The sequence below is a fragment of the Bos javanicus genome, chromosome 16, assembly GCF_032452875.1.
Source record: "Bos javanicus breed banteng chromosome 16, ARS-OSU_banteng_1.0, whole genome shotgun sequence".
Taxonomy (NCBI): domain Eukaryota; kingdom Metazoa; phylum Chordata; class Mammalia; order Artiodactyla; family Bovidae; genus Bos; species Bos javanicus.
Window position 1 is genome coordinate 78,129,303 of NC_083883.1, and position 72,089 is coordinate 78,201,391.

A 72,089-nucleotide genomic window follows, 5' to 3' on the forward strand; every position below is an offset into this window, starting at 1 on the left:
GGAAAGCCTACCTACTCCAGCATTCTGGCTTGGAGAATTCCATGGACTGTATAGTCCACAGGGTCACAGAGAGTTGGGCACCACTGAACGACTCTCACTCTCACTTTCACTTTTAGGGCCATGATAGCCATTTTGAGGAGAATTATCTCAGGGCAACTTTTGAGCTGAAGGAAGCAGGACAGGAGAGCAGATCTCAGGTCTTGGATGATGAGTCTTGAGGTGCCCACCTCCCGCCCACTCCTGAATCCCACCATCACCAGAGGAAAGCACACCACTGGCATTGTCTCATTCTACAGGATGATGGTGCATCTCATTCTGACACTCAACACTGCTTGGTAATCCTGTTACACGTCCCTAGCATGGCCATCTTCTTACTTCCTAAAACGACCATTTCTCCCCTTGTTTTGTCTTGATAAGGCTCCTAAAATTTCTCACTCAGCTAATCATTTTCCTCCTATTCATTAAGACACAAACAACAACAGCAGTAAATGAGACCTGAAATTTGTCATCTGAGCACTAAGTCTACCTACCCACTTGCATATGATTCCACTGTCATCTTCCAATTCATACAAGAGGCCCTGCTTTTATCGAAGGTCAACTCCTGTTTTAATGAGAATCCTATGCTGCTTTTCCCCACAGGGATATGGCTTCTGTAATAGTTTTCTTCTACTCTGCATTGCAATCTTTGCTTCTTTAGTGGAATCCCAGTTGTTGTTGTTGAAGATTGACTGCCTTGATCTCCCTGTGGTCCAAGGGACTCTCAAGAGTCTTCTCCAACACCACAGTTCAAAAGCATCAATTTTTTCAGCCTTCAACCTCCCTTATGGTCCAACTCTCACATCCATACATGACTACTGGAAAAACCATTGTGTAGCTTTGATTGTGTGCCTTTGACTATCAGATCTTTGTTGGCAGAGTAATATCTCTGCTTTTTAATACACTGTCTAGGTCTGCCATAGCTTTTCTTCCAAGGAGCAAGTGTCTTTTAATTTTGTAGCTGCAGCCATGATTCTGGAGCCCAAGAAAATGCAATTTGTCACTGCTTCCACTATTTCCCTGTCTGTTTGTCATGAAGTGATGGGACTGGATGCCATGATCTTGGTTTTTTAATGTTGAGTTTTAAGGTAGCTTTTTTACTCTCCTCTTCCACCCTCATCAAGAGGCTCTCTAGTTCCTCTTCACTTTCTGCCATTAGAATGGTACCATCTGCATATCTGAGGCTGTTAATATTTCTCCCTGCAATCTTGATTTTAGCTTGTGATTCATCCAGCCCAACATTTTGCATGATGTGCTCTGCATATAAGTTAAATTAAACAAGGTGGCAATAAATAACCTTGCCATATGCTTTTCCCAATTTTGAACCAGCCCATTGTTCCACGTAAGATCCTAACTGTTGCCTCTTGACCTGCATACAGGTTTCTCAGGAGACAGGGTGGTCTGGTATTCCCATCTCTTCAAGAATTTTCCACAGTTTCTTATGACCCACACAGTCAAATGGTTTAGTGTAGTTCATGAAGCAGAAGTAGATGTTTTTCTGGAAGTCTGTTTATTTCTCTATGATCCAAGGAATGTTGGCAATTTGGTCTCTGCTTCCTCTGCCTTTTCTAAACCCAGACTGTATATCTGAAAGTTCTTGGTTGACATCCTGCTGAAGCCTAGATTGAAGGGTTTTGAGCATAACCTTACTAGCATCCAAGATGAATGGAATTGTGCGGTAGTTTGAGCATTCCTTAGCATTGCCTCTCTTTGGGATTGGAATGAAAACTGACTTTTTCCAGTCCTGTGGCCACTGCTGGTTTTCCAAATTTGCTGACATATTGAGTGCAGCACTTAACAGCATCATCCTTCAGGATTTGAAATAGCTCAGCGTGAATTCCATCACCTCCACTAGCTTTGTAGTGATGCTTCCTAAGGCCCACTTGACTTCACCCTCCAGGATGTCTGGCTCTCGGTGAATGATCACACCATCATGGTTATCCCAGTCATTAAGACGTTTTTTGTACAGTTCTGCAGTGTATTCTTGCCACCTCTTCTTAATATCTTCTGCTTCTGTTAGGTCCATACCATTTCTGACCTTTATTGTGCCCATCTTTGTATGAAATGTTCCCTTGATATCTCCAATTTTCTTGAAGAGATCCCTAGTCTTTCCCATTCTGTTTTCCTCTACTTCTTTGCATTGTTCCTTTAAGAAGGTTTTCTTATCTCTCCTTGCTATTCTCTGGAACTCTGCATTCAGTTGGATAACTTTCCCTTTCTCCTTGTTTTTCTCTTCTCTACATTTGTCAGCTATTTTTAAAGCTTCTTCAGACAACCATTTTACTTGCTTGCATTTCTTTTTCTTGGGAATGGTTTTGATCACTGCCTCCTGTCCAGTGTTACAAACCTCTGTCCATAGTTCTTCAGGCATTCTGTTTACCAGATCTCATCCCTTGGATCTATTTGTCCCCTCCATTGTATAATCATAAGGGATTTGATTTAGGTCATACTTGGATGGTCTAGTGGTTTTTGCTACTTTCTTTAATTTAAGCCTGAAGTTTACAATAAGGAGCTGATGGATGATCTGGACTACAGTCAGCTCCAGGTCTTGTTTTTGCTGACTGTATAGAGCTTCTCCATCTTCAGCTGCAAAGACTATAATCAATCTGATTTCACTATTGACCTTTTGGTAATATCCACGTGTAAAGTCATCTTTTATGTTGTTGGAAAAGGGTGTTTGCTACGACCAGTGAGTTCTCATGACAAAATTTTGTCAGCCTTTGCCCTGCTTCATTCTGTACTCCAAGGCCAAACTTGCCTGTTGCTCCAAGTATCTCTTGACTTCCTACTTTTGCATTCCAATCCCCTGTTATATAAAAGACATCGTTTATTGGTGTTAATTCTAGAAGATCTTGTAGGTCTTCATAGAACTGGTCAACTTCGTCTTCTTTGGCATCAGTGTTTGGTGCACAGATTTGGATTACTCTGATGCTGAATGGTTTGCAGTGGAAACGAACTGAGATCATTCTGTCATTTTTGAGATTGCACCCAAGCACTGCATTTTGTACTCTTTTGTTGACTATCAATCAAGGCTGCTCCATTTCTTCCAAGGGATTCTTGTCCACAGGGGTAGGTACAATGGTCATCTGAATCAAATTCACCGATTCCTGTTCATTTTATCCACTGATTCCTAAGATGTCCATGTTCACTCTTGCCATCTCCTGTTGGACCACATCTAAATTCCCTTGATTCATGGACCTAACATTCCAGGTTCCTATGCAATACTGTTCTTTCCAGCATCAGACTACTTTCACCACCAGACACATCTACAACTGAGCATCATTTCCACTTTGGCCCAGTTGCTTCATCCTTTATGGAGCTCTTGGTAATTGCCCTCTGCTCTTCCCTAGTAGCGTATCAGACACCTTCTGACCTGGAGGCTCATCTCCTGGTGTCCTATCTTTTTGCCTTTTCATACTGTTCATGGGCTTCTCGGGACAAGGATATTGAAGTGCTTTGCCATCCCTTCCTCCAGTGGACCATGTCCATCTTTGGTGGCTCTGAATGCCATGGCTCACAGCTTCACTGAGTTATGCAAGCCCCTTCACCAGGACACGGCTGTGATCCATGAAGGGATGGGTGGTTTATAAGGTCTCTTCTTTTCTCATTCAGTGTGATGATCAACTGCAAATAATGTGGTTCTGCTCATCTAGGCTGGGTTCTTACATGCTGTGATAACCTTGGTTCTAGAATAGCTTTCAGTTCAGTTCAGTTGCTCAGTTGTGTCCGACTCTTTGCGACCCCATGAATTGCAGCACAGCAGGCCTCCCTGTCTATCACCAACTCCCAGAGTTCACTCAAACTCATGTCCATTGAGTTGGTGATGCCATCCAGCCATCTCATCCTCTGTCGTCCCCTTCTCCTCCTGCCCCCAATCCCTCCCAGCATCAGAGTCTTTTCCAATGAGTCAACTCTTCACATGAGGTGGCCAAAGTACTGGAGTTTCAGCTTTAGCATCAGTCCTTCCAAAGAACACCCAGGACTGATCTCCTTTAGAATGGACTGGTTGGATCTCCTTGCAGTCCATGGGACTCTCAAGAGTCTTCTCCAACACCACAGTTCAAAAGCATCAAATCTTCGGCGCTCAGCTTTCTTCACAGTCCAACTCTCACATCCATACATGACCACTGGAAAAACCATAGCCTTGACTAGACGGACCTTTGTTGGCAAAGTAATGTCTCTGCTTTTTAATATGTTGGCAAAGTAATGTCTCTGCTTTGTAATATGTTATCTAGGTTGGTCATAATTTTCCTTCCAAGGAGTAAGCGTCTTTTAATTTCATGGCTGCAGTCACCATCTGCAGTGATTTTGGAGCCCCCAAAAATAAAGTCTGACACTGTTTCTACTGTTTCCCCATCTATTTCCCATGAAGTGATGGGACCAGATGCCATGATCTTAAGTTTTCTGAATGTTGAGTTTTAAGCCAACTTTTTCACTCTCCTCTTTCACTTTCATCAAGAGGCTTTTTAGTTCCTCTTCACTTTCTGCCATAAGGGTGGTGTCATCTGCATATCTGAGGATATTTCTCCTGGCAGTCTTGATTGCAGCTTGTGCTTCTTCCAGTCCAGCGTTTCTCATGATGTACTCTGCATATAAGGTAAATAAGCAGGGTGACAGTATACAGCCTTGACGTACTCCTTTTCCTATTTGGAGCCAGTATGTTGTTCCATGTTTAGCTGCAGCTCTACTCCAAGTCAGTCTATTTGGAAGGTTAATAGGGTTGATTTTCTGGTGACAGTTGTTGATTGTGTGTGTGTGTGTGGGTGTGGGTGGGTGTGTGTGTGTGCACACTAGCATAGAGGCAAAAAAGTCTGAAATCTTTTTATCCTGCTCCATTTCTGCAAGTGGCATGGTTTTGTTTTCAGATAGATTGGAAATGATTAAGAACTTAATAGAGTCATTGTTCATGTTAGAAAGAATGAAAACAAAAATAGAGGAGGATTCTAAGCACCCTTCTGTGTGAAGACCTGTGGGGACAGATAAAGCCTGCAGGATGAGGACATGTGCAGAAAGGTCAACATTTTTGTGACTGGGGAAGCTGGCAGAAATAAGTGAGTTATCTCTGAAATATGTAAAACCTTCTCGTATGTAAATAGAGTAAACTCTGGTGACTCTGCCATCTGTGAGAGTGTAAGAGTTCTTGGAAAATGACTCATTCAGTTAAGCAAAGACATGAAACCAAATTTGAATAGTAAAACTATGTGAGTTACAGAGAATCCAGAATGCTGGGTGTCAGCACAAAGTCCTGCTAACACAGTGTTTAGGGTAGTTGTGGGGTCATGGAAAAATTAACAGATGCTACACAAGTGGATGAGAAAAGGGCTCATGGTGGGCACCACTCTTTGAAATTGACTTGATTTAGTTGGCGGGACTAAATGTGGAAGGCCTGCTGCTGTTGTTATTCAGTAGCTCAGTTGTATCTGACTCTCTGTGACCCCATGGACTGCAACACACCATGCTTCCCTGTCCTTCACTGTCTCCAGGAGTGTGCTCAATTCATGCCCATTGGTTCAGTGATGCTATCTAACCATTATATCCTCTGCCACCCCTTTCTCCTTTTGCCTTCAGTCTTTCCCAGCATCAGAATCTTTTCCAGTGAGCCAGCTCTTTGCATCAGGTGGCTAAAGTATTGCAGTCTTATCAGCTTCAGACTTTACTTTCACCACCAGACACATCTACAACTGAGCATCGTTTCCACTTTGGTCCAGCAGCTTCATCCTTTCTGGAGCTGTTAGTAGCCGCCCTCTGCTCTTCCCCACTAGCATACTGGACACCTTCTGAGCTGGGAGTCTCACCTTCTGGTGTCACATCTTTTTGCCTCTTCATACTGTTTACGGGGCATCACAGCAGGAATGCCGGAGTGGTCTGCCACTCCCTCCTCCAGTGGGCCATGTTTGGTCAGGTCTCTCCACTATGACCCGTCTGTCTTGGGTGGCCCTGAAGGGCAAGGCTCATAGGTTCATTGAGTCATGCAAGCCTCTTTGCGGCATCAAGGCTGTGATCCATGAAGGAGTGAAGACCTGTCAGGATCACTTAGTTCAACAGCATTTTGTCAATTAAGCCATTAAAGAAAGAATCCAACTTGAGAATGCACTTCTGATTGCCAGGCGGAAGGATGGGGGGAAGGGATAGTTAGGCGGTTTGGGATGGACATGTACACACTGTTCAGTTTAAAATGGATAACCAACAAGGACCTACTGGATAGCACAGGAATCTCTGCTCAGTGTTATAAGGCAGCTTGGATGGGAGGGGAGTTTGGGGTGGTGAATGGATACATGTATATGTATGGCTGAGTCCTCTTTCTGTCCGCCTGAAATGACCACAACATTGTTAATTGGCTGTGCTTCAGTGCAAAATAAAAAGTTAAAAATAAAAAAAGAATCTGAGGCCCAGAGAGACTGAATTACCAGCAGGACACAGAGAACTTGAGGCAATGCTGGGACCAGACGCAATCTTCACGGCTGCCTTCTGGACGTGGGAGCCGATTCTTGCCGAGGAAGACCCTGTGCTGACTTTAGTGTGTTTCCACACTGCTTAAGGCTTAAAATAATCATCCTATCTCCTCTGCACGCTCAGGAACTTATCAGGTTGGGTGTTCCGGACACTCTATCTGAGGTTTTTACATCCAGAAAATTGACAGCTTGATGGTTTTCATGGGATAAGTTACTTAAGATATTTTTCATGAAATTAGATACTCAAGGCAAATCACAAGGCTGTGTTTTTCCAAGCGATCTTCTCACATGACGACTTTTCACATGTGCTGTTTTATGCATTGTTTGACATGCCTTGAGCTGTAGGAGAGAGTAATGAATTCTCCAAATCTGTGTTGAGATGGAAATCCTGCCCTCGTTTTATGGAGACGCCTTTGTTTGATGTCTTCAGCTTCTCCTACAAACCTCCCCTCCCTCTGAAAAAATGAGGGACAGTGTCTTAGGAAAGTTGATACCTTTCTGATCATTAACTGGGGAATCAGTTGTCTTTCCGGTAAATGGAGAAATCTACAACATAAAACCAGTAAACAAATTTGTTTTGTTTTCATTGCTTCCAAAGTTGGGAAAATAGAGAAACAAATGGAATTCAAAGTGTCTTATGTTTACCTAATGTGAATGTAAAATTGTATTTCTGAGATCTAAAACTGTGATAAAATTTTAAATTTTGTCTGCTAAAAGGAGACAGCGGTGCTGGTAATCTAACTGAAAGTTGCTCAGTCGTGTCTGACTCTTTGTGACCCCGTGGACTACACTTTCCATGGAATTCTCCAGGCCTGAATACTAGAGTGGGTAGCTCTTCCCTTTTCCAAGGGATCTCCTCAATGCAAGGATTGAACCCAGGTTTCCCACATTGCAGGTAGATTCTTTACCAGCTAAGCCACCAGGGAAGCCCAAGAATACTGGAGTGGGTAGCATGTCCTTTCTTCAGGGGATCTTCCTGACCCAGGAATCAAATCAAGGTCTCCTGCATTGCAGGCAGATTCTATACCAGCATTCTACGAGGGAGTCTAAAAACAATGATCAGTTAGAATCATTTCAGTTTGTGTTTGGAATTGAGTATATGCATAGTTTGGTAAAAATGAAAATTCCCTAATTAAATTTTGTTTGGATTGGAATTAAAATTTGTCCTTATATAAATGGCACCACCAATCCAATGGACATGAACTTAGGCAAACTCCAGGAGATGGTGAGGAGCAGGGAGGTGTGGCATGCCATAGTCCATGGGGTTGCAAAGATTTGGACATGACTTTGCAACTAAACAACAATAACAACACAAATTATTGGAGAATCAGAGTGCCTCAGACCTTACTGGTGTAAATATAGAAACTTTTCAGGGAGCCAGCAGAGTAAGTACGGAAGCATGAAGACATTGGAGTCATATTTCTAGATTGAAGCCTTGAATTGTCCGTAGTTCTCAAGCAACTCTAGGCAAATATCTTGATCTTATTTCCAATCATGTTCAATGGGGATGCTAATAATACACACCACAACAGAATCAAGATAATTTATACATGGCACTTAAAGTACCTGGTACTTAAGACTCTTGAGAATCGCGTAGACTTAGGGAGTCCCTTAACTAGGCGATCAAACCAGTCAATTCTAAAGGAGATCAGCCTTGAATATTCATTGGCAGGACTGATGCTGAAGCTCCAATATTTTGGCCACCTGATGCGAAGAGAAAGCTCATTAGAAAGATGCTGATGCTGGGAAAGATTGAGGGCAGGAGAAGGGGGTGACAGAGGATGAGAGGGTTGGATGGCATCAGTGACTCGATGACATGAATTTGAGCAAACTCCGGGAGACAGTGGAGGACAGGGGAGCCTGACATGCAATCCACAGGGTTGCAAAGAGTCAGACGTGCCTTACTGACTGAACAACATCAACAACTTAAGAAGTTAGCTATGACTCCCTGGGCAACCGGGCTGCATGGCACACTTAGTCCCTTGAGGTGGGAGTGGGGGCTCCTATTACAAAGTGCCGTAGACCAGGTGGCTTATGGATAACAGAAACTTACTTTCCACGGTCCTGGAGACTGGAAGTCTCAGATGAAGGGCGCAGCATGCCCAGGTTCAGCAAGGGTCGTCTTCCAGGCTGCAGACAGACGGCTTCTTGTGGCCTTGCGTGCAGGAAGTGGGCGGCAGCCTCCAGGCCGCTTTCATTGCACTGGTTGTGGCTGTGCTGCATCTGTGTTGCTGTGTTGTGGGGCAATGCTTCTCACTGTGGTGGCTTCTCTGGTTGAGAAGCACAGGCTTTTGGGTTCACAGGGTCAGGAGTTTCAGCAAGCAGGCTTAGATGCTCTGCTGCATGTGGAATCTTCCCAGACCAGGGATCAAACCTTGTTCCCTGCGCTGGCTGGAGGATTCTCATCCACTGAACCACCAAGGAAGTCCTGGTCTCTTTTAATAATGCCACTAATCCCTTTCACAAGAGTGCCACCCTCATGACTTGATTATCTCCCAAGGTTCTACCTCCAAACGCCGTGACAATGGGAATTAGATTTCTGCATATGGATTTGGGGGTAGGGAATACAGACATTCAGGTCATCACACCCCCGAACCTACTGTTTCTCCTTTAAGGTCTTCTTGTTGCTGTTGCTCTGTTGTTTGATTTGTTTTGTTTTGTTTTTAGCCTAAGCATGTGTGCTAGCAACTCATCTGTCATTTTTTTTTTTTTTCTTCTTGAAAGAGAAGAATATTTCCCTAGTTGAGATTAGGCAGAGAGGATAGTTATAGAGCCCATTCCTCTTTATGTATGTGTACGTGTGTGTGTGTCTGTCTTATCATCTCTCTTTCTATCTATGAAGGTCTCATTCTTTGAGCTAATGATAACATCTTACTGGTTTCCTCATTGATTAATGAGTTAAATAAAATCCTTAACATATAATAATTTTATACCAATATTAGAGTCATGATTCTATCTCCCTTAAAAATGACCTTTCAACAACCACAGCTAAGAACACATTTTCTAAGCTGATAAAGAGGGGACGAAATCAGAAAAACAAAAAACCCACACCCGCTAAAAATGGCCAAATCCATGCTTTTGCTCATGTGTCAAAAACATGTTAACTCTGCATTCTTGGCTTAGTCCAAATTAGAAGAGAAGGTCACACCTATTACCAGGAACGCTATGGCAACTTTTTGTTGGTTTGCTTTTAAATTCAGTATTCATGTGTGAATTACGTCACATGAGAATCTGTAGATGTGTAGTAAATGTAAGATGTACATTTCAAATCTCTTAATACACACAGGAAGCCATAAACAACCAGGTGGCATGGAAACAGTATTTATTGAGCAATCAGATGCACATTTAGGCGGCGATTCTGTAGTTCACATGGATTTCCGGTTTCACGTCACAGATGATGCTTAGAAGCTCATTGATCACACCTTCCATGGACATGCTGTAGCTTGCATTCAGTTCTTTTATCTTCCCTAGGGTTTGAACTTCTATTTCTTCTAAGACATTACTCTGAGAGCCCATTATCTACCAAAATAAAACAGAATTCACTACACTGTACATCATATTAAAATTTACTTGTTTTGTAAGTTAAATTCAGTTTGGATTATCATTTGCATTATGCATTATTTTTACAGAATTTTTTCAGAGAATGGATAAGGTCACCAATGCTGTGAGTGGGATCGATAGACTTTTCTAAAAAATATATAATCTGCAAAAAAGGTCAAAGCTGAATCACTATCCTGTACAACTGAAGGTGTATTGTAAATCAACTATTAAAAAAAAAAAGGAAGCTGGCCACAGCAGGTGACTTCTAAGTTGACCTTCACACAGTACAAATTGAGGGCAAGTTCACAATCATTATATTAATACCATGCTCAGAAGTTTTTTTTCATGTATTTATGATAGTTTCCACAGAGTTCCTGTGTCTTACTTTCTGAATTATAAGTCTGGCAAATAAAGTTGAAAGACATCATTAAACCCATTATTGCTGGTCTTAAAAGAGCAAATAATTGGTTTGTGAATTTTTAAAATAAATTATCTAGACTCTTTAAATCTGTTTTTTTTAGGAATATACAGCCACAATATGCCCCATAAGATGCCTTCACAAGCCCAGATATATCATTTATTGTGTGTGTTCAGACACTCAGTCGTGTCCAACTCTCTGCAACGCTATGGACCATAGCCTACGAGATTCTTCAATTCATGGGATTCTCCTGACAAGGATACTGGAGTTGGTTGCCATTTCCTCCTCCAGAAGATCTTCCCGACACAGAGACTGAACCCATGTCTCCTGCATTGACGTCGGATTTTTTTTTAACAGTGAGCCACCTGGGAAGCCCATGGGTAGAGTGGGCATATTCAATGCATTTTTGACTTCAGTAGTTTCAACCTGGCGTGGGTGGACCAGAAATTAACCCCAGTGAGTCCCATTGCGGTTTTAGACTCAGTGCCACTTATCTTGCTGATTGTCTTTTCACTAACAGTGATCACCAGTATTTCCTATCGTCTCCTCTCTCTCTCAGCTTCTCTGTCAAGTAATGATATGATTGAAATACAATTTCCATGAATAGTATGAAAAAGCAAAAAGATAATTTTACCAGCGGAGTTAGATTTGTAGGATTTGTACGATTATCCTTTGCTAAAGCCAACAGTCAGCTCCTAATTGGTCTCCTCTGTAAACTCAGCCTTTCTTGAGCAGGGAGTTGTGAAGGCAATACAGCTGGTTTTTGTGTGTTTGTTTTCCTCTTCCCTGAGTGTTTGGGGAAAGCATGCATTTAATTTAGCAGGAGACTCCACTAATGATTGCCTTCTACCTCAAGGTTGTTAGACTGTTCTAAATTCTAGGATCCGAATGATCTTTCTGGGTCCCAAACTTGAAATCAAATGTCACTGAGGCATCAGGTTCAAGTTCTTTTCTGTTTACAGTTCAGGCAACTGGGTCTTTCTAGTTCAAACAAAATCATTTTGAAGTGATATAGCTTCTAAGACATCAAATAGCTTTTATAAAATAACCTTTTGATAAGTGAGTACACAAGAAGCACAGACATGTGGATGAAATTTTCCTTTTGCTACAAAGATGTTGAAAAATAATAGAAAACTACTTACCAAAGTAGTTCCACCAAAATTAAAAATTTCCTCTACATCCAATATTGGATTTTATACCAAACTAAAAAAAAATTACTGTTACTAAATTCAATGTCTTAAGTAGTGAAAAATTTAAAAGACACACTGTTATGAAACTACAATATTACCTACTTTTCTTTGGAGAAGTATTAAAATAGTTATTATTAGGCTGGATTACTGCAGCTGTCCCATTAGACTTTGGAAATTTTCATCTCAGCCTTAGAATCTTTATTTTTTAAATGAGGGTAACATCACCCATTTGATGGGTTTGTTGTAAAAAGTCAACCAGATTATGAGTGCAAAGTGTAATAGCCTCAAAGTGAGCCATAAATGTCATTTAAAATTTTCTAGAATTGTATTTAAAAAATTGGAAAAATTAGCTTGAACAATATATGTACTTAGCCCAATATAGCTATGCTATTATTTTAATATAAAATGTAAAATTATTGCATTATTGTTTGTCATGACACACCCAGGCAATGTATTAAAAAGCAAAGCCATCACTTTGCTGAAAAAGGTCCATCTAGTCAAAGCTATGGTTTTTCCAGTAGTCATGCATGGATGTGAGAGTTGGACCATCAAGAAGGCTGAGTGCCAAAGAATTTGTGCTTTCGAACTGTGGGGCTGGAGAAGACTCTTGAGAGTTTGTTGGACAGCAAGGAGATCCAACCAGTTAATCCTAGAGGAAATCAGTCCTGAATATTCATTAGAAAGACTGATGCTGAAGCTGCAGCTCCAATCATTTGGTCACCTGATGTGAAGAGCTGACTCATTGGAAAAGACCCTGATGCTGGGAAAGATTAAAGGCAGGAGGAGAAGGGGACAACAGAGGATGAGAGAGATGGTATCGCTGATTCAATGGACACAAATTTCAGCAAACTTTGGGAGATAGTGAAGGACAGGGAAGACTGAGGTGCTGCAGTCCATGAGGTCGCAGAGTCAGACACGACTGAATGATTGAAGAACAAGTTCCTGTAACCTGGCGTGTATTTTGTTTATAGAATATCTTCATTTGGACTAGTTGCACTTCAAGTGCTTGGTAGCTACCTGAGAACGACCATCTTTTTTGACAGTGTAGGTATAGGATGACAGATGACAGCTACCAGCCTTAGGTGTATTCTTAATGTGCTTTGTTAAGACAATATGATAATTTTTTGAAGATGTTTGTTATGAAGGTGTATTTAGCACAGAAGCTTAGCACTGAGCAAGTAATCAGTCAGTTAGTTCAGTCGCTCAGTCGTGTCCGGCTCTTTGCGACCCCATGAACCGCAGCATGCCAGGCCTCCCTGTCCATCACAACTCCCGGAGTCCACCCAAACCCATGTCTATTGAGTCAGTGATGCCACCCAACCATCTCATCCTCTGTCATCCCCTTCTCCTCCTGCCTTCAATCTTTCCCAGCATCAGGGTCTTTTCAAATGAATCAGCTCTTCGCATCAGGTGGCCAAAGAATTGGAGTTTCAGCTTCAACATCAGTCCTTCCAATGAACACCCAGGACTGATTTCCTGTAGGATGGACAGTAAACATTAGTAATAATTATGATTTATCACGGTGTTGCTTGCACTTTAAAATTAGTATAATCCATTTTAAGCTTTCAGAAATGTTGGAATACCCTTTTAATAACCCAAAGTCCTGTATTTTATCCTGGCTGAAATACTTATTAGTAAAGCATTATTTACTTTACTACTAATAATAGCAAAGCGACTGTGTGGATCACAATAAACTGTGGAAAATTCTGAGAGAGATGGGAATACCAGACCACCTGACCTGCTTCTTGAGAAATCTGTATGCAGGTCAGGAAGCAACAGTTAGAACTGGACATGGAACAACAGACTGGTTCCAAATAGGAAAAGGAGTACGTCAAGGCTGTATATTGTCACCCTGCTTATTTAACTTATGTGCAGAGTACATCATGAGAAACACTGGGCTAGAAGAAGCACAAGCTAGAATCAAGATTGCTGGGAGAAATATCAATAACCTCAGATATGCAGATGACACCACCCTTATGGCAGAAAGTGAAGAGGAACTAAAAAGCCTCTTGATGAAAGTGAAAGTGGAGAGTGAAAAAGTTGGCTTAAAGCTCAACATTCAGAAAACTAAGATCATGGTATCTGGTCCCATCACTTCATGGGAAATAGATGGGGAAACAGTGGAAACTGTGTCAGACTTTATTTTGGGGGGCTCCAAAATCACTGAAGATGGTGATTGCAGCCATGAAATTAAAAGACGCTTACTCCTTGGAAGGAAAGTTATGTCCAACCTAGATAGCATATTCAAAAGCAGAGACATTACTTTGCCAACAAAGGTCCATCTAGTCAAGGCTATGGTCTTTCCTGTGGTCATGTATGGATGTGAGAGTTGGATTGTGAAGAAGGCTGAGTGCCAAAGAATTGATGCTTTTGAACTGTGGTGTTGGAGAAGACTCTTGAGAGTCCCATGGACTGCAAGGAGATCCAACCAGTCCATTCCGAAGGAGATCAGCCCTGGGATTTCTTTGGAAGGAATGATGCTAAAGCTGAAACTCCAGTACTTTGGCCACCTCATGCGAAGAGTTGACTCATTGGAAAAGACTCTGATGCTGGGAGGGATTGGGGGCAGGAGGAGAAGGGGACGACAGAGGATGAGATGGCTGGATGGCATCACTGACTCGAAGGACGTGAGTCTGAGTGAACTCTGGGAGTTGGTGATGCACAGGGAGGCCTGGCATGCTGCGATTCAGGGGGTCGCAAAGAGTCAGACACAACTGAGCAACTGAACTGAACTGAACTGAATATTATTTCTAAGTTTATTTGATCCACAATAATTTGAGTTTCTGCAGTATTTCCTGGACAATATGATACCTTGATTCACTACGGACCACTTTATTTTATTTTTTTGAAGATTTTTTATAGTTTTTAAAATTTTATTTTTAATTGGAGGATAATTGCTTTAGAGTATTGTGATGGTTTCTGCCATACATCAACATGAATTTAATGTGGACAATTTTAAAAGTCTTTATTGACTTATTACAGTATTGCTTCTGTTTTATGTTGTTGTTTTTTATTTTTTTCCACGTGAGGCATGTGGGATCTTAGATCCCCAACCAGAGATTGTACCCGATCCCCCTGCATTGGAAGGTGAAGTCTCAACCACTGGGCCACCAGGGAAGTTCCCATATACCATTTTAAATGGTCTTCCTTGGGAAGAATTCCATTTGTATCTGAAGACAGTGCTGATTTAAGCCACACAGGAGTTACATGAAAGAATTCGAGCTCTGCAAGGACCAGGGTAAGGGTTAGCTCAGCCACCGATGAGGTGAAGTGCCTCAAACGCTGTCAGGCACATAATAGATGCTCAATATGTAGGTTGAACAGCAGACAGTGAGTGGATCGCCAGGTGTTACAGAAGACTTATTACCTGTGCTCGATCGCTCTTGCTGGTCGAAGCCTGCTGTTTGAATGACTGGGACACTATATAAAATAGAAGTGGGTAACCATGTGATACGTAGCCGTGCATTGGGTCCAAGGCTGCCATTGAAGGACTTCTCCATGTGAATTTGCAAACCTTCAGTGTTGACACTGATGTGGTAGCTTTACAGCTTAGGACCCACAGTGCTGGTGAAACCCTTCAACATTAAACACAGTTCTTTGTAAGCTGTGCTTCAGTTTAAGGGCAACAGAGGCTCAGTTCCTGCACACAGCTTTGCATTCTCAATTTGTAGCTGCTTCAAGGAAACAAAAACACTTTCAGGACATGAATTTAGGAATATTGAAGATACACAAGTCTTCAGTATGACCAGGCACTCGTTTTTGGGTCTTCTGTTTAGATGCATGGTCAGTCCACCGTTCATTGGCATTAACAGTGCTTCGTATTTCCATGGTAGCAATCTACTGTTTTCCTCATTAGAAGATGCTATTTTGTAGAACTTTTCCAAAGTCCTGCAGGATGGCTGAAGTAACTGTATCACTAGAGATTTGTCTTTTGAGTATATCGTATAAATGGAATAGAATATATATTTTGTGTTCATATAAAATCATACAGTATAAATGATGGCTCACTCCCTTGTGGCTCAGAGGGCTTCCCTGGGGGCTCAAATGGTAAAGAATCCACCTGCAAGGTAGAAGACCTGGGTTCAGTCCCTGGATTGGGATGATCCCCTGGAGACAGGGGATCCAACATCCTGGCCTGGAGAGGAGAAGGAGCCTGGCAGGCTACAGTCCCTGGGATCACGAAGAGACAGACACGACTGAGCGACTTGCATCTTCACTTCTTTCTCTCAGTGTAGCATCTTTCTAGAATCATCCAAGCTGTTGCATGTTTCACTAGTTTGGTCCTTTTCCTTGCTGAGTGGTATGAAATTTTAGCAAGCGATAAAGTCAAACAAGGAATAAGAAAATAGCAAGGAGTCAGTAAATCTTTGTTGTAAAGACATTCGTTGATATACAGCCCACACGGGGGTACTTGTTTCTCTTGATGAGTCAGGGTATTGGAAAATACATTAACAAGAGCTAAAAAGCAACCCCCAAAAGGAGCAACAAGGTGCAACCCCAGCGGCAGGCGGAGAGCTGGTTTCTTGGGTCTCCTCCCAGACCTCCTACATGCCCTGGGTTAATGATGGTGAGCTTTAGCGGACTAGCTCTCTTTCTGACATACGGGGGTCATGCCAGGAGAGAAGATCCGTGCTTGTGGTTTGCAATATACTTGAGGTAACAGAGGTCTAAACATGCTGACCTTTCTGTGTGAGCTTTTGATCAACTAGCTGTAAAATTGGCTTAGAGCTCTAATTATGAGAGCCATGAGGAGTTTTAATGACTCTCTGATGCAGAGAATAAATATCCCGAGCCAGATTTATACTGTAGGAGATTCTTCTGGAGAAATAATATTTCAAGGGAGTAAACCCAGCTACTTTCTAAAATGATGGTCAGTTTTGTAATTACTTAAAAAAATAGTAATGCATATGTTAGAAATGTCCCACACAGGATCAGAAAAGCTGATTGGCATCAAGAATGGTTATTTTTTTTGGCGGGGGTGGGGGGTCCTAATACGTCATGGGCTTCCCAGGTGGCACAGAGGTAAAGAATCTGCCAGCCAACGCAGGAGGTGCAGATTCAGTCTCTGGGTCAGGAAGATCCCTTGGAGAGGGAAATGGCAACCCACTGCAGTATTCTTGCTGAGAACGTTCCATTGACAGAGGAGCCTGGTGGGCTACAGTTCATGAAGCCACAGAGAGTCAGATGTGACTGAGCGTATACAGACGCATGACAGAACTCAAAAAGAAGAAGATGCCCATGGAAGAGATGCTTAGTTATTCATTCGTGCAGTGAATACTTGTTGGATGCTTCTGGAGGAGCAGATGCTATTCCAATATCAAAGGAAACAGAAAAGAAAACAAAGACCCATCACTTTGGCTCACAGTCCAGAAGGAAAGATAAACAATGAGCAAAAAAAAAAAAATTTTTTTAATATATAATATATCCAGTAGTGATAAATGCTCTGACTATAATGGATATATATATATATATATATATTTTTTTTTTTTTTTTTTTTTTACCAGAGACATTATTTTAGACAAGGTGATCAGTAAGAAGAGTTAACACCTACACAGAGATCAAGGAGAGGTGACTGTGTATTAAAGAACCACGGAATGGACATAGCGTATGCAAAGGCCCGGTGGCAGCTGCCGACTTAGTTCTCCTGGGGAAAAATGAGGAGACATATGGCTAGAACAGGGCAAGTAGAGACAAAAAAAGTTACAAGTGGCCAAAGTAGATATTGTTGTCTATTGCTAACAAGCCTTCTGGTATTTCCTTATGATTTCCTTTTCAACTAGCTGGCTTCACTCTATAAATCCTTCATGAAAATATAAAGCAATGCTGTTTCCTACCCTAGCATTTGACGAATATTTGCAGTTCAGAGTAAAAAGTAAGTGCATACCATTTTCAGAGCTGATGTTGGGAAAATGCCCAGGGGCCAGTCACGGAGGGATATATGCATGTGTGTCCTTGGAATCTTATGAGTTCTTTTTCTGAATTTTGATAAGAAGGAGTTGCTTTTGCTAAGTTGCCCACTTTATTCTAGAAAGGACATTTTATTTTAAGAAATAGCCCCTTGGAAAAGTTTTTCCTACTGTGGGATCTAATGTACCTAATCCTACATGAGTTCTGTACCAACTGCCACTAAAATCAAAGCTGTAAACAGAGAGATTTACAAACTGCTTGTAGTTCATCTTGCAATGTCCAGCTTCTACACAGAGCTTTATTTATAATTTTGCTGAGGCAAAAAGAAAACATACAAACTAGTTATGGCACATGGAACTTAATCGTTTCTTTTAGTCTGTGCTGCAGTAGGCGCAGAAAAATTCATGTGCTTATATTTTTTACTGTAAACTGCAGATATTTTAAAAATACTAGTGTAGGAAAAAGCACTTCTTAATGTTTTAGTAAAAGATTTGTTGAATGAAGTCAGCCAGTTGAAAAGGAAATCATAAGGAAAAACCAGAAGACTTTTCAGCCATTTACAACAATGTCTACATGGATCATTTGTAAATCTTGACTTCACCAGAGGAAATTTGGCCTAACAAGCTCATTGTAAACACTGTGCAACACTTTTTATTGATTCTACCAGTAAACGTTAATAGACAGCAACAAGAAAAAAAAAATGTTCTCTGATTTTTTTTCTTACTTAAATGTATTAGTCGATAATCTATAGCAGGAATGATGCTTTAACCAATTCCATTCACTTGTATATTTGAGAACATGATTTTTAACCTATACTGTGTTAGATAATAACTACTGATTGACACTTTCTCTGACAAATCCAAAGGCCTCAGAAGTGAAAATGTAAAATCAGTAATTTTGTAACATTTGTTTGAGGGACTTTGCTGGAGATCAAGTGATTAGGATTCTGTCTTCCAAGGCAGGGGGTATGGGTTTGATCCCTGGTTTGGGAGCTAAGACCCTACATGCCTCAGGGCCAAAAGCCCAAAACATCAAACAGAAGCAATATTGTAACAAATTCAATAAAGACTTTAAAAATGGTCCATCCATATCAAAAAGTCTTTTTTAAAAAAAGTGATTTTATTTGATATTCAGCCTTGAAGTGAAGTGAAACTTGGTCAGTTGTATCCAACTCTTTGGGACTCATTCCATGTCCATGGGATTCTCCAGGCCAGAATACTGGAGTGGGTGGCCTTTCCCTTTTCCAGGGGATCTTTCTAACTCAGGTCTCCCTCATTGCAGGCAGATTCTTTACCAGCTGAGCTACCAGGGAAACCCCATATTTAGCCTTGGTTGAACTCTTATTTGCTGTGTCCCGTGTATTTTTCTCTCCTGGTATCATGCATGACGGACTTCCCTCGTGGCTCAGCAGTGACAAATCCACTGGCCAATACAGGAGACGCAGGTTCGATCCCTGGGTGGGGAAGATCCCCTGGAGGAGGAAATGGCAACCCACTCCAGTATTCTTGCCTGGGAAATCCCATGGACAGAGGAGCCTGGAGGGCTACAGTCCATGGGGTGGCAAAAGAGTCAGACATGGCTTCCAACTAAACAACAACAATGTTGTGCGTGACACTTAGGAGGATCAATATCTTATTAGTAATGAATACATTCATGCCTTAGAGTCTACGCTGCACAAACCCTGGTGCTGACTCTCATACCCACCTTCGCCTGTTTCTGTCGAAACTCCTCATCTCGCTGCATTCTGTACTGATCAGTTTCCGCCATCGCTTCCTCCTTAGCTTGGCGCAGTCGCCTGACTTTTCCTGAAAATTAACAGGGGTACTGAAGGAGTGATATTTCTTTCCAACACATCTGGAATTTTCAACTTGACTTTTAAAACTGTGGATGTGGTCTTACATTTTCTTTAAGCTTTTTTATTTTTTTTTCTTTCTAGGATGACACCCTTTATTAAAAAAATGATAGATATTGAAAAATCCCTGATTTTTTTCAATTGGATTCTTTAGAACAGGGACATGACAACGTTCTTTCACAAGTCCATGTTTCAATAAAATACCCGCCCATTTACTCACAGCGGTACCAGCCAGGGAACAGACTTTAGTTGTCACTGACTCGAGCAGACATCATTTGGTCAGATTTTCTGTCCTGATTTGCTGCCAGGAATCCTTCAGTCCATACCAACTGGATTCTATTTAATACTGGCAGATCTCCAAGTGCACAAACATGCTACTCAGACTCTATCAAACCGACTCACAATTTTTTTTCAAAGTATTTTATTGGATTTTTCTCTTCCAGTTTGTTGACTCTAGAAAGTCTGATTAAGCCCCACAACACATCAAAGTAGATATTTTTTGTAGCAGCTTTCTCTGAGGGGGACTTGAAAGTGATTGTAAAAGCAATTGTTTTTAATGGTGAGGAAATTTAGTTAAGTAGCTCTCTTTTCTTTTATTAAGAGCAAAGGTGTAAGCCTTAAGCCAGCAGACAGCAACGAAGATCAAAGTTTCAGACTAGCACGGAGCTGTGGAGATCATTAGGTAAGCCCGTGACTTTGTTTGACAGCCAGAGGAAGTTTGGGGGTTACAGAGAAACAGTTGTCTCTGCTAGTCGCTCACCACCCACCGCCTTCAGATACTCATGCTTCGTGAGCTTTAAAACTTTGAAGAAATCCTGAACTGTGTTAAAATTAACTTTTCCCCAAATCTGTTGCCTATTTCAGTTACATACCTTTATCCTTTTGCTCATCCAACAGCATATTTCCTTTTCTCTGGTAATGTCTCTTAAGCTTTTGTTGATGGTTTTTGTCAAGGGTTTGTTTACCGTGTGGTGGGTGCCTGCGAAGTTGCTTCCGTCGTATCTGACTCTTTGTGACCGTGTGGACTGTAAGCCTGCCAGGATCCTCTGTCCATGGATTTTTCCGGGCAAGGATACTGGGATTGGATCCTCCTCCAGGGGATCTTCTATACGCAGGGATGGAACCCATGCCTCTTACACCTCCTGCATTGGCCCGTTCTTTACCACCTGTGCCACCTGGGAAGCCCTCTATGGTGTAGACTTTGAACTAAATAAGTGTATTCTCAGACATAGAAAACAAACTTATGTTTACCAAAGGGGCCAGTGGGGGAGAGGGATAAGTTAGGAGTTTGGGACTAACACATATGCACTACTAAATATAAATATGGGCTTCCCAGGCGGTTCAGTGGTAAAGAATCCACCTGCAATGCAGGAGACATGGGTTTGATCTCTGGGTGGGGAAGATCCCCTGGAGAAGGAAATGGCAACCCACTTCAGTATCCTTGCCTGGAAATCCTATGGACAGCAGGATAATCCTGATGGGCTACAGTCCACAGGGTCGCAGAGTCAGACACAAGTTAGGAACTAAACAACAGCAACATATACAAATATACAAATATATTAATATAAACAACAAGAGCTGTATAGCATAAGAAACTATATTCAATATTTTCTAATAACATATCAGGGAAAATCATCTGCAAAAGAGTATATATATGTATATAGATCTGTACACAGATATATATGTGTGTGTATATATTTTGATTGTCAAAGTCACTCAATCATGTCAGATTCTTTTTGACCTCATGGACTATATAGTCCAAGGAATTCTCTAGGCCAGAATACTGGAGTGGGTAGCCTTTCCCTTCTCCAGGGGATCTTCCCAACCCAGGGATGGAACCCAGGCCTCCTGTACTGCAGGTGGATTCTTAACCACCTGAGCCACCAGGGAAGCCCATGTGTACACATGTATACATATATGTGTGTGTGTCTATGTTTGTGTGTATATATATGTATACACATATGTATATACTGAAACTAACACAGCACTGTAAGTCAATGATACTTCAAAAGAAGTAAGTTAATAAGCATGTTCTCATTAAGTAGCATAAAAGAATTTTTATGATATTTTATTTTTCAAACATTTTATTAAAAGAAAATCTTAACATAAACTTTTATCTCTCATCTAGGTACGTGCTTTACTTGGCTTTATGTACCTTTGGTGTATTTGAGTGTAAATGGTTTGTAAATTTCTCTTCCCATGATATACAAGCTGCCTTGGTAGTCACTGTATACAGATGGAATAAAGAGAGTCTCTGAGTTATAAATTGAAATGTGTCTGACTGTTTCACCTGAGTGGGACTGAGCAGACCTCCTTCAGAACAGATACTTTCTTCTAAATTCTCTGTAAAAGCCAAGGCCTCCTGAACATGACTGCTCTTCTAAGGCTTGAGGCTTACTGGAACATTCACCGCAATGCTTAATTAACACTCCTTCCCATTTTGCATCTACAGACTTTTTCCATTCTCTATAGTTCTAGCCATTTGGTGGCAATTGGACATGGATCATCCATAGAACAAATAGATGATATGTGGGCAAGGTAGGCTCTTCTGGGATCCCCAGCCCACTTTCTTATCACTGCTCATGACTGACATTAGGAGAAAAATGTATTTAAGGTGTGGCAACATTTTCTTAGGGTAGATTGCAGGATACATAGTGATGGGTTGCAGGATCCGGTTTTATCCAATCGAGCACATGAAACGTCATGACTCTCTATGTTAATTGCATCTTAGGTGAAAATACTGGTCTCAGAGTCATGACTCTAGCACATAGAAATGATGCTAGTAAGAAGCTCTCCAAGCGCCCTGCCCCCAGAAGCATCCAGGACTCCACTTAAGAGGCCACACACTAGCTCCATCCCACAGCAACAAGCGAGAGTGCGTCTGATTCCCCCGCGCGGCACCGGTCACCCGCTGGTTCTCATTCAATTAAAGAGGAGAGCCGCGGGGAGATGGCTGCTTGCACGGCAGTTTTCTGGAAGGACTGGGCAGCTGCTGCCGGGAGAGCCGGCATATGTTCCACCTGATTGCATCCAGGGCAAGAAGTGGGGAGCCTCAGGCCGGCTGTCTCATCGGAGGCGAAGCAAAATGAGCGCCTCAGATCTGCTCCTGTTAACCTCTTGCTGGGGTCTCTGTGCAGGAGGTTTCCCAATTTTAAAATTACACCACCTTCAGAAAGACAAGTAGCCAAAGATATCGCTTAAATGCAGAATCTAAAAAATTGATACTAGTGACTTATTTACAAAACAGGAACATTCACAGACTTAGAGAACTAATTTAGGGTTACCAGGAGCAAAGGGTGGGAGGAAGAGGTTGGGAGAGTGGGATGGACATGTCCACACTGCTATATTTGAAATGATACCCAGCAAGGACCTGCTGTACAGCACAGGGAACTCTGCTCAATGTTATGTGGCAGCCTTCATGGGAGGGGAGTTCGGGGGGGAATGGATACATGTACATGGATGGCTGAGTCTCTTCACTGTTCACTTGGAAACTATTGCATTGTTAATTTGCTATACCCCAATTAAAAAGTAAAAAGTTAAAAAAAAGTATTCTGTAATAATCTAAATGGGAAAATAATTTGAAAAAGAATGGACGCTTGTATAGATATAATTGAATCGCTTTGCTTTATACCTGAAGCTAGCACAGCATTGTTAATCAACTATACTCCAATATAAAAACAAACAAACAAACAAAACCAAAACCAACAAGGTGGCCAACACACGTTCCCTGGAGTGGAAATAAGAGACGTTTAGCCCACCAGTACTACTGTCTGTCCGCTATGTCGCCCACTCTTCTGGGTCTTGTTGATACAGCAGCGAAAGCCACAAGCAGATCTGTGTAATGTGATGGGGGGAGGCAGAAACAGAAAAGAGACAGTGAGGATATAATACGGCAAAGATGACGAGTACCATGCAGGAGAGCAAAGGCACCTAAGGGTCAGCGAGAGGGGTGGGCGCTAACACAGACAAGGCAAGCCTCTCAGAGGATGAGATACATGAGCAGGGACCTCGAGAAATATTATTGGCCATGCAAATACCTGGACGGGAAGAGCATTCCAGGCAGAGGGAATAGTAGACACGAAGACCCTGAGCGGGAACGCTACTTGACCTGTTGAAGGAACAGTAAAGGCCTCCTCATGGCGGGCCTCAGGTCAGAGAGAGCAGAACGGGTGAGTGTTAGATGACGTCAGAGAGGCAGCAGAAGCCAGGGCACAGAGAGCTCACGGGGAGGGTAAAGATTTGGGTCCTTGAGATGCTAAAGCCGCAAAGGGTTTTTAGCCAAGATGTGGCGTTCTACTACTTCTGGTTTACACGAATTTCTTTAGCTGGTGTGACGAAAACAGATTGTAGAGGCAAGGGAGAAGCAGGAAGATGGGTCTGAAACTTACCCCAATGGTTCAGACAAATGTCTACAATGAGCGGAAATAGCGAAGCAGCCGTGGAATTAATTAGCAAGGAGTTACATATCCTTTGAAGAGAGTTGAGGAATAAACGGGAGGGACACGTGAGCCCATGCTGGCTTCAACATTTTATTCTGGGGCAAAGTCAAGCGGGCAGTTTAATTGTGACACCCAGTAAACATCTAGCGGAGATCGGGAGAAGGCTGATGTTTATATAAATCTTGAGATCAGGGAAACAGGCCAGGCTGGAGACGTAAAATTTGAGAATTATCAGCACGGAGCCAAGATTTAAAGTCACAGAATTAGATGTAATCTCTTAGGAAGCGTCTGTGGATACGGAAGAGGACACGTCCCAGGTGGGGCCCCCACTCTAGAGACTGGCAAAATGACAGAAATTCAAGCCTGAGAGCAGGGTTGCGGAGGCCAGTAAAGGGAGGGTTTCAGAGATGAAAGAAGAATTCAGTTGTGACTGAGGTTGTTCATTAGTTGGGTTTAGCAACTTTGCTGGTTTTGACAAGAGGGAACTCTGACGGAGCTGGAGGGACAAAGTTCTGATTAGAGTTTCCAGAGCAAAGGGAATTTTTAAAATGTAGATTCAAGGCATACAGAAGTTGGAGGCATACAAAAACAGACAAAGAAGATAAGGACACAGGACTGTCAAGTGAAGCTGACAACCAGCAGATGTTGGATTGTGTTTACACATCTCGAAAGTCTGTTTACATTTGGTACCTGCGAATGTGACCTCTCTTGGAAAGAAGGGTTTTGTGGATGTAATCACGTTGAGATGAGGTCATGCTGGATTAAGATGCGCCCTCTGTCTAGGACTGGCATCCTTACAAGGAGAGGAGAGGCTTCCCTGTGGCTCAGTGGTCAGCACTGTGCCTTCCAAGGCAGGGCTGCAGGTTTCATCTCTAGTTGGGGCGCTCAGATCTCACAGGCCTCATGCCGCACCCCCCCCCAGAAAAAACAACAGAAATCATATTGTAACAAACTCAGTAAAGACTTAAAAAGGGCTCACGTCAAAAACAATACCTAGAAAACAAGAAAGGAGAGGGAGTTTGGACACAGAGGCCTAGGGACACAGAGCAGACACACAGCGACGGCCGCCTGATTGCAGAGGCACGTTAGAAGGACGTGGCTCCCGGCCACGGGAAGGCAAGGGCTGCTGACCATCAGCAGAAGCTGGGAGACAAGCGGGGCAAAGGTCCTCCCCGAGACCCTTGAGAAAGGACTGCCCCCACCCCCAGCAGCTTGTGTCTGGACTCTGGCCGCCAGACCTGGAGGTTAACACATTTCTGTTGCTGTCAGCCACCCTGTGTGGGGTGACTGGATACAGGAGTCCTGGAAAGCTAAGGCTCAGAGAAACAACATTTGCTGAGCAGTGGAAGCAAAGTCAGGTAGTTGAGTGTGGTAGAAAGAGTAAGTATCCAAATGAAAAAAAAAAAAAAAATAGGCATAAACAGAGCAGGGGTCACCTTGATTTGGTATAAACAGAAAGGGCACTTTGGGAGTGTTTGGAGATTTCTATCTGTTACTAATAACATTTTTATTGTTTTACCGTGTGTGTGTGTGTGTGTGTGTGTGTGTGACCCCAGGGACTGAAGCCCACCAGGTTCCTCTGTCCATGGGCTTTCCCAGGCAAGAATACTGGGGTGGGTTGCCGTTTCCTTCTCTAAGGGATCAAACCTGCTTTGGCAGGCAGATTCTTTACCACCGTGCCACCTGGGAAGCTCTACCACATAGAAGGAGAGAAAAAAAATCTCTCCTGGCTTTGAGAGGGTTGTTAATATTATGATATAACCATGCTGGTTCAAAGAACGCCGATTCTGCTCACCTACCGCAAACAGTAGTAAGCAACCCAGAAAGCGAAGCAGCGTTTCTCTACTGGGGCCTGTGACTGCCGGAGCGCTGCTTCTCTGGGGGTCCTCACGTCTCCTTTCATTCCTCTGCCTGCTTGTAATTCCTTTACTTTTCCTTTAACTTGTTCTTTCCTTGTTAAAATATATATATATATATATATATATATATATATATATAATATGTAGTTTTATGTAGATCCTAGATGGAATATAACCAAATGTTTTTAATAGATGAAAATGTTGTATGGTTATTATTTTAACACGACCCACTCGAAGATATCAAAGTCCAATATACTTACAAATACCCCATTAGTCTGTGGACTATAAAGTAAAAGGAAGCATTTACAAGCTTACAAAACATGCAAAACAGGGCCATGAATTTCTACTGCAACATTTTTTGTTTTATTAGTTAAGTAGAATTCATGTCTCCCTAAATCAGAACACTCACTTGCATCATGAAAAAATGATTAAGTCAAGATGCTTGTTGAAATAAATTTGGAATATCTGTATACTGAGAAAACAAATAAGCAATTACAGAAAAACTCATGGCAAGCCATCCGAACAAGTCTGTATTATTGTACTCGCTGATGTGTTATCTAAGGAAGAAGTAGAAATATTTAAATTATTTATTTTGCAAAAGTATCATTCCCCTGGAGGAGGGCATCACAACCCACTCCAGTATTCTTGTCTGGAGAATCCCATGGACAGAGGAGCCTGGTGGGCTACAGTCCGTGGGATCTTTAAGAGTCAGACACGACTGAGCAGTCACATACTCGTAAAGTGTAATTCAGTGGGACTTCATGGAACATGGACCTGCCCAACACCACCCCGCCTGCCCAAGGCTCAGCCCACACTGTCTGGTTACCATCCTTACAGATGTCTCCATCTCTGAGTCTGCAATTCGCGTAAGTGAGATAAATGCTGCTAAGTCACTTCAGTCGTGTCCGACTCTGTGTGACCCCATAGACGGCAGCCCACCAGGCTCCCTCGTCCCTGGGATTCTCCAGGCAAGAACACTGGAGTGGGTTGCCATTTCCTTCTCCAATGCATGAAAGTGAAAAGTGAAAGTGAAGTCGCTCAGTCGTGTCCGACTCTTAGCAACCCCATGGACTGCAGCCCACCAGGCTCCTCCGTCCATGGGATTTTCCAGGCAAGAGTACTGGAGTGGGGTGCCACTGCCTTCTCCAGTGAGATAAATAGTGCTCTTATAAAATGTCAAGCTTAAAGTAAAAAAATCATATTTCCAAAGACACAAGTCCTTATTCCTCCTGTTGATAATAGTACCTTGAATTTTTTATTCTAATTCTGATCAAAGATGCAATTGAACTGAATAAATAAATGAATGAAATAAAAGAACAGTGAAATACAAGACAAGCTATCCAGGGTACCTTGGCCTGTTTGTGAAGGGAATACAATGCTCAGTTATAGCTGAGCAAGAAAACCGGCCTTATCCAGTGAAAACCGTCCTCAGGGCCCATGCTCTTTGAGGAAGAAGACAGATACCCTTTATAAAGTGGGGGCGGGGACTCCCCTGGTGGCCCAGGGGCTAAGACTCTGTGCTGTCAATGCAGGGGCCCAGCTTTGATCCCTGGGCAGGACGCTAGAGCCGACTTGCTGCCACGAACATGGGAGGTCCCACATGCCACGGCCAACCCCTGCTGCAGCCAGACAGACAAACAAATATTCGCTTAAAAAGCTGAGTGCACAAACAGGGCCTCTGTATCAGCCCAGAGCGGTGGGGTGGGGAGGGAGATGGGAGGGAGGTTCAAAAGGGAGGGGATATTATGTACACCTGTGGCTGATTCATGTTGCGGTTTGACAGAAAACAAAATTCTGTAAAGCGTTTATCCTTCAATCAAAAAATAAGTAAATTAAAAAAAAATTGTGTGTGTGCAGAGAGCAGAGGTTATTGGTTGAAAAAACATTCACAAACATTTTCCAAAATGGTTTTTAAGGTCAGAGTATTTACTATTACTGACTGATATTTGCTTGACTACTTCTGAACAAAGAGTAAGAAAAAAAAAGTACACAAATTCTTTAAGTGACTGGTAAACAAAATTAACATTTTGCATAAGAAGAATACGGTATGGATTTTCCAGTACTGACTTCTGAGGGATGATTGCCCAAAGGCAGCATGTTTACTAGAGGAAAGGAAAAGAGGTTTGGCTTTTATCTTTATTATGAAATCTGAGGTTAGATCCTTTAGAGTGGTTCTCACCTCCAAACAACTTGCATGACTCATTAGGCTTCTCTAATGACATTGAAAAATGAGAAACAATTGGTAAAAAACATTTGGATCCTATGATGATATTCTTTATTTTATTTTTTGATTTGTCATTTTTTTTTAATTGAAGGATAGGTGATTTACAATGTTGTATTGATTTCTGCTGAACAGGAAAGTGATTCAGTTATACACACATATACATTCTTTTTAAAAATATTCTTTTCCATTATGTTTATTATAGGGTACTGAATATAGCTTTCTGTGCTACACAGTAGGGCCTTATTGTTTATTGATAATATTGTTTGTGTATTTGATTATTGTTTTGTTTCTTCTACAAGGGAAAGCAAAGGTAACATAATTATTAAATCTTAAATAAGCTGGTCTTCTGTTCTGGAAAGTTTAAATGTGGTAAAGAAACTTGAATAAAAGATAAGCAGATTTTCTACACTGTTTCAGCCAGCAAGTCCTGGGCAACTTTGTTTTCCAAACAGTTGCTCCGCATTTATACCATTTTGCTATCCTTGGTCATGTTTTTAAAAATTTTATTTTTAGTTAAACTTTTTTTTTTTAAAGAATTTTATTTTTGGTTCCCTGACCAAGGCTGGAACCCACGCCCCCTGCACTGGAAGCGTGGCACCCTAACCACACACCAGCAGGCCAGTCCCGGCTGGGTCTCCTGCAGAAACAGGAGTGGAGAGGTGGGTCAGGCTGACCTCACTCGCTCTCAGCCTCCTTTCCTCTTCCAGCTCCTCCACGGGGCTTTTTCTCTTTTTGTTGTTGGTGCCCACATGGCTGAGTGCTCAGGAAATCAATTTATCTTAAGAAAGGAAAATTATTTTACCTGTGGTCGAAAACCCCCAGGGACTGAGGGGTGCCTGACCTTGCCTCCCTCTCTCCCTCTCCCTCCCACTCCCTCCCTCTCCCTCTCTCTGTCTCTCTCTCTCCCTTTCTCTCTGTCTCCCTCCCTCCCCCTCCCTCTCTCTGTCTCTCTCTCTCTTTGCAGTGTCCTGCGCCTGCCTTTCATTGAGCATATTGAAGCCAGACCCACCCTCTTCCTATCACTTCATGTATAAGCAATGGTTTTAAGACTCTATCGTAATCTGCAAGACTTAGACTCTAATTGCCGCAAGGACAGGGCGTGTAATTAGGAGGAAGGTAGTGACCCTCTCTGTGACAGATTAAGTGGCGATGTGATTGGAAATGGAGGAGTGCGAAAAAGAGATCAGGGAACCCGAGTGGGTCAGAGATCTTCAATGTTAGTTCATTCATTATAAAAATCAAGTACATTTTGTACCGTGAAGACTGTGCCTGGGGACTCAGACCCCATCCAGGTCTGTCTCTACAATTTATCCTCTGTGACCTTGAGCAACCAGCATGATTTCTCTCGGGGTCATGTTCTCCTTTTTGCAAAATAAGTTGGTGTGAGGAGTAAACAAGATATGCTTCAATCATGGTACCTGGATGAATTTTTCTATTTTTCAAAAAATATTATGGCAAATTATGGACTCTCAGTTTCCACATACATGAAATGGAAATAATAGTAATACCTAATTCATATGGTTGTTGTGAATAGCAAAGAGAAGAGGAAGGAGATACAGGTTTAATGAGGATATCCTACATGTAATTAAGCAGATGCATGACTAAATAGCAAGAACGTTAGCAAATGAGAATTAAGTGGAAATATTTTTAAAGATGTCTCAGTGGTAAAGACTCCCCCTGACAATGCAGGAGAAGCAAAAGACTCAGAGACCCAGTGCGGGTTTGACCCCTGGGTCAGGAACATCCCCCTGGAGAAAGGAATGGCAACCCACTGCAGTGTTCATGCCTGGAGAATCCCATGGACAGAGGAGTCTGGTGGGTTACGGTCCATGGGGTCACAAAGAGTCAGATATGACTGAAGTGACTAACCAACAAACAAAAATTTTTGAACATTGGAAATGAAAAGCCATCCAGAGAGGGAGGAGAATGAGCCATGAGCTGTTATGATCACAATTTTACAGGAACAGAAACCGAAGCTTACAGAGGATAAGTCACTTGCGGAAATTCACCCCCTATTAAGTAGATTCAGTCTGGAAGTCGTCCTTTTTTTTTTTTTCTTCTTGATCATGCCCCAGAACTCGTGAGATCTTAGTTCCCCAACCAAGGGCTGCGCCCCGGGAGGGCCAGGGAGTTCCCGGTTGTGCGTCTCGGAACCATGGCACAGTATTGAGACTCTGAGCTGTAGCGCCGTGGAGGAAGCTCAGAGGCAAAGCTTAAGCCTCCGTGACTTCAGTGCCCTTAACCATCCCCCTTAGGTCATGACCGGTCCTAAAGATCTGAGCCGAGAAGCCCATCCCCACTACAGTGGTGGGACACAGACACGTGGGTAGTTTCTGGGAAGCGGCCAGCCTCTCCCAGGGAGTGGTGGGACCAGGATTTCATCGGCATCTCCCCCGCCCCCGAGATCTGTGCGCGCCCACCTTGCTGCACTCCCCTCATCCCATTTTGTGACAGAGAAGGCGCGTGCTCAGTCTCGTCTCTCTGCGACCCCATGGACTGGAGCCCACCAGGCTCCTCTGTCCATGGGATTCTCCAGCCGAGAATACTGGAGTGGGTTGCTGTATCTTACTCCCAGGGATCTTCCCGACCCAGGGATGGACCCTGTGTCTCTTGCCCCGGACATATCAGACGGAATGGAAGAGACTTACTCTTCTTGGCTTCCTCGAGCTTGTCCTTGGCTCTCTTCTCTGCCTGAAGGAGCTGGTGGATCCCCTGTGACTGGCTGGTCATGGCAGCGGCTGCAGGTCAGGCAGCTTCTGCGACTCTGGGAAGGGCTGGCTCTGTTTGTCCTTAGAGAAATCAGCTCAGAGCTCACACTGTTGTGTCAACAAGCACAGCTGTTGCTTCCAAAGTGACCTGAGGTGTGGGCTACTGGACTCCAAGGAGAGGCCAAGGGTGGAATCCAGAAAAGCAAGTTAAGGAGGCTAAGAACGTAGTTGCATCAACTTTAGCTCTTTTCTGTGAATTAAGAACACTTTCAAGGGGGTGCTGTGTTTGCTTACAAAGAATGAATAAAATATCTGTAGGGAGATCAGCATCCCTCACCTTCCAAGGAATATTGACTTATTTATGACATTTTTCTTCCAACTTAACTTAAAACAAGATTTTTCTTTGTTCTTTGTCCCTGTGGTTCCAGTTTTAGGTCTCTTCCTTTACTTGTTTCTAATGATTCGATTATCTGCTTGGGACAAATTCATCCTCCTTTCCCCCAATCCCCAGCAACCACAAATCTGTTCTCTATCCCTGTTTCTATTTCATAGATAAGTTCATTGTGTCATATTTTAGATTCCATGTGTAAGTGATGACATATGGTATTTGTCTTTCTCTTTCGGACCTACTTAGTGTGATAATCTCTAGGTCTATTCATGTTGCTACAAATGGCATTATTTCATTCTTTGTTATGCTGAGTAATATTCCATTGTATATATGTACCGCATCTTTTTCATTCATTCCTCTGTTGGTGGATTTAGGTTACTTCTAGGTCTTGGACATCGTACATACTGCTTCTCTAAACATAGGGATGAATGTACCTTTTGAATTATAGTTTTGTCTGGATATATGTCCAGGAGTGGGATTGCTGGGTCATATGGCAACTGCATTTTGTAGTAATGACAACTTCTTTTTCTTTAAGATTTTTTTTCTTTTGATCTGGACCATTCCTAAAGTCTTCATTGAATTTGTTATTAGGTTGGTACAGATGTAATCATGGTTAGACCATTAATTTTAAATCATTATAACTAGGTTCAAATGCATCTTCATTAATCAAAATAAGAACCATCACAATCAACACATTTCTGCCAATGAGAAATAAGACTGTTCATTCCTGTAGCATAAAAGTCCATGCTTTGGGATTCGACAGCCTCTTGGAAAGCACTTTTTGCCTCCTGATAGTTGTGGAAGCCATTTTCCCTGCAAAAAGTTTTTGAGATGTTTGAAGGACTGGTCGTCCGTTGGCGAGCGGTGCGGTGAATATGGTGAATGAGGCAAAACATGTTGATCCAATTTGTTCAACTTCTGAAGCATTGGTTGTGTGACGTGCAGCTGGGCGTTGCTGTGGAGAAGAGTTGGGCCCTTTCGCTGACCGATGCCGGCTGCAGGCGCTGCAGTTTTCGGAGCATTTCATGTGTTTGGTGAGCATCCTTCTCAGCTGTAATGGTTTTCCCAGGATCCAGAAAGCGGTGGTGGGTCAGACTGGCAGCAGACCACCAAAGAGTGACCATGATCTCATATAAAATCCCACTTTTTGTCTCACATCCCAATCCGATCAAGAAGTGGTTTATTGTTGTGTAGAATAAGAGAAGATGACACTTCAAAATGACAATTTTTCTGGTTTGTGGTCAGCTCTTGAGACACCCACTTAACGAGCTTTTGCACCTTTCCTATTTGTTCCAAATGCTGAATGACCATAGAATGGTTGACGCTGAGTTCTTGGGCAACTTCTCATATGGTTGTAAGAGGATCAGCTTCGATGATCCTCTCCGTTAGTCATTATCAACTTCCAATGGCCGGTTGCTATGCTCCTCATCTTCAAGGCTCTCATCTCTTTTGCAAAACTCCTTGAGCCACCACTGCATTGCCCGTTCCTTAGCAGTTCCTGGGCCATATGTGTTGCTGATGATGTGAGTTGTCTCTGCTGCATTTTGACCCATTTTGAACTTGAGTAAGAAAATTGCTTGAGTTTGCTTTTTGTCTAATGTCATTTTTATAGTCTAAAATAAATATAAAATGAGCAACAAGTAATAGGTCATTGGCCAAAAAAAAAAAAAAAAGACAAAGTGAGATGTGTGCATTGAAATGGAGTAAAACCACACTCATTTAAGAAAGTATCACAGTATCAAGTGGCAAAGTTCAACAAGGCAAAACCATGATGACTTTCGCACCGATCTCATGCAATACAGCTTCTGTTTAATGTTTTGAGCTATTGGCCGTGGGGCATGTGGGTTCTTAGCTCTCTGACTGGGGTTCAAACCCACAGCCCCTGCACTGGAAGGCTAAATCTTAATCCCTGGACCACCAAGGAAGTCCATACAGCAATGACAATTTTTGGTACCTAGATGTTCAATCAGAACAGAGGAAAATCCATTCTTAGTTGCTGCTAGCACAATAATATTGTCAGGCAATTTCAAAATATCCATAGTTTGCAGTGAATATGTCAATTACAGAAAACTGTAATCAATTTTCTTTAATATCTCACACATAATTTCAAATTTTATTACAGAAGTTTGTCTTCTCTTTATTTAATTAATAGAAGAGTCTTTTCCAGGGCCAAAAATACCCATGGGAGGTTACATGACCCTTCTTGACAAAAGAGGCAAAGTAGAATACTGGGAGAGGTGTCCGCTCACAAAGAAAAGGGCTTTGAGCGTAACTCAAGGTAGGAAGTTAGACTGATTCGATGCGGTCTTGTCTTCACCTGACTCTTGAAGGGTCACCTTCCTAGTAATGAGGAGGGATAGAAAAACCCACACAAAAGCAGAGAAAAATCTTCTCTCAACCAGGGCTCTGGGAGGAAAGAAAATAACTATAGACCTACCCATGGGAGAGTTGGCAAGTGTATTCACAGGATCTTCTGTAGAGACAAAACCACATTGGGCTGGAGCTGACAATCTAAATCACAAAACAAATGGGAAGGTCAAGTCCAGGGGAGGTGGGCAGTGAGGAAGTGGGTGGGGCCAGGAGCCTGGGGGGAATCTGAACTGTATTACAAGAGGAGGGGGTTGTTTCGACCACACTAAAGGATCACTTGGACTTCCCTGGTGGCTCAGACGATCAAGAACCTGCCCACAATATGGAAGACCTGAATTCCATCCCTGGGTTGAGAAGATCCCCTGGAGAAGGGAATGGCTACTCACTCCAGTACTCTTGCCTGGAGAATTCCATGGACAGAGGAGCCTGGCAGACTACATTCCATAGAGTCACAAAGAGTCGGACATGACTGAGCAACTAAAGGCTTCGCTTTTTTCGAAAGGTTACTTACTATAACTGAGTTAAGGCCCTTTTAAAATCAAAGCTACTATTTTGAGAAGAATCACACACTGAAAATTTTAGGTAGGGAGTTTGGGATGTATATGCACACACTGTGATATTTAAAATGGATAAGCAACAAGGTCCTACTCTATAGCACAGGGAACTGGCTTAATGTAATGTGGCAGCCTGGATGGGAGACGAGTTTGGGGGAGAATGGATACATGTATATATAGGGTTGAGTCCCTTTGCTGTCCACCTGAAACTATCACAACATTGTCAATTGGCTATATTCCATTTTAAAATCAGTTCAGTTCAGTCGCTCAGTCATGCCCAACTCTTTGTGACCCCATGGACTGCAGCACGCCAGGCTTCCCTATCCATCACCAACTCCCAGAACTTGCTTGAACTCATGCCCATTGAGTCAGTGACACTCTCCAATCATCTTATCCTCTGTCATCACCTTCTCCTCCTGCCTTCAATCTTGACCAGCATCAGAGTCTTTTCCAGTGAGTCAGTTCTTTGCATCAGGCGGCCAGAGGATTGAAACTTCAGCTTCAGCATCAGTCTTTCCAATGAATATTCAGGACTGATTTCCTTTAGTGTTGACTGGTTTGATCTCCTGGCAGTCCAAGGGACTCTCAAGAGTCTTCTCTAACACCACAGTTCAAAAGCATCAATTCTTCGGCGCTCAGCTTTCTTTATAGTCCAACTCTCACATCCATACATGACTACTGGAAAAACCATAGCTTTGACTAGACGGACCTTTGTTGGCAAAGTAATGTCTCTGCTTTTGAATATGCTGTCTAGGTTGGTCATAGGTTTTCTTCCAAGGAGCAAGCATCTTTAATTTCATGGCTGCAGTCATCATCTGCAGTGATGTTGGAGCCCCCCAAAATAAAGTCTGACACTGTTTCCATTGTTTCCCCATCTATTTGCCATGAAGTGATGGCAATGTCATGATTTTCGTTTTTTGAATGTTGTGTTTTAAGCCAACTTTTTCACTCTCCTCTTTCACTTTCATCAAGAGGCTGTTTAGTTCTTCTTTGCTTTCTGATATCAGAGTGCTGTCATCTGCGTATTTGAGGTTATTGATATTTCTCCCAGCAATCTTGATTCCAGCTTGTGCTTCAGCCAGCCCAGCCTTTCTCATGATAAACTCTGCATAGAAATTAAATAATCAGGGTGACAGTATATAGCCTTGAATTACTCCTTTCATGATTTGGAACCAGTCTCTAGTTCCATGACCGGTTTTAATTGTTGCTTCTTGACCTATATACAGATTTCTCTGGAGACAGGGCAGGTGGTCTGCTATTCCCATCTCTCAGAATTTTCCACAGTTTGTTGTGATCCACACAGTCAGAGGCTTTGGCATAGTCAATAAAGCAGAAGGAGATATTTTTCTGGAACTTTCTTGCTTTTCCAGTCCTGTGGCCACTGCTGAGTTTTCCAAATTTGCTGGCATATTGAGTGCAGCACTTTTCACAGCATCATCTTTCAGGATTTGAAATAACTCAACTGGAATTCCATCACCTCCACTAGCTATGTTTGTAGTGATGCTTCCTAAGGCCCACTTGACTTCACATTCCAGGATGTCTGGCCCTAGGTGAGTGATCACATCATCTGCATCATGAAGATCTTTTTTTGTACAGTTCTTCTGTGTATTCCTGCCACCTCTTCTTAATATCTTCTGCTTCTGCTAGGTCCATGCTGTTTCTGTCCTTTATTGTTCCCATCTTTGCATGAAATGCTCCCTTGGTATCTCTAATTTTCTTGAAGAGATCTCTAGTCTTTCCCATTCTATTGTTTTCCTCTATTTCTTTGCATTGATCACTGAGGAAGGCTTTTTTATCTCTCCTTGCTATTCTTAGGAACTCTGCATTCAGATGGGTATATCTTTCCTTTTCTCCTTTGCCTTTAGTGTTTCTTCTTTTCTCAACGATTGTAAGGCCTCCTCAGACAATGATTTTGGTTTTCGCATTTCTTTTTCCTGGGGATGGTCTTGATCACTGTCTTCTGTAAAATGTCATGAACCTCTGTCCATGGTTCTTCAGGCACTCTGTACATCAGATCTAATCCCTTCAATCTATTTCTCACTTCCACTGAAAAATTATAAGGAATTCAATTTAGGTCATACCTGAATGGTCTAGTGGTTTCCCTACTTTCTTCAATTTAAGTCTGAATTTGGCAGTAAGGAGTTCATGATCTGAGCCACAGTCAGCTCCCAGTCTTGCTTTTGCTGACTGTGTAGAGATTCTCCATCTTTGGCTGCAAAGAATAGAATCAATCTGATTTTGGTATTGACTATCCGGTGATGTCTCTTGTGTTGTTGGAAGCGGGTGTTTACTATGACCAGTGCATTCTCTTGGCAAAACTCTATTAGCCTTTGCCCTGTTTCATTTTGTGCTCTAAGGCCAGACTTGTCTGTTACTCCAGGTATCTCTTGACTTCCTAGTTTTGCATTCCAGTCCCCTATGATGAAAAGGACATCTATTTTTGGTGTTAGTTCTAGAAGGTCTTGTAGGTCTTCACAGAACCCTTCAACTTCAGCTTCTTCAGCATTAGTGGTTGGGACACAGGGTTGGATTATTGTGATATTGAATGGTTTGTCTTGAACAAACAGAGATCATTCTGTCATTTTTGAGATTGCACCCAAGTTCTGTATTTTGGACTTTTGTTGACTATGATGGCTACTCCATTTCTTCTAAGGGATTCTTGCTCACAAAAGTAGATATAATGGTCATCTGAATGAAATTCACCCACTCCAGTCCATTTTAGTTCACTGATTGCTAAAATGTCGATGTTCACTCTTGCCATCTCCTGTTTGACCACTTCCAATTTACCTTGATTCATGGACCTAGCATTCCGGATTCCTATGCAGTATTGCTCTTTACAGCATCGGACTTTACTGCCATCACCAGTCACATCCACAACAGGGTGTTGTTTTCACTTCGGCTCAGTCTCTTCATTCTTTCTGGAGTTTTTTCTCCACTGATCTCCAGCAGCATTATGGGCACCTACTGACCTGGGGAGTTCATCTTTCAGTGTCCTATCTTTTTGCCTTTTCATACTGTTTATGGGGTTCTCAAGGCAAGAATGCTGAAGTGGTTTGCCATTCCCTTCTCCAGTGGACCACATTTTGTCAGAACTCTCCACCACGATCCGTTCATCTTCAGTGACCTTAAAACTATCACAGCGTTGTTAATTGGCTATTTTCTATTATAAAATAAAAAGTTTAAAAAATTATGTATGTTAATAACACAGGTTTTGAGTTTGTTTTTCAAATATTTTGTATTGTGCGGGTGTTAATGGACAAGAATTTCTTTATTTGCTAACCAAATGCCAACAAAACTGGGTCTGGTACTTGGCAACTACAATGCACATTTCCATACATTCACCCATTTGACTCTCACAGTAGCCCTGGGAATGGGTATTGTTGTCACATGACATATCAATTTCATCAATAAAGACGTTAGAGTGTGTATAAAATAAGAAGACTAGTCTCAGGAAACTGTGTCTCAGAAAACCTGAGGGGCAGCCCTGAGGTCAGGGGCTCCTGAGTGGAAGAACTGAGCTGATCTCAAGATCAACCAAGTCCTTCCCTCTCCCCAACCCAAATCATCTCTTCCCAGAAATATCTCTTTTTCCTTCCATATTTATCTTTTCCTCATGAAAAAGATGAACAGGGAAAACAAGCAGTATCAACTGGCCTTTTCATCTGCATAAAACACAGTTAAGATATGGATCAAATAAAATGCTAGGTGATCAATTAAAAAAAATCAAAGCAAAGTGAGATTTGGCTTAACTTAGGTCTCCTCGATTACTGAAAATTCCTCGTCAGAAATGCTTGTTTTAGGCAGATACAAATCTTTAAGGATTTTTTTTATGTGAACCGTTTTTAGTTTTTATTGAATTTGCTACAATATTGCCCCTGTTGTTTGTGTTTGGATTTTTGGCTGGGAGGCCTATGGGATCATAGCTCCCTGAATAGGGATCAGACCTGCATCCTCTGCTTTGGAAGGAGAAATCTTAACCGTGGACCTCCAGGGAAATCCCTAGAATTCTTCCTGTTCTACTTATTTGGAATCACTTGTTTTCATCTTCCTGTTTATTCTATTCCTATTTTATCCTTTTCTTTTGTATTTAGAAACTAAACCAAATAACACAGTTTTCTTTAATTTGAGTGGCATAAACCATGCTTAGTTTCTGTGTTAACGTTGATGATTTTTACATGGAACCATGTAAGCCACACAATTTACTGATACTATTGATTGCTAGTATGTACATTATATTATTTATTTATCATTATTTTCAACAATAAATTGAATATTTTAGTTATGTATTTTTATACAAATTCCAAAGAGTAGGCGAGATCTGAATTCTCAGATGAGGTAGAAAAAGAACGCGTGTCACTCATTGTAACTTTGTAAAAAGGAAGTGTAAGAATCGGCATAGTATAGATTTAGGTGTTTGTTCTTTGATTCTCTTTTCTAAATACTTTCATATTTCTTTTTCATAGTGAAAAATTAAAAAAAATTACCAAAAAATAGCAAAATCTTACAGAGAAAATCTGTGCTTTTTGGAAGTATCTCACTGTTGAAGGATTACCGTCAATGCCTCTTGGCTCTCCTGGTACTTAACTTGAGAGCAGTGTAACACTGAAAGTTTTGAATAGCTATAATTATACGTTTAGCAAGCGTTTAGTCTGTAATTTGTAGTTTCTCTTGCTTGAAGTTTCATTTTTGCTCAGACTTCCTCTTCTTGTCTGTCCCATCCCCTCCCCTGCATATTTCTGCTAATTGTGTGACCCTTCCTCCTTCTGCCCAAGTAGGTTCAGTCCTTGAGCCTGAACAACGGTGAAAAGTAGATGGATTCCTGGTTTCCTGAAGGCCTGGAGCTTCCAGGTGTTTCAAAACTGTGAACTGCAATTTTCAGGCCAAAGGCTAGGGCTTGGTCTGCAGCACAGAACGATTATTCCCATCACTTCTTCATGACAGCTGACAATGGCACATGAGACACGCATGGGTCCGAGCGGACCGTCCTCTTTGTGCGCCCACTGCTAGGCGGGGAAGCTGCCCTCCCGACTCCTGTCCCCTCCTCGGACCTCTTCTTCCTCCTCCTCTTTCACCCCACTGCTCATCAACCCTTCCACCCCAGAAACATCGCTCCATGTCTTTATTCAGCCTTTCCCTTCTGGTGAATTGAGAGAGCAGCATTGATATCTACACTCCTATGTGCAAAATCGGGCTTCCCTGCTGGCTCAGCTGGTAAAGAATCCGCCTGCCATGTGGGAGACCTGGGTTCAGTCCCTGGGTTGGGAAGATCCCCTGGAGGCGGGCATGGCAACAGACTCCAGTATTCTTTCCTGGAGAATCCCATGGACAGAGGAGCCTGGTGGGCTACAGTCCACGGGGTGGTAAAGAGTCAGGCATGACTGAGTGACTAAGCACTGCACGGGCGTGTGTAAACTAGATAGCTAATGGGAAGCTGCTGCATAACAAAAGGAGCTCAGCTCAGTGCTCTGTGATGACCTAGAGAGTGGGGGAGGGGGAGGGGAGGGAGGCTCAAGAGGGAGGGGATATATGTACACTTACGGCTGATTTCATGTTGTCCTACAGCAGAAACAGACGCGATGGACATGAGTTTGAGCAAGCTCCGGGAGTTGGTGATGGACAGGGAGGCCTGGCGTGCTGCAGTCCATGGGGTCGCAAAGAGTCGGACATGACTGAGCAACAGAACTGACAGCAGAAACCAACACCATGTTGTGAAGCAGTTATCCTCCAATTAAAAGAAAAAAAGATGCTTCCTTTTGCCTGGGGGAGCTTTTTTGTATTTGCCTGGAAAACAAGGCCTGTGAAGCCCATTTCCAATGACAGCTTGAAGGAACCAAACTTGTTGGATCCTCCAAGACCCCAGTGATCCCTTCTCCACCTTATAAGACTTTGCACTGACTTGTCAGAGGACATTTGTCAAGCTTCACTTGCCCTTTTTAACTCTCTCTATATATATGTATATATTTTTTACATTGACACTATTCAGCTGAAGTTCAACAAATAACCCTATTTCCTGTGAGAAGCTTGCAGAGCTGTCACCTCAGGTCTTTATGTGTCTTTCACAGTATTTAATGGCTTCCCCATCCCCCATGAAGCTGACGTCTCAGGGGCACATTCTGTAGACAATCTGAGGGTTCTAGTCTAAGGAACTTGACCTGAGATTGTCATACAGTCCTCTACCGTCCCCTTGGCTCCCTGTTCTGAAGGCTCCCTGTTGTCCCTGAAGTGTCTGTGTGTTTATTCTAAAGGATGGAGGAGCCAGCCCCCAACCGCAGGTTGCTTTGAAGGTAGGTGTGGGCATCTCTGACCATTCCTCCCGGCTGAATCCCTTGAAAGCCACCCTCCACTTGAAGCACACCCCGAATCCTTCCACTTCTCTGGCTGCTCCCTTTCCATCTGTTTCTCTGGTTCCTCCCATTTTCTTACAAGTTTTGGAGTTACCCAGGATTCAGTTTTTGGACCATTTCCTTTTTTAATCTATATTCCCTCCCAGGGTGATTTCATTCTGGCTCACATGCTTAAATGCCATCTACATGCTGATGACTCACAGACAAAATCCGTACTTTGCACCAGCAGCGTCACATTCACTTGGCTGTCTAAAAGGCATCTTGCCTTTCGCAAGTCCTAATCTGAGTTCCTGACCCTGGTGAACCTGCTCCTCCTATATTTCCCCTCGTTGAAGAAAATGGTTGTTCCGCTCACATATTTCATCAAGACAGAGTCATTCTTTCTTTCTTTACCCAGATCAAGTTCTTCAGCAAATCTGTTGACTTTTTTTTTTTTTTTCAAAATAAATTCAGAATCTGATTTCTCACCAGCTCCTTAACATCACCCTGGTTAAAACCACCATCATCGCTTGAGTAGTGGATTGGCCTTATTCTACAAACTGCTCTTCTTTATTTTAAACAGTACTTTATTTATTTATTTATTTGACTGTATCGGGTCTTAGCTGTGGCACGTGGATGGCTGCAGCGCACAGTCTCTCTAGTTGTGGTGTGTGGACTCAGTACTTATGGCACATGAGCTTAGTTGTTCCCTGGCATGTGGGATCTTAGTTCCCTAACCAGAGATTGAACCTGCATCCTCTAAGTTGCAAGGAGGATTCTTAATCCCTGGACCAACCGGGAAGTCCCTACTGACCGCTCTTCTCTTCATTTTGGCTCCACTTAAATCTGTTTTCAGTACAGCAGTGAGAGTTATCCTATTAAAACAGCCAGAACAATGTCATTCCTCTGTTGAGGGCCTCATGGTGACTGCCCAGCCCGATTAGAGTAAAAATCAGGTCCTTTGCCAAGGCATCTGAAGGCGCCCGCCGTGGATGCCCTTCAAGTTATTCTGGCCTCCTTATCTGGGAGGCCACCTGCTGCCTCTGAATTCTTGCCTTTCCCTTTTGCTCTGACTGCAGTGCTTTGCCCTAGAATCCACTGGCAACTCAGCCCATGAACCGCACCTCCTGAACCCTTGCTCCAGACCTGTGGTCCCCAACAAGAGAAGCCACCGCAATGAGAAGCCTGCTCGTCCAAAGTAGGAGTAGCCCCCACTCGCCGTAACTAGAGAAAGCCTGTGTGCGGCAACGAAGAACCAGCACAGCTGAAAAGAAGGAATTTTTATTTTCCAGTGCTTGGGGAGTTTGGGGCTTTTTAGGGCGCGAGCCACCCATCTCCTTGCATGGCCCCACAGTAAGCCTTTCTGTGTTCCAGACTCTGACACTTCAGTTTGTTTAGCTTCACTGTGGCTTGGGTGCACAAACTTGCATTAGCAGGATTTATTCCTTGAGAGGATATTCAACTAGGTTTAATCTAGACTCGGTACGGTATGCACAGTTCCCTGGTGGTCTAGTGGCTAGGATTCAGTGCTTTCACGACCATGACCTAGGTTCAATTCCCAGTCAAGGAAGATGTATTTTTTGAGGCTTCCCAGAGGACACTAGTGGTAAAGAACCTGCGTGCCCATGCAGGAGACTTAAGAGACGTGAGTTCAGTCCCTGGGTTGGGAAGACCCCCTGGAGGAGGAAGCGCCCACTCCAGTATCCTTGCCTGGAAAATCCCATAGACAGAGGAGCCTGGTGGGCTACAGTTCATAGGGTCACAAAGTGTTGGACACGACTGAAGGTACAGTGTTTTCCAAAAGTGTTGGCTGAGGTATTAGGTGGGTATGTCTTAGTTTCCATGTCCTTGCTGTCTAGTTAGGAGTACGCATGGCCACAGGAATACAACACAAAGCCGGGTAAGAGCAGAGAGCTTAGTCTGGGTCCCAGCTCAGCCCTTCCTTTCACTGAACCCTGGAGAAGGAGAGCTAAAACCAGTACCTACCTAACAGGGGTGTTGTGAGATTAAACTAGCTAATATTTATAAAGCACTTAGAAAAGTGTCTAGCACAAGTTAATGGCACATTTAAAAAATATAATTAAATAAAACGTGTTTGAAACCTTATATATTCCTGTTATCTCGTCAGCCTCACAGCTCATGTCCTTATGATTTTCTGTCTGCCCAAGAGAACTCACTTCTCTACCCTGACAGGTCCTACTTTATTCATTTTTTCATCAAATTCATTATTTCAAGTAGAAATTTTGTTTTCAAGATGAATTCCTACGGCTAAAAGGAATTGCCTGTGGCATAGTGATTTAGAAAAAGTGCTTCATTTTGTGACTTATTCTAACATAATAAAAACTCCTTTCTTTCCATCTAATTTTCTGTTAGAGTCTCTATCGATTTCTAATTATGAGAAATTAGGGTTTGGGAACTTCCCTGCAGTCCGGGGATTAAGACTCTACCTTCCCAGAGGGATGGTATGGGAAAGGAGGTGGGAGGGGGTTCAGGATGGGGAACACGCGTACACCTGTGGCGGATGCATGGATGTATTGCAAAACCAATACAATATTGTAAAGTAAAATATATAAATAAATAAAAAAGACTCCACCTTCCAGTGCAGGGACTGTAGGTTTCCTCCCTGGTCAAGGAACTAAGATCCCATGTGCCTTGTGACCAAAAAATAAAAATGCAAATAGAATAGCAATAAGAGTAGTAAATCATTTACAAAGAAAAGAGGAAAGTTAGGGTTTGGATTAGCTACAATACATTGGTGAACTGTGTTATTGAGAATTCTCACCATCAGACAATTTAGGGATAAGGTAAAAGGATTTAAACAGGAATCCAGAGAGGGGATGAAAGAAAAGCAAGACACTTTTTTTCCCCTGCACTAAATATAAAGTTTTGTTTTTTTTTTTTAACGTGTAGCATAGGTGAAATTATTTAAGTCAATAAAATTTTAAGGAATTTCACATACTTTGATTCTTTCCAATTAGTTTAGTTCTTCCAAAGTCATCATCTTCAAGATGAGACACGTGCATGCTCAGCTGCTCACTTGTGTCCCCGTGGTCTGTAGCCCACCAGCCTCCTCGGTCCATCCAGGCAAGAGTGCTGGAGAGGATTGCCATTTTCTCTCCCAGGGGATCTTCCTGAGCCTGGGACTGAACCCGAGTCTCCTTCGTCTCCAGCACTGGCAGGCGGATTCCTCACTCCTGAGCCACCCGGGAGCCCTCAAGATGAGACTGTTGCTGTTGCTCAGTTGCTAAGTCGTGCCTGACTCTTTGCAACCCCGTGGATGGCAGCACACCAGGCTTCTCTGCTCTTGACTGTCTCCCAGGGTTTTCTCAAGCTCGTCAGTGTTGCTATCCAAGTCCTTTCAGAAAGAGGTTTTGCTCAGTCCACAGCTGTCATATCAGCAAGACGCTTTATTTCCTAGTCCTCAATGTTTGAAATGTACACCAAGGGTAGATTTCAGGGAACTTCTTTGTTCAATGATATGCTTCATGCTTTTCGCTTCAGAATTTCTTTGAACAAATTTGCAACTGAAAGTCAGTACCCTTGAACAAGAAAAACCAGGGGATCATTAGACTTCTGTATTTCAGATGCCATTTCTCCCAAAGACTGATCCCCTGGCAGCTGGGCCCTAGCTTCTTAGGGTGTAGGGTGGCTCAATAATGGTAGCCAAAGCCCAAGACACTGGGGCTACACCCTTGTCCCTGATAAGATGGGTGATCTTGGGCATGTTACTCAGCCTTATCCATGAAACATCGTAGATAAATCAGTTCTCGTGTCATGAGTATATCTTGAAAACTAAATTGGATCAAGAGTGAGAAATACCTGCATGGAGAAAGTGCTTCCTGAGTATTACTGATGTTGGCCTTTGGATAAAGCAGAGATCATACCAAAAATAACGTGTAACCTTCCTGCTTTTTACATGGCCTGGGTTATCGCAGCGAGTCTATCTAGCAGATTTCTGCACTGCTCATCACGACCGTGGTACATCCTAGTGCGAAGAGCTATTTGCATGGGATACACCTCAGGCTTGAATTTTGACCACGTGGTTCTCTAGGCGAGGGACCTCAGGGTGTTGCTCTCCTTGGCTGAAACCTCTGGTTTTCCTTCTGTAAATGGTGATAGTTACACCCACTTTTTTCTGTGGTATGGATCAGAGATAATCAACAAAAGATGCCTATTGTCATGAGTGGCATAGAGGCAGTTCCTGGTAAGTGTTAGTTATCAGTTTCAGCTGTTGGAGTGCTCAGCTGAAGGAAACAGCAGTGGAAAGAGTGGGTAGTCTTACTGGGTGTCCTGGGGTAGATCTGCAGTTTATAAAGACATTTTAGGTCCTGAAGTCTATGGCTTGCCCCTGTTAGGATACACGAATGAACACCTTTGAAGTTCTGTAAAGTTTGATTTACTTGAATTTGCTTAGGAGAAACAACAACAAAACAACTGCGTGGGTTCCCTGGTGGTTAAAACACTGTGCTCCCAGTGCAGGGGGCGTGGGTTTGATCCCTGGTCAGGGAACGAAGATCCTACACGGTGGGACCAAAAGTCACACACACACAAGGCAAAGTAATAACAGTAACGGTAACAAAGCAAAACAGTGCATCGTAATTCCTTGAATTTCAAAGTTTGGAAACTACTGACATAGACTGAAGGAAAGAATGAAAGGAAGGAGTTAAACGGAGCAGGACCCCATGGTCCTTGCCCCCACCATGCCCTCTGCCTGCCTTTTGCCTGCGGGAAGCTTTACTCAAATACTAAGTTTAATCAGAGAAGTGAGAAATGCTGAAACAGAGGAAAACAGTCTAAGGAGACTAAATAGTAGTAATGTAGGCATTAAGCATAGTCAAGGACCGTTAGCTCTTTCTCAAGGGCTGAGCCATATCCTGTGAGCTGCCTTATAGATACTGAAACCCCAGGTGGAGAAGTTAACCACACGATGACCAGACTGCAGCCGGGACACGAGCTGCCACAGTTCCAAAAATCGACTGCAAAGAAACGGGAGTAAGTGCGCCTGGAAGTGAAGATTAACTGTGCTTTAAAGCTACCAAGATGGCGCTGGTCAGGCCACTGAAGGCCAGTTTGAAGATGACTGTGAGAGATGACTGAGCTGTTTCTGCCTGCAGCATCCCCCCTTCCCCGCGCACGCCCCCCTCCGCTGCTTTCTCTCTATAAAAGCTCTTGCCCCATGGTCGCCAGTGGAAGGGGAGTTGGCCTTTGGACAGGTTTCTGTGACCCGCCCCCGCCCAGCTAGAATCTGAAAGAAAGTAAACTTTCCTTTCCATCAGCCTGGCCTATTTATTGGCTTTTGAGCAGTGAGCAGCCTAATCCCACATGCTCTTTCGGTAACAAGAAGATCTGGGTTTTCCAGTTTTTCCGGCTTTCAGACAAATAATAAATGCTTAATGGTGAGTGGGGTGGATTAGACAACTGGGGAGTGTTTCTAATTGGCTGAAACATTGGCTGTACTGTTTTACTATTAATCTATAACCATACCATACACCATTAGACATGCTTGGTTTTGTGAAGGTTAAACAAAATAATGGAGGAGAAATTCACTCAGAGATAGATTTTAATGTCAATGTAATAGACTCGTGTTGAGAGTTCACCCTTCATCTTCCAGAGGTACCTCTTTATCAAAGGAAAATAAATTCTATAAAATGCATTTTTTTTATTTGACATACTCAGATATGCAGATGACACCACCCTTATGGCAGAAAGTGAAGAGGAACTAAAAAGCCTCTTGATGAAAGTGAAAGTGGAGAGTGAAAAAGTTGGCTTAAAGCTCAACATTCAGAAAACGAAGATCATGGCATCAGGTCCCATCACTTCATGGGAAATAGATGGGGAAACAGTGGAAACAGTGTCAGACTTTATTTTTCTGGGCTCCAAAATCACTGCAGATGGTGATTTCAGCTATGCAATTAAAAGACGCTTACTCCTTGGAAGGAAAGTTATGACCAACCTAGATAGCATATTAAAAAGCAGAGACATTACTTTGCTAACAAAGGTCCGTCTAGTCAAGGCTATGGTTTTTCCAGTAGTCATGTATGGATGTGAGAGTCGGACTGTGAAGAAAGCTGAGCACCAAAGAATTGATGCTTTTGAACTGTGGTGTTGGAGAAGACTTTTGAGAGTCCCCTGGATGCAAGGAGATCCATCCAGTCCATTCTAAAGGAGATCGGTCCTGGGTGTTCTTTGGAAGGAATGATGCTAAAGCTGAAACTCCAGTACTTTGGCCACCTCATGTGAAGCATTGACTCATTGGAAAAGACTCTGATGCTGGGAGGGATTGGGGGCAGGAGGAAAAGGGGACGACAGAGGATGAGATGGCTGGATGACATCACCAACTTGATGGACATGGGTTTGGGTGAACTCTGGGAGTTGGTGATGCACAGGGAGGCCTGGTGTGCTGCAATTCATGGGGTTGCAGAGTCAGACACGACTGAGTGACTGAACTGAACTGAACTGAACTGAAATCAGTCTAGAGGTTACAGGTTCTGAAAAATCAATCAGTCCTCAACTGTACATTTTGTGATACAAACTAGTTGACTTGAACTCCATAAATTTCATGGTGCTGCTGAAACCATGTAACCATGTAACATGGTTTGGGACTTGAACCCAAATCTTTTTTAACTGGTCTTTTAACTGAGGTTACACATCTGGTTTTGGGATGTAATGAAGCCCAGGTTCTTGATGTTTCATCACAGAAAGAATTCAGTGAGAGACAAAGTGATAGCTAAGAACAGGATTTATTTAGAGACAAAGTTATAGTCCATCTCAGAACCCAAGAATAGTCCTTGAAATATGGCATAGTTAGTTTTCATGCACTGAGTAATTTCATAAGCTAATGAGTGGGAGGAGTATTCCAGTTACTTCAGGGAAGGGGCAAGGATTTCCAGGAACTGAGCCACCACCCACTTTTTGATCTCTGATGGTTGGTCTCATAATGGTCATGGTGCTGGTGGGTCTATCAGTTAGCCAGCTGATGTGTTACAGTGAATGTATACAGAGGCTTACAGTCTAGTGGAGGTTGGCTGCCCACCATCTTGGACCTACTTGGTTCCAATCACTTTATACAATGCCCTCAGGCTATCTCAGTCTTTTAAAGGCTGTGACCTGCCCCCTTCCCTCCTCTCTCACTGCTGACAAGCGCACTGGTCTCTGCCACAGAAGGAGACCCACACTCATGTGAAGCTTGTATTGCCTTCTTTGAATCTCACCATGCCCACATCAACAGGGCACGCATTACTTTGCCCATTTTATGGACATAGAAACTGAAAGACAGAGAACTCAGGTGGCTGGTCCTCCTTATCTGGCTCCTTAAAGGTCAGGTGAGGATCAGGAGTTGACACTGGCTTCAACTTTTCATATTCTTTCTACTTAATTTGTTGTCTTACACGTAGGAGGTTTAGGAATAAAGCATGCATAAATTTGCATGGAAAAGACAGGCTATTCTGCAGACAGGTTGGGTTGTTTGTACATAGGACTGAAACCGTTTATCTCAGATTAGGACGTGAACCCACGGGGTCGGGATTTGAACCCAGCCAAAACCCTTGGTTTTCCAACTGAGATCACAGACTTGGTTTCAGGACCAAATGAAGCTCAGGTTCTTGATGTCTCATCACAGAAAGAATTCAGTGAGAGACAAAGTGGTAGGTAAGCAGTGGATTTATTCAGAAAGACAGAGTGTGGGCCATCACAGAGGGTGAGGGCAGCCTCGAAATGTGGTGTGGTTAGCTATTATGGGCTGGGTGATTTCATAGGCTAATGAGTGGGAGGATTATTCCAACTATTTCAGGGGAAGGGGCAGGGGTTTCCAGGGTTAGGCCGCTGCCCACTTTTTTGGTCTTTGATGGTCCTACGGGGAACTGTCATGACAGCTCTGGGTGTGTCATTTAGCCTGCTCTGTGTTATACTGAGTGCATACTGAAGACCACGGTCTAGTCACGTTGACTTGTCTGCCGTCTTGGGCCCATTTGGTCCTAACCAGTTTGTGCTGTGCCCTCGAGCTATGTCATTCTTTCAAAGGTTGTGTGCCCTGTGCCCTTCCCTCCTGCTTCAGCACGAGGTGGTTGGAGGTGGGCATGGTAGATGAAATTTTGTAGACATTCATCGTTGACAGCCACTGGACCTGTCTTCTCCCTATGCCTCCTGCCTCCCTCTAAAGAAGCAGCGGAGGAGCTTGAGACAGAATCTGAAGATGCAGAGCCTCGGAGGCAGTTCCTTCAGTTAAAATGGAGTTGAGCCACTCCTGGGCTAGGGGTTCACGGGTGTCTCTGTGGTAAAGAATCCGCCTGCCAATGCAGGTTCCATCCCTGGTTCAGGAAGATCCCCTGGAGGAGGAACTGGCAACGCACTCCAGTATCCTTGCCTGGGAAATCTCATGGACAGAGGAGCCTAGCAAACTACAGTCCATGGGGTTGCACAGAGTCGGACACGATTTAGCAACTAAACAATAATAACACCCCGCCTCCCCAGGCTGGAATCAGTTGTTAAGGAACCGATGAGCCAGTACTTGGGGACCCTGTTGTCTCTGCTGGGTAGAAATTGCCCTTGGGTGACTTAGGACATCACAAGATTGGGGGGATGAGTGTGTTCCCAGCTTGTGTAGAGAGCTGAGACTTCCCACCGTCATTTGCCCATGACCTCCCACCAGGAACTCTCCACAGGGAGGCAAAGGGGGGTGGGCTTCCTCTTTCCCTCACCTCCGCACTGTGCTGCTCTTTGATGAGTATTTTTATCTTTTAGGACTGCCTAAGAGCTCCTTTGACCCAGTTCCATATGGGAGAGGGAAGTGAGGAATGCCCACATAGCTACCCACTGGTGATCCTGAAGAATGTTCAGGAACATCAGTAACAGCAGGTAAAGCATCCGGGATAAAGTGCACAGGGGTAGTCCTTTTACAATGGAATTATTATTAGAAGAAACACTGACAAAACCAAACTGGTATTTGATGTGAATCCATAGGAGTTCAAGCAATCATGTTAAAATAAAGGTTAACATTATTAAACCTTAATATGTTTTAAAATAGCTTAAAAAAAAGTGCCCAGTAGCAGTCATACAGAAAGTCATGACATCACTTTGCCAACAAAGGGCTGTATAGTTGAAGCTATGGTTTTTCCAGTGGTCATGTATGGATGTGAGAGCTGGACCATAAAGAAGGCTGAGTGCCCAAGACTTGATGCTTTTGAACTGTGGTGCTGGAGAAAACCCTTGAGAGTCCCTTGGACTACAAGGAAATCCGACCAGTCCATCCTAAAGGAAATTAACCCTGAATATTCATTGGAAGGACTGATGCTGAAGCTGAAGCTCCAATACTTTGGCCACCTCATGCAAAGAACTGACTCATTGGAAAAGACCCTGATGCTGGGAAAGACCCTGATGCTGGGAAAGATTGAAGGTATAACAGAAGATGAGATGGTTGGATGGCATCACTGACTCGATGGAAATGAGTTTGAGCAAACTCCAGGAGACAGTGAAAGGGAAGCCTGGTGTGCTGCAACCTATGGGGTCACACAGAGTTAGATATGATTTAGCAACTAAACAACGAAAAACCACTTTGGAGCTTTAAGAAGACCTTCTGCATTGAGAACACACACAAAGAAAGAAGGGTCCATTGGAAGAGGAGCCTGGAGCAGAGAGAGCTGCACACCCAGCAGAAGGAAATGGGCAGACGCAGGGGATGCAGGAGGAGGAGAGGGATTGGGGGGAAGGACAGGGAGGGACCAGGAAGGAGGGGGAGGGAGGGGGAGGGGCGGGGAGGGGGAGGGGTGGAGGAGGGAGAGGACACCTGCTGCTGTGCAGTGGAGCTGAGCACCTGGGGGGGATGGGAACATCTGCATGAAGTAGGTTCCTGTTCTTGTAAATTGTAGGCGGTACTTACAACTCAGCTGTGGGCATGCAGCAGCTTCCGAAGTCCAGACAGACAAAAAGTACTTGTATTGTTATCTAGAACTGACACATATACATGTAAGTTAAATCCACTAACCCAACGGAAATGTTCTTCATTTTCCAAGGTTCATCGTTTGACACTGTTATTGACTGATGTCAAACATCAAAAGAAAAACAAAATGCCCAGACTCTAGAACTGTCTTGCACAAAATGGTAGCCACTTGCTATACCCACGCACAGAGATCACGTGTGTGACTGGCTGGTCGACAAGGAGCTGCGCTATGCATGCGAATGCCTACTGGACTTTGTGGTGTGCATAAAAGAATGGAAAAATATCTCTTTTTAAAATTAATTGCATGTTGAAATAATATTAGGTTGGCCAAAAGAGTTCGTAAAACACAAACTTTCTGGCCAATCCAATATTTTGGGTGAAATACAATGTGTGAGAATTCATTTAATGGCTCTCGACTACTTTTGATGCGACTGCTAGAAAGCTTAGAATTACAGATGCGGCTCATATTGCATTTGTATTGGGCGGTGCTGCTTTTGAACCCAGTCCCACCACTTACATGCCACGCATCCTTGGGAAAGTTAGTTAACTTCTCCGTACCTTCAATTCCTCAACTATAAAGTAGCTGAGTTGTGAAGATAAAATGATTTGATGTTTGAAAAGCACTTAGAAAAATACCTGGGACCTAGAAAATTGAGCTATGACCTATCTATGTGCTATAACAGATACCATGTGATGTAGGTACAGCACCAGAGTGAAATGCAAAAGCAGTAGTATTACAAAGTGCTTCTATTACAGTTTTTTCTTCTCTGCCTTCCTTCCTTTCCTCCCTCCCTCCTTACACCCTTTCTTTCTTTCTTTCAGTAAGAGTTTGAGCTCCAGTTGCAAATCACAGGTGAACCCACAGAAAATGGTGGTGTTCAGTTGCTCAGCTGTGTCCAACTCTTTGCGACCCCATGGACTGCAGCACACCAGGCCTCCCTGTCCTTCACTATCTGCTGGAGCTTGCTCAAACTCATGTCCATTGAGTAGGTCATGCCATCCAACCATCTCATCCTCTGTCATCCCTCTCTCCTGCCTTCAATTATTCCCAGCATCATATATTTTCCAATGAGTTGGCTCTTCCCATCAGGTGGCCAAAGTGCTGGAGCTTCAGCTTCAGCATCAGTCCTTCCAATGAATATTCTGGGTTGATTTTCTTTAGGACTGACTGATTTGATCTCTTTCTATTCAACCATTTTCTGTGGGTACGGTATGAAAAGACAGAAAGATATGACACTTAACCCACAGAAAACGGTTGACTAGAAATGCATTTCTATATTTCCAGCCAACCACTTGAACAGCAGTGTACTTTTGTTGAAGCTATGGAAACACCTGAATTATTTTGATGATAGCTGTAATAATGATATTTCAATTATTTTTCAAAATTGTTTCACAATCTTTTAAAAACATGAACTCCCATAACCGTTTTCTCGTTTTATAACTGCAACGATAGTAAACACACAAATCAGGGCCTCACAGGTAGGGCATGCGTTGTAGCAAAAACAGACAAATGTTTTTTGGTTTTTGCTGTCAATAAAAATAAAACCACACCAGAATTAGTGAGTTGTTTAATTAGAATCTGCAACTGACTCATGTGTGTGTTTTCTTTTGCTAGTTTCTTCTCCTAAACTACTTTGAATTTGCTTAGAAGTGAGCCTAAAAGCTATATAACACGTGGACACTTCTAAAGATGGAATATCCAAAAGCTCTGGTTGGATTGGAGGAGGGTGATTAAAAGGAAAAGGGGAAATGGAAAGATTGCAGTTGGTGTAATTGAAGGGACCTGGTTGGAAATCAAGAATATGACATGTCATTCAAGCATTGCATGCACACACAGAAATCAACCCCCCACACCCTGGGACATATAAACAGGAGTAGGCTCACAGGAGGGCTTCTCTTTTACGTGATATGTATCATTGCTCCAGTGTTTCTTAGTGGGGGCTGATCCTAATTTTTGGCTCCATGATTTACAATGAATGTAATGGATATACAGAGAAAAACAGCAACAATGATGAAAGGATAAGCAAGTGAAATACCTGAAAACAAAGCATGTTAGCACAGAGTTTTTAACCCTTTACAATGAAAGCCCACAGAGGTTTTAAACCAGGAGAAGGATGACGGGCAATTTACCAAAATTGGAAACGATAAGACCGAGGCTAAGAGTCTAACAGGTGAACGCGGACGTTGCCCTGTGACCATCTTAGTGCAGGAGAATTCAGCAGAGTGCTTTCAGCCTGGGGCTTATTTGTTATTTTTTTAAAAATTTTGGCCACACTGCAGCAGGCAGGACCTTAGCTTCCCGACCAGGGATCAAACCTGCGCCTCCTGCGTTGGGAGCACAGAGTCTTAGCCACTGGACTGCCGGGGAAGTCCCACCCTGTGCTTCTTAATTCTTCTCACGTGTCTGCCATTTTCGAGGGAAGCAGGGCTCAGATCCCCTAATACCCCGTGCCTCTCTGGCCTCTGTGTTGTAGTTTTCCACTTTTGTGTACGTCTCGCCAGATCTCTAAGCATAGGAGCTCAGGTCTTCTCGGTCCATTTTCCCAGAACCTGGTGATGTCTTTGGCACATAGCAGTAGACACTGACATATCTCTTGCCTAAGTGCATGAATAAGCACAAGAATGCTTAATTTTCTCGAAAGGCTAATTTAGAATAACTTGAGTAACCAGTTTGTTGCCATTAGGACGGTTATAAATAGTTCCTTAATAATTGATTTCAAGACTAAGGGTGAGATGAGTTGATGGTGTGTTGTTACGGGAGTTTTAGAATCAAACAGCTCTTTTTCTAGGTTGGGCAAGTTGTTTAATCTTTCTGAGGCTCATCTTCTTATCTGTGAAATGAGGACAGTAAGACCCAATGCCCTGTAAGGTAATTGCAAGTTTGTAATTCAAATGCTGCTACTGCTAAGTCGCTTCAGTCGTGTCCGACTCTGTGCGACTCCATAGACGGCAGCCCACCAGGCTCCCCCGTCCCTGGGATTCTCCAGGCAAGAACACTGGAGTGGGTTGCCATTTCCTTCTCCAATTCAAATGCAATGATGTGTAAAAAGTAGTCAAGTGTCTTTGATAATGTAAGCAATTCATTCAGCAAGTATCCATTACTATCTGATAGACGCTGTTCCGCATGTTAAGAATATTATAGGTGGGGACGTCCCTGGTGATCCAGTTTTAAGACTCTGAGCTTCCACTGCAAGGAGGCATGGGTTCCATTCCCAGAAGGCCGGTACTGGGGCCGCTGTGATGAACAGTAAACCTCACCTAATGCAGGATGTTAGTAACATGGGGACCCTGCCCACCTGTGATGTGCAGTTGAAGGATTCATGAGAACAGCTTGGGCTCAAGACTGACTTGCAGATCTGGGTCCCTGCTTTCGAATTCTCCCCATTGCCCCTCAGCTTCCAGTGTTGAAAAGCCCGCCTGAGTCCAAAGACCTTCCAACTATTCTGCCTGAGATTACTTGCATTAGATCTGGCAATGAAACACTCAGAAACATGTCCCTTAGCCCTGCCTGGAACCTACTATGGCTTTCGAGAATCCAGATTTACTAAAGAAAGTTAAATATTGGTGAAAGGAAAGCAGACTTCTCGTCTGGCATGTGCATTAAAGGTTTCGTTTTCACAACCCTAGTTCCTTCGCAACTACTTGCTGAGCCTGTTGCCAGAAGGGACCTCAATTTCTTTTTCCTCTTCTGTGTGTTCACTGAGGTTGCAGTAAGGATGAGGAGGACACAGAAACACTTGATACCTCTCATCACTCAACCTGGAAAAGGCAGTGAGCGCCAGTGCAAAAGCCAAATCCCCAAAGAAAGCGGAGCATCCTTTAAACAGCAAGTCAGAAAAGGTGGCAAACCCAAAGCCAAGGTGATCATCCACTTAGCTAATTTGGATGTCCCTCCGCGATCTCTTATTCAGATGAGTCCATCTGGAGGGATATTTCTGAGAGTATCTTGTCTGGCAGAGACTCTCCGTTCTTCATTTAGGGAAAAGACATGTTGGAGAAAGAAATGATCACTGTTTGAGAAAAGAGAGAGGGTTTACTTTAAAAAGTATATATTGTCAAAGGCAGAGGCTGATTTTTGGGGGTCAACGAGAACAGTTGATCCCTTCGGAAGCCTGTTGAAGTCTACACAAAGTGGTAGAAATGATTTTGTCAGAGAGATCTGTGTCTCTACGGGTTAATGATTTCATTGCATGTGTAAGAGAGGGTTACCAGGGATCCAGATGGCGAATAGTAGCAGTGATTTTTAAGTTAAATTTACCTTTTTAGTATCTCGGCTGCGCTGGGTCTTTGCTGCGGCTCGTGGGCTTCCTCTAGGGTGCTGCACGGGGACATCTCTGGTTGTGGCTCGTGGGCTTTTTCATGCTGCAGAGCACGGACTGTAGAGCGCTCAGGCTCTCTAGTTGCAGCCCATGGACTTCATTTCCCCAAGGCATGTGTGATCTTACCTCCCTGACCAGGAATCAAACCCGTGTCCCCTGCTTTGGAAGGCGGATTCTTAACCACTGGATTACCAGGGAAGTCCCAGAGTGATTTTTTTTTTTTTTTTGCCTCTTCTCTAAGTATCCAACTAGTTCCATTTTCTTTCTCTTATTTCTCCTTCTCCTCCCTTCCCTTTGTCTCCCTCCTCTTCCCCCTCCCTGTCTTGCTCCCTGCAGTCCTCCTCCTCCTCCTCCTTTTTTTGGGGGGATTCTGTTCCAGGCTGGGAGTGATCCCGAAGGTGCCACTGGGTTTGGCTTGTGAAGAACAGAGACAGTTCTTTGTCACCCAATAAGATCAGGTTGATTCTAGAACCAGTTGGGTGTCTGAATCCACCCTGAGTTGGCCTTAATCATTCCCAGGAAGTTCAGCTTCTGCTGAAGAGCGGCGCACCCTTGACAATTCTCATCTGAATTCTTAGGCAGGACAGTATTTCTGTCTCAAGAACATGCAGCCCTGGGGTGTGTTCCTTGGGTTCCAGACATGCTACCATCACAGCTGGTTCCTGATGGAGGAAGAGACAGTCGAGCCCCATGGAAAGCGCAGACGGACGGAAGTGACTGCATGGCTGCTGGTCTCTGTGCCGGGAGCTGTGTGGAGCACCAACCCCTTGAAGCTTCACAGCAACTGGGTTAGGTGATGAGAACCTCATTTTTCGTTAAGGGAATTAGTGTTCAAATACTTAATTTTCTAAAGGCTGAAGAGTTAAAATGGCCCTAGGGGAATCTGAACACAGGCTACCTGAGTCAGTCGCTAAGTCGTGTCTGACTCTGGGATCCCATGGACTCTAGCCCACCAGGCTCCTCTGTCCATGGGATTTTCCAGACAAGAACACAGGAATAGGTTGCCATTTTCTTCTCCAGGGGATCTCCCTGACCCAGGGATCGAACCCGGGTCTCCTGAATTGCAGGCAGAGTCTTTACCAACTGAGTCACCAGTGAAGCCCTAAGAATACTGGAGTGGGTAGCCATTGATGGCTCAGACAGTAAAGGATCTGCCTGCAAAGCAGGAGACCTGGGTTCAATTCCTGGGTCGGGAAGATCCCCTGGAGAAGGAAATGGCAACCCACTCCAGTGTTCTTGCCTGGAGAACTCCATGGACAGAGGAGAGTGGCAGGCTAGAGTCCATGGGATCCCAGGGTCAGACACAACTTAGCGACTGACTCAGATAACCTGTGTCCAGATTCCTCTAGGGGCATTTTAACTATCCAACCTTTAGAAAATTAAGTATTTGAACACTAATTCCCTTAATGAAAAATGGGGTTCTCATCACCTAACCCAGTTTCTGTGAAGCTTCAGGAGTTGGTGCTCCACACAGCTCCCGACACAGAGGCCGGCAGCCATGCAGTCACTTCCGTCCCTCTTGCCGTCCATGGGGCCTGACCGTCTGTTCATTCATTTAGCTAAATCACTTTTAGAAACACAACATTGTAAAGCAAATATACGCCAGTGAAAATTAATTAAAAATAAAAAAGAAACAAGCCCAATCCCCACAGAAACATGCAGAGATGCTCTGGGTGTGGTCGCCCGTGTTAACGGTATTTCCGGCTTCCTGTCATCTTAAGAAAAAGGAAGTTCGGGAGTGCGTGTGCGTGTGTGTGTGTGTGTGTGTGCGTGTGCCCACGCCGGCGTGTGAGTTTCTCATTGGTGTGTGAGTGTTCCCGTGTGTTTCCGGGTGAGCGAGCCGAGGCTGGCTGCAGGGTGGAGACCGCAGAAGTCCAGTCCCTGTGGCGTGTGTGTCCACCCCGGAGTCAGCCTGGGTGCCCAGGGTCCCTGTCCATTTCCTGGGTCTGGAATGATCCTTTTTAATTACCTCTTTGGTTTGACTCTTGTGTTTCTGGGCCACTACATCTGCTTTTTATTTTCTCTGAATTACATAAGCAATATATATACTCAATGAAGAAAACTTGGAAAATATGGAATACAGGAAAAAATCACACTGACTCCTAAGCCACCCTGCAGGAACTATTCACATTTGCTCATGTATCCTGCCAGGCATTTAGTTTTACAAAATTGGGATGATACCTACCTATCACTTTATTGTGTTCCTTTGCCACGCCTGCGGCATGCAGTATCTTAGTTCCCCAACCAGGGATTGAACCCCTGACCCTCGCAATGGCAGGTGGATTCTTAACCACTGGGCCACCAAGGAAGGCCCTGTGCTCTGTGTATATGTGGTAAAGCCTCGCATGCTCTGGACGCTTCAGCGTCTCACCCGGGGCGTTCTCCACCCTCCTGCAGACCCATCCATCAACTTTCTTGCTTTCTTCCATCTGGTTTTGACTCTCTGATCCTTCCATTAAATCACTTTTTGGCTTATACATTCAAATCCCTTTTTGTAATCACCTGGTAAAGCCTCAACTGCAAAAAAAAAAAAAAATTCTATTGCTTCTATTCCACGTGAAATGTCGCTGGAGAAAAACACGTATCTGAGCTGACTCCACAAGATGCTATTCCTCAAACATGACATCCCTCTAATAAATAAAATGTGCTCTTTCTTTGTGCCTCTGAGTGTCCCCTTGCTCAGAAATCTCTTTCCCGAGTTGTCTTCTGTGGTTTATTCCTTTACGGTCAGAAATTCCTACCCTTAAATGTCAGCTCTAAACTCAGAGAAAACTATCACTGGCCTCCTTGCACTGAATTGAAGTGGTTGAATCATTTGTTTGTCTTTATTAGCCCGACGGCTCCTTGAAGATAAGAAGCGTATCTAGGGACTTCTCTCTGGTGGTCCACTGGTTAGGGCTTCACGTTTCTACTGCAGGAGGTGTGGGCTTGCGGCCTGGTTGGGGTGCTGAGATCCCACAAGCCACGTGGTGCAGCCCCAAAAGAACCATACCTAGTGGACATTTGTCACATAGTAAATGCTCAATAAATGTCTGCTAACTATAAGAATAAATACATTTTTAAAAATCTGCCTTTCTTTCCACTTACCAAGGGCTTCTACCTACGTGATCATATTTGATTATTTTCACAAATCTCTGTGATATTTGTTGGTGACAGCATTTTGGTCATTTTATGTCTATTTTGAGCAGGACTTGGCCAGTTCATACCACTCGCAGGGGGAAAAAGCAGATGCTTGGTGTGACTCTTGCTCTGACTTACTTCTCACACTTTCCCACCAAGTAGTCCTAACAGCAGAAGAAGCTGTCAGCTCTGGACACCACGGGAGCTGAGTGTGTCTGGGCACATCCTGCCAAAGCCGGACACATCTACGAAGTCTCTAAAACTTGTTTATCTTAAAATTACCCTAAATTTGTATCACATCTATGAAGCCTCTAAAACTTGTTTATCTTAAAATCACCCTAAAATTTGTATGAATTTAGCATATTACTTCATCTAGTGTATTGCTTCAATATTATCTTTAAATAACTGACCACTTTCTTTTATTTTTTACTTTTTATCTTACATTGGAATGGAATATACTTTATTTATAATGTTGTGTGAATTTCAGGTACACAGCAAAATGATTCGGTTATCCATATACATGTATCTACTTGTTTTCAGATTCTCTTCCTATATAAGTTATTACAGACTACTGAGTAGGGTTTCCCGTGCTGTACAGCAGGTCTCTGTTGGTTATCTATTTTATACGTAGTGGTGTGTATCTGTGAATCCCAAATGCCTAATTTAATCCTCCCCCAAGTTTCTTCTTTGATAGCCATGCTTGCTCTCTATGTCATGTGTCTGTTCCTATTTTGCAAATAAGTTTGTTTTTATCATTTTTTAAGATTCCACATAGAGATATCATATGGTATTTGTCTTTCTCTTTCTGACTTATTGCACTCAGTATGATAATCTCCAGGACCATCCATGTTGCTGCAAATGGCCCTATTTCACTCTCTGTCCTGGCTGAGTAATATTCATTGTGCATATTCATCTATTGGACACTCAGGGTGCTTCCATGTCTTGGCTATTGTAAGTGGTGCTGCAATGAACATTGGGGATGTACTCCAGATATACGCCCAGGAGTGGGAATTTTTACTTTAATGTCATTGACACTCCCTCTCTCCCTCCCTCAAGTAAAGCTGCCACTCCAGAAAAGCTTCAGATTCATCCTCTTCTCAGCCGCTCCTGTCTGTATCCCCTCGCTGTCTGCAGAGGGATGTGTAGACCTGATCTGAGAAGCAGGGGCTGGACCACACAGCCTTTCCCGCTTGTGGGTTGAAGGCAGGTCTTGGTCGTGTTGCTGTCTGTGTATCAGGGAGGGAATGAGAAGCACCAACTCAATCAAGCCGCATAGCTTTCCAATGCATGCTGTCTGAGGACCAGCGCAGCTCCCAGAGCTTCATAACATCCAGACATGCTTTTAAGACATTGAAACTCCTCCCGCCTCTCCTGACACGTAACTACATTCTGCTCTCCCCTCATCTGAACAATGAATGCACTTCCTGTGGATGATTTGGACATTGATTGCATGTATTTGGAAGGCATAATGTTCTCTCAGGAGAAAAAAATTAATAAACACTTACATGTCTGGAATGAGGACAAGTAAGTAGAGGAGACGAAGTATCATGTTACTTGACTCCCAGATACACCTGCTCAGCCTTTCAGAGGCTGGAGTCTTAATAAAAGGCTAAAAAAGGCAGTATGAGAAGTACCAATGTGGATTTTGACTGTATCACTGAGGGATTTGCATTTTATATAGCAGAAAAAGGAAACACTGTTATTTATGGCAGATTATTTATAGCTTTCTGCTTTATAAAATTATCTGCAAATGTAATAATCATACATAAATTCTCTACTTCCTATTGTTACTCATAATGGCCTTTTTGAGAAATATTTCCTTCTATCACCAAAATAATCTAAATAACCTGTTTCGATTTATTTGCTGGAAAATCATTATAAAATAGCAAGAATACTGTGCATTCTTGTGAGGACAAAAAATACAAATATGTGGCAAGAAAGTGAAGTCTCAAGGCAGAGCTCAGAAACTACATACTTGAATTCCCTTTGATATTCACCTTAGTTTTAACTGTCTTGTTTCCTTGGATTTTTATATCTGAAAGCCAGATTTCTCTCTGGAGGAAGCATTATATATACCTCCCAGTTACAAGAATGTACAGAACTCCAAAAGTGCATAATACAAAAAAATTTAAAATCAGCAAGCCAAATACTCCAAATTTAGTAAATCAGGACTTCCCTGGCGGTCCAGTGGTTGAGACTCCACGCTTGCCTTGCAAGGATACAGCGGACATGGGTTCGGTCCCTGGTTGGGGAATTGACATCCCACATGCTGTGTGGTGTGGCAAAAAAAATAAATTAAAAATAATGAAATTTAATAAATCACTCTTCAGGTCTTGACCCTTTGAGCTTAGCTTGCTCTTGCAAGCAACAGCTTCATATCAGAATTGTCCTCTCTAGATCCAAGTCACATTCTAAGAGTTCTGACTTGGGGGAATCTAAATGTATAGCTTTCTCTTAAAATGCTGATTGTTAGCAAGGTATACAAATACACAGACTCCAGAGAGGCAAACGACATTCCCCCTCCCTCCGTCCCATATCAGCTCCGTCTCCCTCCCTCTGCTCCGGTGGCTGCGAGCCACTTCCCGTGGCAAGGCATTTAAAACAACCTTGCGGCTCCATATTGATTGGCGATGTGAAATTTGGCTCCGTAAAGTCTGGAGAATGATGCTCTTACCTGCCTGGCTTCAATGTATCTTTGTTTGCTTCCCACAGGAAAAACAGTTTAATCACAGGCAGTTTACAGCCTTGATTAGAGTGGGCTGGGGAGGTTCAGTACAAGAAGCGCTGGCAAAACTCAGTCAACAGATTCATGGTTTTATTTATTTATATTTTATAAAGTCAGCTTTTAATGGCCCATGGGTGATTGAATCCAGAATGGCATAGTCTACACTGTTGACCTTGTTACAGCCGGGAGCCCTTGAGTTTGCCAAGACTCTCTGGCTGTGCCTATAAGATTCCACTGAGATCACACGGAAAGGGCAACATACTAAGTATTTGGTCCCAGTGACAATTCTGACGTTTCAACACATTTAGGGAGGAGGGAGCATAGACTTTACGTCTGAGTGGAATTTTGCTTTGTGGTGTATGCCCTGGTAAATGAGGATTTTTATATAGATTCTACTGGGAAAAATTAGTTGTTTGTGTTAACATGTAACCTGCACTGCAGAGTACAATTCATCTCACTTACCTGAAACCCAAATATTACATTTAGTTGGAATAAGAAAGTTTATGAATGATCATTGTAAGACAGGTCATGATAACTGAAAATAGCAATTTAAATTTGGCATTGAGTGTTGGGCTTTTCCCACTGCCTTGGTTATTTTTATTTACGTTCATATCTTTCTATTGAATCCAGGCTGCAGCTGACTGTCCTCTTGTGACAATGGTAATAGGGAGAAATGTTGGCTTTAATTTTGGGAGGATTTTGTAAGAAATCAGGACCATCCATTATTTTATTTTATTCTTTTTAAAGAATTTTTTTGATGTGGACCATTTTTTTAAAGCCTTTATTGAATTTGTTACAATAGTGCTTCCATTGTTTATGTTCTATTTTGTTGGCCATGACGCATGTGGGATCTTAGTTCCCTGAACAAGAATTGAACCTGCGCACATCTCTAACTCCCCAACACCACCCCCCAAGCCCTTGTTGGAGGGCAAAGTCCCAACCACTGGGCTTCCAGGGAAGCCCCCATTGACTTATTTCAATCCATTTTATTTCTGCAGCTTGATACTTTCTCATCCTAGTCAAAAGAGATAACAGCTGTTTCTGACTCAGTGAAAAGCAAATGATCTAATTTGTAGCAGGATTTAGGAGCATTTATGACACCATAACAGAAAATAAAATAGAAGCAAAACGTAAAATACAGGGACTTTCAAAACCGGACTCCTCGGTCTCCAAGTGTTTCATTTCCCAGCCCTGCCGCCTCTCCCCTGCACCTCCATGAATCACCCAGCTTGTCTGGCTTGCTGCCATGTCCTCCTTTCTTTCACACCAGTAGCACCTACGTGTTAACGTGAGCCTCTGGAACTGCTTACAATTTTCTGTTTTTTAAATGCCTTTTCATATTAAAAAAAAAAAATAGAAAAAAAAGAAAAATGGTTGAGAGAGAGCCAATGATCTTCTGTCTTTTTCTCCCTTCCCCCCTCCTCCACTTCCTCTTCCCAGAAAAAGGCAGCTTCAGACGCTAGGAATCGACATGCATTTTTAAAAATGACTACTTTCTTTCATGAGTAAGTTGAATTTATTTTCAGATGGGCTATTTTTAGCTTCCACTTTAGAATTAATTTTTATTGGGGTACAGTTGATTTACAGAGTTGTGTTTCAGGCGTAAGCAAAGCGCGTCAGTTACACATACACATATATCCAGGCTTCTTAGAGTCCTTTCCCATACGGACCATGACAGAGGACTGAGTGGGGTTCCTTGTGCCATACAGTGGGTCCTACTAGGTACAGTACGGTGTCTCCCAATCTCCCAATCTTCCTCCACCTCCTTCCCCGGTTGCAGGTCTGTTTTCTATGCCTGTGGCTCCACTTCTGCTTTGTAAACAGGTTCATTTGCACCACTCCTAAAGACCCCACGTAGGTGGTACCACTGGGGTTTGTCCTCGCCGACTCACCTCACTCAGTGCGACAGTCTCTAGGTCCGTCCGCGCCGCATTTTAACCTGAACGTGATTCGGATTTTTCTGATTTGAGAAAATGATTTAACATCATTGCCTCATTCAAGATCCAAGGAGGAAAGCTTTTAGTATTTCTCCATGAAAATAAAGCTGGCTGTTTTTTTTTTAAAAAAATAAGTTTAATGAAATTTCCTTTTATTCCTAGTTTAGGAAAGTAATTTTGAATAGATGTTGAACTCTGTCAAATACCTTTTCTGTTTTTATTGAAACGATCACATAATTGTTTTTCCTTTATTCCATTAATGTGAATTCCTTTGGTCTTGAAGGGTAAACGCCTACCTGGAATAAATATCTATAGTGATGACTTCGTTTTTATTCCTGGTATTAGCTATTTTCACCTTTCTTAAAAAAATGCCAATCAGCATGGATTTATGACTTTTATAAGTCTTTTTAAAGACCACAGCATTTGGTCTTGTTAATTTGTTCTACAGTCTGTCTTTCATTTCTTTTTGCTTTTATATGTATTTCCTTTCCTTCACTTTCTTTGGGTTTAATTTGCTCTTTTCCAAGTGTCTAAAAAATGGATACTTAGATCAATAAAAATCATTCATTATATGTACTTTTTCCTTTTCTAATATATTCATCAATGCTACATTTCTCAGTGCTTTGATAGGCCATATTTTAATTCTCATTGATATCATCTACATTTTACTTAATTATTTGAGCCATGTGTTATTTAGAAAAATATTGTCTAATTTCTCAACATCTAGGTATTCTCTAGTTATCTTTCTGCTACGAATTTCTAGCTTGTCATTGTAATAGAACATACTCTGTCTAATTTTTTAAGAAGTTCTTGGCCGCACCGGGCAACATGGAGATCCTAGTTCCCCAGCCAGGGCTTGAACCTGTTCTCCCCGTGGTCAAAGTGCAGAGTCTCAACCACTAGACCGCCACGGAAGCACCTGTCTGATTTAAAAAATTTTTTTTAGTTGAAGTATAATTGATTTACAATGTTGTATTAGTTTCAAGTGTACAACAAAGTGATTCAGTTATATATATATATATATATATATATATATATATATATATATATATTCAGATTTTTTCCCCTTATAGATTATCACTAAATATTGAGTATATTTTTCCCTGTGTTATAGAGTAGATCCTTGTTGATTATCTATTTTATATATAGTAGTGCTTATATGTTAATCCCAACCTCTTAATTTATCCCTCTCTCCTCCCACCGTGTCTAATTTAAACTCTTTACAATGTGTCCAACTTTTCTACCTGGTCCCTGTGGGAGGTCTGCACTATAACCCCCTCTGTCTTATTATAGAAGCAAAATCACCATTGTATTTTATCTGCATTTTCTTGATTACTAATGTAGTTTTTCATTTTTTTTTGTCTTCTGTTCAGAAATTTAAAATTTGTCTTCTGTTCAGAAATTTGAAATGTTGACCCAGTGTGATTTAACATATTTTTCTTTATAATTTACATCTTTTACTTCATGTTTCAAAAATTATTTCTGATTTGGGTATGCTAAGTATGTCCTAAGACAATCTATGCCGGTGAAAGAGCACACTAACCGTGTTAGTTACCAGGACAACATGCAGAACGAGGTCTGGTCTAAGCCACTGATAAATACTGTCACCCTACAAGGACCTGCTGTATGGCAGGGGAACTCTGCTCACTGTTAGCTGGCAGCCCGGGTGGGAGCTGAGTTTGGGAGAGAGTGGATACGTGTGTATGTATGGCCGAGTCTCTCTGCTGAGCACCTGAATCGGTCACAGCACTGTTAATCAGCTATATTCCAACATAAAAGCTTAAAAAATACCATCACCCCATCCAAGACCCATGAAAGTCTTAGCTGCTCAGTCATGTCCGACTCTTAGAGACCCCATCGATTGTAGCCTTTGCCCATGGAATTCTCCAGGCGAGAATACCTGGAGTGGGTTGCCATTCCCTTCTCCAGGGCATCTTCCCAACCCAGGGATCAAACTTGGGTCTCCCGTGTTGCAGGCAGATTCTTTACCATTGAGCTACCAAGACCCATATAGATGTTTTATTCTCTTACTTTGCCTTACCTGTCCAAGTGAATCAGGGTCTCCTAATAACAGTAGCTAACGCCACTGATTATATGTTGGAATGATGCTGAATGCTTCACAGATACGTTTTAGCTAATTTCTCACGTCAGCCCTGCCAGGGAGCTAGACTGTCATCCCCGGTTTGCAAATGAGAGGTGTCAGCATCAGAGAAAGGCGTCTGGTGGGCAGCAGAATGAACGCAGGAGCTCGGGCGGCCTCTTCCAGGGTCCGACTCTGAGTCACTGCGGGTGCCGAGGACTCGGTGCTGTGCGCTAAGTCGCTTCAGCCATGTCCGACGTCACTAGCACATAAAGGATGCTGGTCATCATGCTCCCTCTCCTGTGGGATTTCTCTTGGTTCCGCCTCTTTCCTTCGTTCTTGCATTCCTTCCTTCCTTCCTTTGATTTTCACTTGGATTCCGACTTCCAGGTTTATGCTGTTTGAATTGGAAGTTCTGTTTCAATGATCTGCCCAGCTCTGGTTTAGTGCTTTTTTTTTTTTTTTGCTACCGGCTATATTTGGCTCCAGCTACAAACCTTTGAGTTTCTTCTCCACCCAGTGCTCAGGGCTGAGTCTACTGATTGCCTAACAGAGAATACTGAATGAGAAATGTGTTGCTCTCTTCCAATAGCTCTAATAGCAACTTCTCCTTTAAATACCATTTGTTCATGTATTTATCCATTCATTTATCAAGCTTTCCCTTGCTTCCTTCCTTTCTCTTTCTTTCTTCCTTTCTTTCATTCATTCTGGAATTTTTCAGACATTGATCAACAATGAGCTGATCTGTTCTAAGCACTGGGCATGCAGAGGTGAATAAAAAAACAAAACAAAACTGTGTGTAGAACTCATATCCAGCAGAGAAGATAAGAGTTCAAACCTGCGGACAGTAGTCTGTGGCATAGTTGTGCATAAAGATTCCAGATTAACCACGAATGTTTTCACTAAAGAGGCTGTAAGTCAGCTGAACCTTCAAAGATAAGCTGTCAGATGGAGTGTAGAAAGTGTTTAGTTGCTAAGTAGTGTCCGACTCTTTGTGGCTCCATGGACTGTAGCCCGCCAGGCTCCTCTGTCCATGGAATTCTCCAGGCAAGAATACTGGAGTGGGTTGCCATGCCCTTCTCCAGGGGATCTTCCCAACCCAGGGATCGAACCTGGGTCTCCCTCATTGGAGGCTGATTCTTACCCACTGAGCTACCTGGGAAATGCCTGAGAAGTGATTAAACTAAATATTAAATAGCTCTGTTAAACTATGTTTTATAAGAAAAGATAAAGAGTTACCCACATTTCACTAAATTTTGAAGCACAAAGCAGTTAAGACTAGTTCTGGCCTGGGTCTCTAAATTAAACTCTTTTTCGCAAAACCAGAAGACCCCCTTCCTCTCTAAAAGAAAGAGTAACTTTCTTTCCTTGGGATAACCTGGGATAGCAATGAATTGCTAAAAATAATAAACTCAGAGATAAAGGGAAAAAAAAGAACAACTTAGAGCTCACTTAGAATAAAGTACCAACCCAGTTTTGGAATGTCTCCTAAATATCAATGATAGGTAGTTATGCAGACCATTGAATATATATAGTTTAGTACACAGCAGTCAATAGAAAATTTTCAGCATTTGCCTCTGATTTCTAAATGTTATTTATTTATAAATTACATACATTTTCAAATGTAATCAAATAAACATTAAAAAATAAAAAGTTGAGGTAAAGAGCAAGTGAATAATAATTTAGAATACATTTTATTTGTGAATGAGCCAAAATATTTTAATTTCTCTGAAATCTTATTAATATGTAAAGTTAAATATCAAAACTGTTTTGGTTTCACAAAGAAGATGTATAAGAACATTTTCATACATGAAAAATATGGAAATAGTTCACAATTGTCAAAAACCTTTATGATAGAGCAATTCTGACATTTGGTTATAATAGTTGTCATGACTAAAAAATATATGAAAATCTAAATCCAAAAAATATGTGTATGTAATCACTGCAATTGATGAAGATGAAATTTTAATTTGTTCTTCATTATGAAATGTTCGTTATTGAATATCCTGACATGCTAAGGCCTAGGGAGCTTTGTGGAATGACAGCAAAGTTAACAGAAAAGTGAGTTTTGGATCTTGAAGATCCAGACGCCCTATGTCACCAGAGGCAGAGGTACTAAGTGGAGTTGAGTGAATCGATTAAGGTCGGAAAACAACAGCGGTGAGCTGGACAGACAGGATGTGGCTCTGGACTCCTGGTCAGAGAAGACCTCCCCCACTGACCACACAAAATTCTCTTAGCAGGTTAGCCCGCTAAGGTATCCACAGGCCCCCAGGAGAAGAGCAGCCCTGGAGCACAGCTTGCTGCCTGAGGCTTTGGAACTTGCGTTCACTTTCAAACCAGCTCCCAAAATGCACTTGTCAACTTGAGGCACTGGAGAAACTCACCTTCCAGGGGCTTTTCTGATCATCCTGGAGAATGCACCCTGAAACGCTGCAGTCGTCTTAGCTGTGAGTTGGAGGAAAGGAAAATAAAAAGCTCTGTTAAAGTGAAATCATCTTTGAAGGACAGCTATTTATTCTATGTCACAGATTGGGAGACTAAGAAAAATGGGCTGTTGAGGCATGCTAAAAAGTTAGGACCCCAGTAAAAATAAGTTCCTTAAGTTATTGATATGGTAAAGCACTGTTGAAAACCATTAGTCAAAAAAAAAAAAAAAAGAAGAAGCAAAAGAGGTTCCATTTTGTGTAAATGCTTCCGGAAGTCCAGTAGCTAACCTGCCCCTGCCAGCTGCCAGGCTGGAGGTGGAGGTACAGTCAGATTTACGGTCTTCTGACCTGTGTGGTCACACCTCGTCCAGCACTTAGAATGGCTCCTTGGCTGAATGCTCTGGGGTATTGTTTGAGACGTTTAACAATTTTGAACAAGAAGTCCCACATGTTCACTTACTTGGCAGTGAGTCCCGGAAATTATGTAGCTAGTCCTGGATGGAGGTGAGAATTTTGGTCAGGGCTGTGGTTTGTGGCCAGAACACAGAGGTTTCCTAAATACTGTATTCTCTGCAGCTGTGACTCTGTCTGCAGGGTTTCCCATTAGTCAGTGGGAGCAACTGTCCGCCAAGCCAGACCCAGGCTTCAGACCTTCATCCTCATCTCTTCCTCCCTCCAATCGGCTGCTAAGACCTGTGGTTTTTCATCTCCTACTTCTATTTAGACTCGGTTCCTTCTTCTCTGTTGCCTGTGCTAAGGGCTTCCTTCAAGTCTCTGCATTCCTTGCCTGCTCAGTTTTTCTAACCATCTCCCTGAAACATCAGACCCCAGTTTTTGTCTTATTATCTCCAATTCATCCTCTCTGGCAGAATCAGATACTGCCTACTACCATTGCCTGTCTCCATGAGTAAACTTTTAATAGAATATAGCCACGGCCATCAACATACCCACCCTCTAAAGCGACTTTTGCCCTAGAGCAGCAGTGTGGGGAAAACTCTCTGACCTATTAACGCCTACATTCATACCTTTCTTCTCCTTTTTTGTTTTCTTTTTTTTTGGTTTAAATTCATTTCTAAAGTTCTTGAAAAAGTTGTCTGAATGAACTGCCAACAATTCCAAAGCATTCATTCATAACCCCTTTACCACCTGCCTGCTTCCCTGCCTCTCTGGGGGAACAGCTCTCTCACAGGTCAATGTCAGTAAGTTAGAAAGAGGATAACAAGTATCGTACATCAACGCATATATGCAGAATCTAGAAAATTTGTACAGGTGAACCCACTGGCAAAGCAGAAATAGAGACACGAGGTGGAGAACAAATGGGTGGACCCCAAGAGGGAGGAGGGGGTGAGATGGATCGGGAGATTGGGGTCGACAGATGCACACCATTGATGTTACGCATCAAGCAGGTAACTGTGAGAACCCGCCGTGTAGCACAGGGAGCTCCACTCAGGGCTCTGTGGCGACAAAGAGGATATACGTGTTCAAGCAGCGGATTCTGCAACACAGCAGAAACTAACACAGCCTTGCAAAGCAACAAAACGATAAAAAAAAAAAAAAGTCCACGTTAACTAGACTTACTGTGATAATCATTTCACAGTACGGACAAATATCAAATTATTACACTGTATACCTGAAAGAAATATACCGTTCTATGTCAATTATATCTAAAAAAAAAAAAAAGCAACACAAACTCATCGAGTCCAATGGACCTGTCTTACAGTTGAGCTGCTTTCACAGGGCTGCAGTATTTGATAATATATATTTTTTAAATACATTTTCTCTTTTAGCTTCTGTGACCCTGTCTTTTCCTGCTTTCAGCTCCCCTCTGTACTGCTTCTCAATCGTCTTGTCTGTTAAGCTCAGATGTCCCCCCAGGGTTCTGTACTATCTCTGAGCCTTTTCACCTGTTTCCACAGCTTCAGTTATCAGAGGACTTGTTGCCTTTCTGAGTCACGGGACTCTTTTAGCATCCAACCAGAGCTATGAACCACCCCCCGCCCCCTGCATCACCACCAACCACACTTTAACATAAAAATATAACAACTATCATTTACTGAGCACTGACCACTCAGTCTATTAAATCTTCTCAACAATTTCACGTGATTGGAGAAGGAAACTTGCCAAAGACCCACCAGTACCAAACTAAGGCGGTTGGGTGTCAAACCTCAGCAGTTTGACTATAAATACACAGCACTCAAGTTCTGCACACACTGCTAGCAGAGTCATTGAATTCCTTTTGAGCGAGTCCTGGACTATCACCATCAAGATGATGGCTACAACATCTCTCTCTAGGTACAACAGGAATTCCCACTTTTCTGTCAAAAACACATTTTATAAAGCTGGCAAAACACTTATGTATGAGTCAGTATGAAGCAGATTGGTTAGAACACAATATATATATAAATATAATTTTTAAAACAGTGTCAAAGAGTTTGCCAAGTGGCTGTACCATTTTGTGTTTCCATTCTTGATGTGTAAGAATTAGAGCTGCTAAGACTTCCCTGGTGGCCCAGTTGCTAAGACTCCATGCTCCCAATGCAGGGGGGCCTGGGTTCGATCCCTGGTCAGGAAGCTACATCCCATGTACCACAACTAAGAGCAGCCACAGCCAAATAAACAAATAAATAAGTATTAGAAAAAGAATTAGAGCTTCTCCACACTGTTGCCAATAGTCAGTATGGTCAGTATTTTTAATTTTTGCCTTTCTAAGAGGGATATACAGGTCTCTTGCCGGTTTTTTTGTTCTTGTTTTTTTTTTTTTTTTAAAAATAAATATGAGGCTTTAAGGACTTTTTAAAAAGTGAAGTTTATTTTATTTTTTATAATTTTGTTATTTTTTGGCTGCTCTGCACAGCATGTGAGCTCTTAGTTCCCCAACCAGGGATTGAACTCAAGCCCCCTGCATTGGAAGTCCAGAGTCTTAACCACTAGACCACCAGGGAATTTCCTGCCTTGCAGTTTTAATTTGAATTTTCCTAATGACTAACAGAACGGAGCATCTGTTCATGCACACTTCCTTTTTATCCACATATACTTTTTGTTGAAATGGCTCCTTGAATTTTTTTTTCCGTTTTAAAAAATGGACTCCCCCCCCTTATTATTGACATTTGTGAGTTCTTTATGTATTTAGAATACAAATTTCTTGTTATATTTATCATTTGCAAATATTTTCTCCTAGGCTGACTTTTCATGATCTCAACAGTCTTTGAAGATCACAAGTTTTAAACCTTGATGAAATCCAATTAATCTTTTTTTTTTTTAATGTTTTTTGGTGTTGTAGCAAAGAAATTTTTGCCTAACACACAAGATAACAAAGATATTCTCCTGTTCTTTTTTTCCAGAAATGTTAGAGTTTTTGGTTTAGCATTTACATCTAGAATCACTTTTTACTTAACTTTTGTACATGGTATGAGGTGTAACTCAAAGTCTATATTCTGAATATGCTTATCCAATTGTTTGATCATCATATAAAAATGTCAACTAAAGACTGTGTTTGAACACCATTTGCATAAAAGACTCTTTTCTCCACAGATTTGATTTTTCATCTTTGCCAAAAAGTTGTCCATCTACATGTGGGCCTGCGATTCTGTCCCACGGATCTATTTTCTGCATTTATACCAACACCACATTTTATTACTTTAGCCTTATAAGCTAGTCTTGAAATCAGTTAAAGTTAATTCTCCTGGTTCTTCTCATTCAAAATTGTTTTGACTTTTCTAGGTTCCTTGAATTTCTATGTGGATTTTCAAATCAGATTATTAATTTATATAGAAAAGCACACAGGATTTTTATTGGGATTATACTGAATCTATAGATCAATTTGAGGGAAATCAATATCGAAATGTCTTGTTTTCTGAGCTATAAACTGGGAACATCTATTTACAGTTTTAAAACTTTCTTTTTCAGTTACGCTCTATAATTTTCAGTTTTATGTGGTATGCACATCTTTTATCAGATTCACCTTAAAGTAGCTGATTATTTAAAGGCTACTACAAATAGTATTTTTTTTTAAACTTTCAGTTCAAATTATTCTTTGTTGATACAGAGAAATACAATTTTTATTTTTGTAGGTTGATCTTTTGTTCTACAACCTCTCTAAATGAACTTTTCCCCAGTGGTAGGTGATGTCTACCAGATTTCTTATGAAAATGATCACGTTGTCTTCAGATAGAGACACTGGAACTTCTTTCTTTGCAATCAGGGTGGCTTTGGTCTAGCTATTCTTGCCTTAGTGGCTTGAATCTTTCATTCAATGAACGGAAGTGGGGAGGGTGGACACCCTATCTTGTTTCTAATCTCGAGGGGAAAGCATTCAGTTTTCACCTTTAAGAACGCGCTGGCTGTAGGATTGTCATGTACACCAGAGGCACCCTCCCGGGCCTGGTGGCCTGCTCCTGTCTGGTCCCCAGAGCGGTAGCTTCAGGGGTGCTCCCTGGGTGGGCTGCCTGCACTCTTCTACTGTGCTGGGGGTCCACTGAAAGGCGGTGCCCGGCCCTGGCCTAGCTGGCTGTGAGCCCACCCTCAGGGGATGGCTGGGAGCACAGGGAAGGTGGGGTCAGCTTCCCAGGCAGGTGGCTGCGAAGCCAAGAGGGGCATAGGGGCCCCTGGCCTGCTGTGGGGCAGGGCTGAGCCCCCAGCATTAACAGACCAGAGGAAAGATGCCAAAGTGATGCTTGTCTGCGCTCGTGTTACCCTGTAGAACGAGCTCCCCGAATGCCTGCTGCCATCGCCTCCTTCCCCAGGGGGAGTCTCAGGTCCCACCTGCTTCTCCAGGAGGCTCCCCAAGATCAGCAAGTGTGCCTGAGCCGGCCTTTTCTCCAAGTGCTGCCTCTGCCCTGGGACCCGGAGCATGTGAGAGCTCGTGTGTGCCCTGCAAGAGTGGAGTCTGTGTTCCCTACCATCACCTGGGTCTCCCAGGGGTGAAACCTGCTGGTTTTCAAAGCCGGGTGTTCTGGGGCCTCGTCTTGCCTATGCAGGACGCCCAGGCTCCCTGGGGAGAACCTCTGCAATTGTGATTACCCCATTTGTTTGCTGCCACCTGAGAATAGGGTCCTGACTTTACTACGTCTCTGCTCCTCTTACTCGTCTCATTGTGGTCCCCTCTTTGTGTCTTTAATTGTGGAAAATCTTTTCAGCTCATCTTCAGATTGTTCTCATAGGTAACTGCTCTACTGTGCTAAGTTGCTTCAGTCATGTCCGACTCTTGGCAACCCATGGACTGCAGCTCTCCTGGCTCCTCTGTCCATGGGATTCTCCAGGCAAGAATACTGGAGTGGGTTGCTAAG

General features: G+C 42.7%; 1 protein-coding gene across 2 annotated transcripts; it reads right to left on the reverse strand.

Moving 5' to 3' along the window:
* Window positions 1-9,793: 9,793 nt before the first annotated feature.
* On the reverse strand, window positions 9,794-30,757 carry ATP6V1G3 (ATPase H+ transporting V1 subunit G3). 2 transcript variants are annotated; one of them, XM_061383706.1, is made up of 3 exons: window positions 30,566-30,757; window positions 19,248-19,348; window positions 9,794-10,007 (listed from the first exon to the last, which is right to left on the reverse strand). In XM_061383706.1, the coding sequence occupies exons 1-3, from the start codon at window positions 30,645-30,647 to the stop codon at window positions 9,834-9,836; spliced, it is 357 nt and encodes a 118-aa protein (XP_061239690.1). In that variant the 5' UTR covers window positions 30,648-30,757; the 3' UTR covers window positions 9,794-9,833. The 2 variants fall into 2 exon arrangements, with proteins under 2 accessions (XP_061239690.1, XP_061239689.1); XM_061383705.1 differs by lacking the exon at window positions 30,566-30,757 and adding an exon at window positions 20,268-23,123.
* Between the last annotated feature and the right edge of the window lie 41,332 nt (window positions 30,758-72,089).

Excerpts from the sequence above, each read along its gene's own strand:
- ATP6V1G3 (XM_061383705.1), bottom strand. The coding sequence starts at position 20,523 with ATGGGTTCCATCCCTGCGTATAGAAGATCCCCTGGAGGAGGATCCAAT. Across the intron at positions 19,349-20,267 it reads GGATGAGCAAAAGGATAAAG|GAAAAGTCAGGCGACTGCGC; the intron begins GTATGTAACTGA and ends GTTAATTTTCAG. Across the intron at positions 10,008-19,247 it reads TTCGACAGAAACAGGCGAAG|ATAATGGGCTCTCAGAGTAA; the intron begins GTGGGTATGAGA and ends TTATTTTGGTAG.